The sequence below is a fragment of the Entelurus aequoreus genome, linkage group LG10, assembly GCF_033978785.1.
Source record: "Entelurus aequoreus isolate RoL-2023_Sb linkage group LG10, RoL_Eaeq_v1.1, whole genome shotgun sequence".
NCBI classification, from domain to species: domain Eukaryota; kingdom Metazoa; phylum Chordata; class Actinopteri; order Syngnathiformes; family Syngnathidae; genus Entelurus; species Entelurus aequoreus.
In genome coordinates this window covers 8,289,085-8,361,173 of record NC_084740.1, presented here as the reverse complement: position 1 = coordinate 8,361,173, position 72,089 = coordinate 8,289,085, and positions in this window count along the sequence as shown.

The following is a 72,089-nucleotide window of genomic DNA, read 5'->3' as shown; positions in this document are numbered from 1 at the left end:
GGTATTTGGTCCGTTGTGTTTGTTGTGTTACGGTGCGGATGTTTTCCCGAAATGTGTTTGTCATTCTTGTTTGGTGTGGGTTCACAGTGTGGCGCATATTTGTAACAGTGTTAAAGTTGTTTATACGGCTACCCTCAGTGTGACCTGTATAGCTGTTGACCAAGTATGTAGTGCATTCACTTGTGTGTGTGAAAAGTTGGCAGTGCCTTTAAGGTTTATCAGCGCTCTGTACTTCTCCCTATGTCCGCGTACCACTCCGTACAGCGGCGTTTTAAAAATGCATACATTTTACTTTTTGAAACCGATACCGATAATTTCCGATATTACATTTTAAAGCATTTCTCGGCCGATATTATCGGACATCTTCAATAAAAACATTTTGAATTCATATTTTTTTCTACTTGTTTTTGCTCAAATTTCCTAATCTACTTAAGTCCTAAGTAAAAAAAAAAGGCAATTATGTCATTTTTTCTTTGAATTTGGATTTTTTGATTGACAATTTGGGCCAATTATGTCAGTTTTTATATTTAGAAAGATTTGAATAGCATTAAAGGGCGAATGTATGAGGGTGAAATCAGCATACTTGCCAACCTTGAGACCTCCGAATTCGGGAGATTGGGGGGTTTGAGGTGTGGGGGGGGGCGGGGTTTGGTGGTAGCGGGGGTGTATACTGTAGCCCTTAAGAGTTAATGCTGCAAGGGGTTCTGGGTATTTGTTCTGTTGTGTTTATGTTGTGTTACGGTGCGGGGATGTTCTCCCGAAATGTGTTTGTCATTCTTGTTTGGTGTGGGTTCACAGTGTGGCGCATATTTGTAACAGTGTTAAAGTTGTTTATACGGCTACCCTCAGTGTGACCTGTATGGCTGTTGACCAAGTATGCGAGGCATTCACTTGTGTGTGTGAAAAGCCGGCAGTGTCTTTAAGGTTTATTGGCGCTCTGTACTTCTCCCTATGTCCGCGTACCACTCCGTACAGCGGCGTTTTAAAAAGTCATACATTTTACTTTTTGAATCCGATACCGATAATTTCCGATATTACATTTTAAAGCATTTATCGGCCGATATCGCCGATATTATCGGACATCTCTAATAAAAACATTTTGAATTCATATTTTTTTCTACTTGTTTTTGCTCAAATTTCCTAATCTACTTAAGTCCTATGTAAAATAAAGGCAATTATGTCATTTTTTCTTTGAATTTGGATCCTTTGATTGACCATTTGGGCCAATTATGTCAGTTTTTATATTTAGAAAGATTTGAATAGCATTAAAGGGCTAATGAAGGAGGGTGAAATCAGCATACTTGCCAACCTTGAGACCTCTGAATTCGGGAGATTGGGGGGGTGTATATTGTAGCCCGGAAGAGTTAGCTCTGCAAGGGGTTTTGGGTATTTGTTCTGTTGTGTTTATGTTGTGTTACAGTGCGGATGTTCTCCCGAAATGTGTTTGTCATTCTTGTTTGGTGTGTGTTCACAGTGTGGCGCATATTTGTAACAGTGTTAAAGTTGTTTATACGGCCACCCTCAGTGTGACCTGTATGGCTGTTGATCAAGTATGTCTTGCAGTCACTTACGTGTGCCTGCAGAAGCCGCATACAACATGTGACTGGGCCGGCACGCTGTTTGATTGGTGAAAAAGCGGACGCTAAAGGCAGTGCCATCACGGCACACCCTTAATATTGTTGTCTGGGTGAAAATCGGGAGAAATTCGGGAGAATGGTTGCCCCGGGAGATTTTCAGGAGGGGCACTGAAATTCGGGAGTCTCCCGGAAAAATCGGGAGGGTTGGCAAGTATGGAAATCAGGCCTAAATATACATAAGATAATTATTGCGATTAACTTTAGTTAATTTTTTTTGTATTTTTTTGTAGGGTCAAATTCCAAACTCTATAGCAGTTTTACCATCATCGGGACAAAAAAAGTCCCATTTGACTACCATTATAGTTAGAATGTTTAACTGTTTAACAGCTATCACACAACATAACCATGCATTTTCTAATGTCAGGGTTTCATTTTGGAGAAAAAGAACACTTTGTCATATTTACGTAGTATAATTAGATGTTACAACAACAAAGAGCTGTGCAGAAATGACTCTGAAATGTGCAACTCTCTTCAGCGAGCCAAACAGTAAACAGTAAAAAATAGCATTTACCTTATTTGATGCTATGGTATGGTATCAAAATGATCCCACACTTTTCCTTTTTTTATGTTGCATTTTGATGGCGATACAATTTGACTTCTTTCAGTATGAGAAAAAAAAAGAGCAAACATAAGGAATAAAAAAATGCAGATTAATGCAATCAGATAAATAGACAATTGAATATTATAAAACAGCTGCCACCGTATTTTCCAGACTATAAGGCGCACTTAAAATCCTTTTGTTTTCTAAAACTTGAAAGTGTGCCTTATAACACATAATGTACGGAATAATTCTGGTTTTAAGCAATTTTATTTGGTACATGCTGTAATGATAAGTGTGACCAGTAGATGGCAGTCAAACATAAGAGATATGTGTAGACTGCAATATGACTCAAGTAAACAACACCAACATTTTATATGTTCCATTGAAAATACAGAACATTACACACGACGCTCAAAAATCTATCAAAATGTTTTAGTACGACTTTGGTAAGCTATGAAGCCGCACCGCTTGATGGATTGTACTGTGCTTCAACATAGGGGTATTACAAACCCCGTTTCCATATGAGTTGGGAAATTGTGTTAGATGTAAATATAAACGGAATACAATGATTTGCAAATCCTTTTCAACCCATATTCAATTGAATGCACTACAAAGACAACATATTTGATGTTCAAATTCATAAACTTTATTTATTTTTTGCAAATAATAATTAACTTAGAATTTCATGGCTGCAACACGTGCCAAAGTAGTTGGGAAAGGGCATGTTCACCACTGTGTTACATGGCCTTTCCTTTTAACAACACTCAGTAAAGGTTTGGGAACTGAGGAGACACATTTTTGAAGCTTCTCAGGTGGAATTCTTTCCCATTCTTGCTTGATGTACAGCTTAAGTTGTTCAACAGTCCGGGGGTCTCCCTTGTGCTATTTTAGGCTTCATAATGCGCCACACATTTTCAATGGGAGACAGATCTGGACTACAGGCAGGCCAGTCTAGTACCCGCACTCTTTTATTATGAAGCCACGTTGATGTAACACGTGGCTTGGCATTGTCTTGCTGAAATAAGCAGGGGCGTCCATGGTAACGTTGCTTGGATGGCAACATATGTTGCTCCAAAACCTGTATGTACCTTTCAGCATTAATGGCACCTTCACAGATGTGTAAGTTACCCATGTTTTGGGCACTAATACACCCCCATACCATCACACATGCTGGCTTTTACACTTTGCGCCTATAACAATCCGGATGGTTCTTTTCCTCTTTGGTCCGAAGGACACGACATCCACAGTTTCCAAAAATAATTTGAAATGTGGACTCGTCAGACCACAGAACACTTTTCCACTTTGTATCAGTCCATCTTAGATGAGCTCAGGCCCAGCGAAGCCGATACCGTTTCTGGGTGTTGTTGATAAACAGTTTTTGCCTTGCATAGGAGAGTTTTAACTTGCACTTACAGATGTAGCGACCAACTGTAAATACTGACAGTGGGTTTCTGAAGTGTTCCTGAGCCCATGTGGTGATATCCTTTACACACTGATGTCGCTTGTTGATGCAGTACAGCCTGAAGGATGGAAGGTCACGGGCTTAGCTGCTTACGTGCAGTGATTTCTCCAGATTCTCTGAACCCTTTGATGATATTACGGAGCGTAGATGGTGAAATCCCTAAATTCCTTGCAATAGCTGGTTGAGAAAGGTTTTTCTTAAACTGTTCAACAATTTGCTCTCGCATTTGTTGACAAAGTGGTGACCCTCGCCCCATCCTTGTTTGTGAGTGACTGAGCATTTCATGGAATCTACTTTTATACCCAATCATGGCACCCACCTGTTCCCAATTTGCCTGCACACCTGTGGGATGTTCCAAATAAGTGTTTGATGAGCATTCCTCAACTTTATCAGTATTTATTGCCACCTTTCCCAACTTCTTTGTCACGTGTTGCTGGCATCAAATTCTAAAGTTAATGATTATTTGCAAAAAAAAAAGAAAAGTTTATTAGTTTGAACATCAAATATGTTGTCTTTGTAGCATATTCAACTGAATATGGGTTGAAAATGATTTGCAAATCATTGTATTCCGTTTATATTTACATCTAACACAATTTCCCAACTCATATGGAAACGGGGTTTGTATTAAGTGTGGGGGGAGGTGGAGTCAGCGCTGCCTGTAGGAGGAAAAGTCACCGCCGCTGTCCATGGTACTCAAGCCCCCCTAAAATGTTCTTAAGCCCCCCTAAATAATTTGGTGTTTTAAAAAAAAAAAAAAAAAAAACAATTTTTTTTTTTTTGCAAATACATGCAGACATATTCATTATAAAGTGGCCCGAATATAAGTTAAAATAAATAATCATATAACCTGTCGTTATTCACTCAGTTCCCCCTCACTTATAGCGTGAGGTAGAGAGCCCCTTTAGTGCGTCGGTATCCAATCCATTCCACTTGTTCATATAGAAAATGCAGACATCCCTCAAAATCCAGTCCGCATTTTTTCTGCGACCTTGCTTGCAGTCCTGCAGGTGTACGAAGCACATTAGCACACAGCACTGCAGAACAAGAACCTTGTGTCTGCAATTGTAAATCATTTAGTTTTTAAGTTTTGTGTTTCTTGTAGAATCTATATAAAGTAATATACATTAGCCTATTGTTAAAATAATGAAAAAAACATCATTAAATATATTTGTTTTATTTTATTGTTACATTAATAGCTGTTGTATTATCATAGGATGGCTTGTTAAACATTTCATAGGATTTTCAGAGGGTGGAAAAACCAAGACATTTAATATAAAATGTAAAATTAATAAATACATAAAAAGAAAAGAAAGAAATGGTTAAAAGCTGTCTTCCCGGGGAGCATTTAATTTCGTCCCGTTCATTTTTTTACCGTCCCCGGGACGACGGGACTACGTTAATCTCAAGCCCTGGAAGTTACATTTTATTGTTTGCATTATTTGTTTCAGCATTGCACTTTGAAGATGGTCCCTCAGCTCTTTGACAGCTTTGGCTCTTTTTCAGATCAGCAGACGGACTCTTAAGTCTTTCTTATTTACAGTATATATAAAAGTTTCTCATTTCTATTCAGACTTAATTTAATTTCCTTAACGGCTTGCCATAATATACTGTATATATATATATAAATATATTATAAACAAGCCAAATTATCCCAATCCAGATATTACTTTAATTCAAGTAATGAAGTAATATTTCCATGGCTTGAATTTACAACCATCACATATGTGCCCAAAATGTAATCTGTGCAACTTCAGAATATTTGGGAACAAACAATTATTGTATTGTGAGCTAAAGTGGTGGCATTAGTCTCTATATAGAGGCTAATGCCATGACTTTCATTGTGTTTCAGTGTATCTTGACGGATCATGCGAGTAATTGTTTCTTGTTGATGCTGTAAACAAAATGTCACTGTGCAAACCCATATTTGTTGTTGTACTGAACACACATTGAAAATAAACCCCCTGAAATAATAATAATAACAATGATTAATTTCCAAGTCTTTATTAGCTGTTTGTGAAGTTTTGTGCTCTTGCGCTACGTTCGTTTGCATCCTGTGCATCTCCTGGGGGCTAAGCCCCCCCTGTCCTTAAAAGCTAGTGACGCCCCTGGCCACAGCATTAAAAAAGACGACACTTACCAAGAAACCCGACTAAAAACAGCCACTGCAGTGCCACGGAATATTTGCACCTGCCATTATTAAAGGTGTTCAACACTTGGCGGGCGCGTTAGGAGAACGACCTGGGATGTATACCGAGAGACAAGACGACAACATAAATCTCGTGTTTGTGTTTTTTGTCGCAGGCGCCCTGTCACGCGGCTTAAAGTATGATTTATCTGCCCGCCGCAGTCTGACAGAAAAGTCTATGTCTAGAAAACAAATATGTCTGTGAAATTGAGTGCGAGTGGAATAACGAGAAAATAGCCTCCTTTATGTAACGTGTAAGTGAAAAGGCAGGCTTTCGTTAATGGCATTCTCCCTTTTTATACTAGCACCAATAAGAACTTTTTGATGTAGATGCTCGCCTTTTTTTGTTTTTTTTAAAAGAGGTGAATAAGAGAGGTTTGGTGTTGCCTGCTATAAATAGCGATAACGTGTGTGCAGAGAATACAAAGTGCAATATTAGAGTACGTGTGTGGGTGCTAATGAGAAACTAATTCACCGACGTCTTCTGTCCGACGATGTTGTTAAAGCATATGGGACAACCCCCCTCAACGCATAACCTTTCACTAAGAGCTTCTTGAGTGTCCCTGAGGACCAGAAACCGACTGTGTGTCATCAGAAAGCCTTGAATTTTTTATTTTTTTTCCACCAAGTTGAATGCCAGACTTCCTTATATTTTGGCTGGAGACTATCCGTTATCAGTCAATCAATCAAAGTTGATATATATAGCCCGCTAAGTCATACTTGCCAACCTTGAGACCTCCAATTTCGGGAGGTGGGGTGGGGGCGTGGTTGGGGGAGGGGAGGAGTATGTTTACAGCTAGAATTCACCAAGTCAAGTATTTCATATATATATATATATATATATATATATATATATATATATATATATATATATATATATATATATATATATATATATATATATATATATATATATATATATATATATATATATATATACACTACCGTTCAAAAGTTTGGGGTCACCCAAACAATTTTGTGGAATATCCTTCATTTCTAAGAACAAGAATAGACTGTCGAGTTTCAGATGAAAGTTCTCTTTTTCTGGCCATTTTGAGCGTTCAATTGACCCCACAAATGTGATGCTCCAGAAACTCAATCTGCTCAAAGGAAGGTCCGTTTTGTAGCTTCTGTAACAAGCTAAACTGTTTTCAGATGTGTGAACATGATTGCACAAGGGTTTTCTAATCATCAATTAGCCTTCTGAGCCAATGAGCAAACACGTTGTACCATTAGAACACTGGAGTGATAGTTGCTGGAAATGGGCCTCTATACACCTATGTAGATATTGCACCAAAAAGCAGACATTTGCAGCTAGAATAGTCATTTACCACATTAGCAATGTATAGAGTGTATTTCTTTAAAGTTAAGACTAGTTTAAAGTTATCTTCATTGAAAAGTACAGTGCTTTTCCTTCAAAAATAAGGACATTTCAATGTGACCCCAAACTTTTGAACTGTAGTGTATATATCTACATCCTGAAAATATGCAAACAAAACTGTGTTTAGATAATTGATACTTCAAACTTGCATAAATAAATCTTAAGAAATATAACATAACTTGGCTTCTGAGAGCTTCAAAATGTAATGAATAAAATGCTAAAGTTGTTGATAAACAAGCAATTATTTTAATAATTAAATATGGTCATTTTAAATGAATTATTATGATTATTCAAACAAATTATTTCAAATATGTTTATTTCAATGTATAATTCTATGGCAGGATGTAATAAGGAGTCGGAAAAAATACAAATAAAAATACAATTAATTTTCATGTTTTTAGCAAAATATAGTAAAAATGTATTTAGTTTTTTTTTTAATTAATAAATATATTTATTTTTAGGTAAAATAAACATAATAATACAATTTATCTCCAGTCTGGATGATTTAGTTCTTGTCACCCTGTTGTCCTCCCGCATACTTGCCAACCTTGAGACCTCCGATTCCGGGAGGTGAGGGGTGGGGAGTGGGGTGGGGCGTGGTCGGGGGTGGGGCGGGGCGTTGGTGTGGTTGGGGGCGGGGGCGTGGTTGGGGGCGTGGTTAAGAGGGGAGGAGTATAATTACAGCTAGAATTCACCAACTCGAGTATTTCATATATATATATATATATATATATATATATATATATATATATATATATATATATATATATATATATATATATATATATATATATATATATATATATATATATATGTATGAAATACTTGACTTTCAGTTTCATTAACGTCCTCCCAGCGCGGGTAACAACACACAACAACAGCAGTCACGTTTTCGTCTACCGTAAAACAGCAATGTTGGGACACTCTTAAACAGGACAATACTGCCATCTACTGGATAGCCTCCGGAACACTGAAATTCGAGTATTTATTTTATTTATATGTATAATAAAATAAAATTAAAAAAAAAAAGAAATTAAAAAAAAATATATATATATATATATATATATATATATATATATATATTTTTTTTTCCATCTACTGGATAGCCTCCGGAACACTGAAATTCAAGTATTTATTTTATTTATATGTATAATAAAATAAAATTTAAAAAAAAAAAATATATATATATATATATATATATATATATATATTTTTTTTTAATTTTATTTTTTTACTGCTATCCAGTAGATGGCAGTATTGTCCTGTTTAAGAGTGTCCCAACATTGCTGTTTTACGGTAGACGAAAACGTGACTGCTGTTGTTGTGTGTTGTTACCGCGCTGGGAGGACGTTAATGAAACTGAAAGTCAAGTATTTCATACATATATATATATATATATATATATATATATATATATATATATATATATATATATATATATATATACATATATATATATATATATATATGAAATACTCGAGTTGGTGAATTCTAGCTGTAATTATACTCCTCCCCTCTTAACCACGCCCCCAACCACGCCCCCGCCCCCAACCACACCAACGCCCCGCCCCACCCCCGACCACGCCCCACCCCACTCCCCACCCCTCACCTCCCGGAATCGGAGGTCTCAAGGTTGGCAAGTATGCGGGAGGACAACAGGGTGACAAGAACTAAATCATCCAGACTGGAGATAAATTGTATTATTATGTTTATTTTACCTAAAAATAAATATATTTATTAATTAAAAAAAAAACTAAATACATTTTTACTATATTTTGCTAAAAACATGAAAATTAATTGTATTTTTATTTGTATTTTTTCCGACTCCTTATTACATCCTGCCATAGAATTATACATTGAAATAAACATATTTGAAATAATTTGTTTGAATAATCAAAATAATTCATTTAAAATGACCATATTTAATTATTAAAATAATTGCTTGTTTATCAACAACTTTAGCATTTTATTCATTACATTTTGAAGCTCTCAGAAGCCAAGTTATGTTATATTTCTTAAGATTTATTTATGCAAGTTTGAAGTATCAATTATCTAAACACAGTTTTGTTTGCATATTTTCAGGATGTAGATATATACACTACAGTTCAAAAGTTTGGGGTCACATTGAAATGTCCTTATTTTTGAAGGAAAAGCACTGTACTTTTCAATGAAGATAACTTTAAACTAGTCTTAACTTTAAAGAAATACACTCTATACATTGCTAATGTGGTAAATGACTATTCTAGCTGCAAATGTCTGCTTTTTGGTGCAATATCTACATAGGTGTATAGAGGCCCATTTCCAGCAACTATCACTCCAGTGTTCTAATGGTACAATGTGTTTGCTCATTGGCTCAGAAAGCTTATTGATGATTAGAAAACCCTTGTGCAATCATGTTCACACATCTGAAAACAGTTTAAAATAAATACTTGAATTTCAGTGTTCCGGAGGCTATCCAGTAGATGGCAGTATTGTCCTGTTTAAGAGTGTCCCAACATTGCTGTTTACAGCAGACGAACTGCTTTACGGTAGACGAAAACGTGACTGCTGTTGTTGTGTGTTGTTACCGCGCTGGGAGGACGTTAATGAAACTGCCCAACAATAAACCCACATAAGAAACCAAGAACTCGCCCTCGATCATTCTACAGTTATAACGTGATTGGGCAGGCACACTGTTTATATCGTGGGAAAGCGGACGTGAAAACAGACTGTCGCCGCTGTCCCCACTCAGGTCTGCATGGAGCTGGAGGCCACGCCCCCTCCAGCTCCGGCTGAATTCCGGGAGATTTTCGGGAGAAAATTTCTTCCGGGAGGTTTTCGGGAGAGGCGCTGAATTCCGCGAGTCTCCCGGAAAATCCGGGAGGGTTGGCAAGTTTGTCCTCCCGTCTCTTCCCCGAGGATGGCTCCATGAGCTGGGCAAACGCCTGGAGATGCCCTTTGTCAACAACACGGTCGGCGGCCCGTCGGTGCGCAGCTCGTACATCGCCGCCCTCTACTTCACCCTCAGCAGCCTGACCAGCGTCGGCTTTGGCAACGTGTGCGCCAACACGGACGCCGAGAAGATCTTCTCCATCTGCACCATGCTCATCGGCGGTATGCCGGACGCCTCGTATGGAATAACGTGATTGGGCAGGCACGCTGTTTATATCGTGGGAAAGCGGACGTGAAAAAAGGCTGTCCTCACTCAGGCCACGCCCCCTCCAGCTCCGGCTGAAAATCGGGAGATTTTCAGGACAATATTTGTCCCCGGGAGGTTTTCGGGAGAGGCGCTGAATTTCGGGAGTCTCACGGAAAATTCGGGAGGGTTGGCAAGTATGCGCTAAGTATAAAAATGAGCTGAAATTTTTGAATGAAAGAAAATGCTGTTCTAAATGTGTCCACTAGATCTCGCAATAGCAATTATTTGTAGATTATGCTACATACACCATATTGCCAAAAGTATTTGGCCACCCATCCAAATGATCAGAATCATGATCATCGTAATCACTACATGTGTATAAAATCAAGCACTTAGGCATGGAGACTGTTTCTACAAACATTTGTGAAAGAACAAGAGGCAGCTGAAACCAATCAGCACCCATGGTAACCAAAACAAACCCAGGGGTGCACAAAACAGGAACTGAGGGAGTCCAAAACTAACAGAACAAAACCTAAACAAAACATGATCCAGGCCACGGATCATGATAAAGGGGTACTGGAATTTTGCCGATTGTTCACAATCATTATGAAAGACATGACGATGGATGTTTTTTAAATTTTTTTAATGCATTCTTAATATTAAATACACATAAATAAAACTCCGTTGATAGCGGGGCCAATGGGAGGGTCACAGTTTCGCCCATATAATCCAATAAACCATTAACATTTTGTGACTTTAATATTAACCAAGTATTAGTGACATTGTTATTATCCAAGTCTCCCTATGTTTACATCATCGAGTGGTCTGCTGCATATTTGTTTCCTTGCTCCCTGTAATTTTTTTTTTTTACAAATTATAAATCATGCCTTTCACCTGCACAGAAGAAGTCTGAGTAAGTATTCCGACAAGTTGGGACACCTTGAAAGCCATTTAGGACCCGAAACTGGCGAGGATATTGTGAAAAAACGCTTGGTCCCCCCTCCCGTCCCCGACCCCGTTTCTTTGTGAGGATTACGGTCATTCTTCATCTAAACGGGAATACATGATCCTAGCAGTCGGTATCCTAAAGACAGCAGACATTGTACAGTAAGTGATGTTTCATTATGTTTGTTGGCTCTCGTGAATTCTTCAGTGAGTAATATTTAGTAATATTTAGGCATGGAGACTGTTTCTACAAACATTTGTGAAAGAACAAGAGGCAGCTGAAACCAATCAGCACCCATGGTAACCAAAACAAACCCAGGGGTGCACAAAACAGGAACTGAGGGAGTCCAAAACTAACAGAACAAAACCTAAACAAAACATGATCCAGGCCACGGATCATGATAAAGGGGTACTGGAATTTTGCCGATTATTCACAATCATTATGAAAGACATGACGATGGATGTTTTGAAATTTTTTTTTATGCATTCTTAATATTAAATACACATAAATAAAACTCAGTTTATAGCGGGGCCAATGGGAGGGTCACAGTTTCGCCCATATAATCCAATAAAGCATTAACATTTTGTGACTTTAATATTAACCAAGTATTAGTGACATTGTTATTATCCAAGTCTCCCTATGTTTACATCATCGAGTGGTCTGCTGCATATTTGTTTCCTTGCTCCCTGTAATTTTTTTTTTTACAAATTATAAATCATGCCTTTCACCTGCACAGAAGAAGTCTGAGTAAGTATTCCGACAAGTTGGGACACCTTGAAAGCCATTTAGGACCCGAAACTGGCGAGGACATTGTGAAAAAACGCTTGGTCCCCCCCCCGTCCCCGACCCCGTTTCTTTGTGAGGATTACGGTCATTCTTCATCTAAACGGGAATATATGATCCTAGCAGTCGGCATCCTAAAGACAGCAGACATTGTACAGTAAGTGATGTTTCATTATGTTTGTTGGCTCTCGTGAATTCTGCAGTGAGTAATATTTAGTAATATTTAGGCATGGAGACTGTTTCTACAAACATTTGTGAAAGAACAAGAGGCAGCTGAAACCAATCAGCACCCATGGTAACCAAAACAAACCCAGGGGTGCACAAAACAGGAACTGAGGGAGTCCAAAACTAACAGAACAAAACCTAAACAAAACATGATCCAGGCCACGGATCATGATAAAGGGGTACTGGAATTTTGCTGATTGTTCACAATCATTATGATTGATGTTTTTTAAAATATTTTTATGCATTCTTAATATTAAATACACATAAATAAAACTCAGTTTATAGCGGGGCCAATGGGAGGGTCACAGTTTCGCCCATATAATCCAATAAAGCATTAACATTTTGTGACTTTAATATTAACCAAGTATTAGTGACATTGTTATTATCCAAGTCTCCCTATGTTTACATCATCGAGTGGTCTGCTGCATATTTGTTTCCTTGCTCCCTGTAATTTTTTTTTTTACAAATTATAAATCATGCCTTTCACCTGCACAGAAGAAGTCTGAGTAAGTATTCCGACAAGTTGGGACACCTTGAAAGCCATTTAGGACCCGAAACTGGCGAGGACATTGTGAAAAAACGCTTGGTCCCCCCCCCCCGTCCCCGACCCCGTTTCTTTGTGAGGATTACGGTCATTCTTCATCTAAACGGGAATACATGATCCTAGCAGTCGGTATCCTAAAGACAGCAGACATTGTACAGTAAGTGATGTTTCATTATGTTTGTTGGCTCTCGTGAATTCTTCAGTGAGTAATATTTAGTAATATTTAGGCATGGAGACTGTTTCTACAAACATTTGTGAAAGAACAAGAGGCAGCTGAAACCAATCAGCACCCATGGTAACCAAAACAAACCCAGGGGTGCACAAAACAGGAACTGAGGGAGTCCAAAACTAACAGAACAAAACCTAAACAAAACATGATCCAGGCCACGGATCATGATAAAGGGGTACTGGAATTTTGCTGATTGTTCACAATCATTATGATGGATGTTTTTTTAAAATATTTTTATGCATTCTTAATATTAAATACACATAAATAAAACTCAGTTCATAGCGGGGCCAATGGGAGGGTCACAGTTTCGCCCATATAATCCAATAAAGCATTAACATTTTGTGACTTTAATATTAACCAAGTATTAGTGACATTGTTATTATTCAAGTCTCCCTATGTTTACATCATCGAGTGGTCTGCTGCATATTTGTTTCCTTGCTCCCTGTAATTTTTTTTTTTTTACAAATTATAAATCATGCCTTTCACCTGCACAGAAAAAGTCTGAGTAAGTATTCCGACAAGTTGGGACACCTTGAAAGCCATTTAGGACCCGAAACTGGCGAGGACATTGTGAAAAAACGCTTGGTCCCCCCCCCCCCCCCGTCCCCGACCCCGTTTCTTTGGGAGGATTACGGTCATTCTTCATCTAAACGGGAATATATGATCCTAGCAGTCGGCATCCTAAAGACAGCAGACATTGTGCAGTAAGTGATGTTTCATTATGTTTGTTGGCTCTCGTGAATTCTGCAGTGAGTAATATTTAGTGATGAACAAAAAAAAACCAAAAAACGTTGTGATGTGTTTTTGAAATTAATGCTTAAAATGAACAACATACATAACTATTAAATGGTCTTATAAAAGTGCCCGTTACTACATTATATATATACTTTCATCGTGTACCTGCGATGAGGTGGCGACTTGTCCAGGGTGTACCCCGCCTTCCGCCCGATTGTAGCTGAGATAGGCTCCAGCGCCCCCCGCGACCCCGAAGGGAATAAGCGGTAGAAAATGGATGGATGGATGTACAAACCCCAAAACCAGTGAAGTTGGCACGTTGTGTAAATGGTAAATAAAAACAGAATACAATGATTTGCAAATCCTTCAACTTATATTCAATTGAGTAGACTGCAAAGACAAGATATTTAACATTCGAACTGGAAAATGTTATTTTTTACAAATATTAGCTCATTTGGAATTTGATGCCTGCAGCATGTTTAAAAAAAGCTGTCAGAAGTGGCAAAAAAGGACTGATAAAGTTGAGGAATGCTCATCAAACACTTATTTGGAACATCCCACAGGTGAACAGGCTAATAGGGAACAGGTGGGTGCCATGATTGGGTATAAAAGCAGCTTCCATGAAATGCTCAGTCATTCACCAACAAGGATGGGGCGAGGGTCACCACTTTGTCAACAAATGCGTGAGCAAATTGTTTAAAGAAGAACTTTAGGGATTTCACCATCTACGGTCCGTAACATCATCCACAGGTTCAGAGAATCTGGAGAAATCACTGCACGTAAGCGGTGATATTACGGACCTTCGATCCCTCAGGCGGTACTGCATCAAAAAGCGACATCAGTGTGTAAAGAATATCACCACATGGGCTCAGGAACACTTCAGAAAAACCACTGTCAGTAACTACAGTCCGTCGCTACATCTGTAAGTGCAAGTTAAAACTCTACTATGCAAAGCCAAAGCCACTTAAGTGGTAAAAATGACCCTGTGCCAACTTTTTTGCAATGTGTTGCTGCCATTAAAGGCCTACTGAAATGATTTTTTAAAATTTAAACGGGAATAGCAGATCCATTCTATGTGTCATACTTGATCATTTCGCGATATTGCCATATTTTTGCTGAAAGGATTTAATAGAGAAAATCGACGATAAAGTTCGCAACTTTTGCTCGCTGATAAAAAAAAAGCCTTGCCTGTACCGGAAGTAGCGTGACGTCACAGGAGCTAGTATTCCTCACAATTCCCCGTTGTTTACAATGGAGCGAGAGAGATTCGGACCGAGAAAGTGATGATTACCCCATTAATTTGAGCGAGGATGAAAGATTCGTAGATGAGGAACGTTACAGTGAAGGACTTGAGAGACACTGATGGACGTATCTTTTTTCGCTCTGACCGTAACTTAGGTACAAGCTGGCTCATTGGATTCCACACTCTCCTTTTTTTATTGTGGATCACGGATTTGTATTTTAAACCACCTCGGATACTATATCCTCTTGAAAATGAGAGTCGAGAACGCAAAATGGACATTCAGTGCCTTTTATCTCCACGACAATACATCGGCGAAATGCTTTAGCTACGAGCTAACGTGATAGCATCGTGCTTTAACTGCATATAGAAACAAAAAAATAAAGGATAGAAGGAAGGATAGATAGAAAATCAACAATACTATTAAACCGTGGACATGTAAATACACGGTTAATGCTTTCCAGGCTGGCGAAGGTTAACAATGCTGTGCTAACGACGCCATTGAAGCTAACTTAGCAACGGGACCTCACAGAGCTATGCTAAAAACATTAGCTCTCCATCTACGCCAGCCAGCCCTCATCTACTCATCAACACCCGTGCTCACCTGCGTTCCAGCGATCGGCAGAAGGACGAAGGACTTCACCCGATGCGTTTGGCGGCCCGGAGACGTAGGAAGTCAAGGTAAGGTCGGCGGCTAGCGCGGCTAGCGCGGCTAGCGCGGCTAGCGCGGCTAGCGCTCCAACAAAGTCCTCCTGGTTGTGTTGCTGTAGTCCGCTGCTAATACACCGATCCCACCTACAACTGTCTTCTTTGCAGCCTTCATTGTTCATTAAACAAATTGCAAAAGATGTCCAAAATACTGTGGAATTATGAAATGAAAACAGAGCTTTTTGTATAGGATTCTACGGGTACCATAACTTCCGTTACTCTGACTTCGTCACACGCATACGTCATCATACCGCGACGTTTCAGCCGGATATTTCCCGGGAAGTTTTAAAAGTCACTTTATAAGTTAACCCGGCCGTATTGGCATGTGTTGCAATGTTAAGATTTCATCATTGATATATAAACTATCAGACTGCGTGGTCGCTAGTAGTGGGTTTCAGTAGGCCTTTAAATTCTAAGTTAATGATTATTTGCACGAAAAAAAAATAAATTCTCAGTTCGAACATTAAGTATCTTGTCTTTGCAGTCTAATCAATTGATTATAAGTGGAAAAGGATTTGCAAATCATTGTATTCTGTTTTTATTCACGAATTACACAACGTGCCAACTTCACTGGTTTTGGGTTTTGTATATAAAACCTAAATGGAGGTGTTTGGGTCTTTTTTTAAGGGCTCTATAGGCAGAATGGCGCAGCTCCCATAGGCTCCACCCCAGATCCCACCTCACTCCTACCCACTTCTCTAAAGTGGGCTGGCTCAAGGTGGAGGACAGAGTTAAACAACTTGCACTGAGCCTAGTCTATAAAATCCGCTACACCTCCCTGATACCGAAGTACATGTCAAACTACTTCCTTAACGTAAATGACCGTCATAACCACAACACCAGGGGGAGCTCCACTAACCACGTTAAACCCAGATTCCGAACTAACAAAGGTCTTAACTCATTCTCTTTCTATGCCACATCAATGTGGAATGCGCTCCCAACAGGTATAAAAGAAAGGGCATCTCTATCCTCCTTCAAAACCGCAATAAAAGTTCACCTCCAGGCAGCTACAACCCTAAACTAACACCCTCCCCGGATTGCTAATAATCAAATGTAAACAATCAAATGCAGATACTTTTTCTTATGCCTTCTGATCTCTCTCTCTCTCTCTCTCTCTCTCTCTCTCTCTCTCTCTCTCTCTCTCTCTCTCTCTCTCTCTCTCTCTCTCTCTCTCTCTCTATGTCCACTACTTGATGTCCATATCCCCCCCCCCCCCTCCCTCCACACCCCTGATTGTAAATAATGTAAATAATTCAATGTGATTATCTTGTGTGATGACTGTATTATGATGATAGTATATATGATAGTATATATCTGTATCATGAATCAATTTAAGTGGACCCCGACTCAAACAAGTTGAAAAACTTATTCGGGTGCTACCATTTAGTGGTCAATTGTACGGAATATGTACTTCACTGTGCAACCTACTAATAAAAGTCTCAATCAATCAATCAATCAAACTCCATTGTAAGCTGACTTTCCATCGCTTTTATTTAATATTTAAAATGCAAAAAAATAAATAAACATCCGTCGTCATGCCTTTCATACTGATTGTGAACAATAGGCACAATTCCCCAAAAAGTGCCGTTCCCCTTTAAAACGGAGGCCTCTCCTTTCGAAAATCCCCACTGCGGCCACAATCTAAATTGCACGCCTCAAGGTATTGTTAGCCGTCCTTTTTGCTTCATTCCGTCAGCGTGGTCGTAACGGTACATCAACGGACGTCGTAATACATGTCACATTGTCGTAACCCTTTTTTGTTGTTGCTCATTAGTACCAGTGTGTGCAATCGCTGTCAGCACACCGAGCGACAACAACAACAACAACAACAACAACACACCGCACGCAGTCGCCAGGTCTGTGTTCTTCGTCTTTTCATATCGCACTGTTTGGTGTCGTTCATCTTGTCCACGCGGAGCGACGTCTAAAGCGGGAGGTACGGTTATAAAGGGGAGATGTATTAAGCTGGCGACGCAGAATTCACTCGTCTCATTAATAACTAATTGGTCCACTTTTTCCTTTTTGTCTCAGCACATCTTGGCCCGAGGAGTGAGCTTGCAGATAGAACGCTCATGCTGAGGCTGGATTTACACTACATGTTTCTATTTGGTTTTGCACCCAAGTGGCACACATCGGATATGCGTCATGGAAGCAAAAATACAAAAAAACGGAGGATATCCTCAGCTTGGAATTAGGCCTCTTCAATAAGGAGATAAGCATCCCATATTCAATCGATCACATCTTTATATTGCCAAAAGTATTTGGCCATCCATCTGAATGATGATAATCAGGTGTTCTAATCACAGGTGTATTTAGTCTAAAACACATTTGTCAATATGAACAAGTATCAAATAATATTTCATACAGATTCAAAGTCTCCAAGGCAGTATTGAAATTGTATGCAATCACCAACATGTCCGCATCACTCCACTTACTACTTCATGAGCTAAATAAATCATTATGACCACTAGGTGTCGCCAAAAAAACTACCCCTCCACCTCAACTTAAAGACAGCATAAGTCCATTCCAGACGATTAATAATAAATAGATTCAGTAGGAATGGGATTCATATGGCCCCGTTCACATTGGTTTGCTTGACACATGAAAAGTGACAAATTGGGGGGGGGGTGCAATCTCCACTTTAGCCGCCAGACGGCAGTAGAGTGTTGCAAAACTTAAAAGTATGTTTTGTGGCAATTCCATATGTGAGGAGGCGTGGCGTGCGTTGTCTCATCACCTGTCACTGTATAAAAGGGCAGCAGCCGGGAAGGAGGTGGTTGGTGAAGTCGGAGTGGATGGCCGAGAACGAACCCGAGCCTGAGCGGAAGCGAGAGCGAGACGCAGACGGAGACGCGGAAGGCTGAAAAGCGTCCGGAAGAGCGAGACGGGGAGAAGAGGTGAGTGCTGAAAAGCGACCAGAGAAGGCAGTTTATTGAAAATAAACAACATCTCCAAACCGTCAAGCCTGTCATGTCCGTTATTGGTGGTCCAAGGAACCTGGTGGTACGAGACAATTTCTTCTTTTTCTTCGTCTTCTTCTTCGTCTTCTTCATCAATCCAGTCCAATCCAATCCACTTCATTTATATAGCAAATATATTTCCAAAGTGCTGCACAGCCATGTTAAAAACAATATTAAAAACAATATTAAAAACAATATTAAAAACAATATTAAAAACAATATTAAAAACGATATTAAAAACAATATTAAAAACAATATTATGCTACACCAATGACTGAATAAAAACAAAGAATAAATGAATAGAAAACCAATACAGAGACAATATAAAAAATAAATATGATTAAAAACGATTTTAAAGGGTAAAACCAATTAAAACAGTAAAATAGACATCACAATTTATAACCCTAACCCTAACCACACAGGACAACAGAGGACAGAAGACCACACAACTCACGTAGTGTAAAAAGCCAAAGAATAAAAGTGGGTCTTAAGACGAGACTTAAAACACTCCACTGTGGGAGCAGTTTGAACATGGAGGGGCAGAGTGTTCCAGAGTTTAGGGCCGACCACAGAGAAGGCCCTGTCTCCCCTGGTTTTAAGTCTCGTCCTGGGCACCACCAGCTGGAGCTGGCTCTCGGACCTCAGGAGTGTAAATTTGGATGAGGTCCGAGATATACTGAGGTGCCAGTCCATGTAAAGCTTTAAAAACAAACAGCAAGGATTTAAAATCTATTCTAGAATGAACAGGGAGCCAGTGCAAACTCTTCTATTTCGTCTGCTAGTCTTTCCCGCTCTTCTCATCTCGGAGCCGGCCCCAGCGCTCCCCGCCTCGCTGCAGGTCCGCAGGCCACGCCTCCTAACATATTTCAATTTGGGGGCCATTTGGTGGGACTCCTCGAGCCGTTGGCGACTGCTCGCTGCCAGCTCGGCGAGCATGCCTACGAGAGCCCACAAAGGGTCGTCTTCCCCCGCCTCCGGTGGCCCCACATTGGGCGCCAAATTGTGGAGGTCTCGTTCCTCCGGGTTCCTCCGGGTTCCTCCGGGTTCCTCCGGGTTCCTTGGACCACCAATGACAGACATGACAGGCTTGGTGGTTTGGAGATTTTGTTTATTTTTCAATAAACCGCCTTCTCTGGTCACTTTTCAGCACTCGCCTCATCTCCCCGTCTCGCTCTTCCGGCCGCTTTTCAGCCTACCGCGTCCCCGTCTCCGTCAACCAGATCCTTCCCGGCTGCTGCCCTTTTGTACAGTGACAGGTGATGAGACAACTGCGCCCAGGTGGGCCATCTACGCACCTGTCGCCCATCTTGGAGCCGGCCCCGGCGCGCCCCGCCTCGCTGCAGGTCCGCAGGCCACGCCTCCTCACACCATAATTCCAACTTTGACCACAGTGTCAGCTGCTATGTAGAGTGGTGCTTTCCATAACTTCCAGCAGACTGCATTGCAAAATGACTAACCGCCACCTCCCAGGGCGTCCAGTGAGGGGCATTTTGTACTCCCTCGTCCCAGGAAGAATGCTTTGCGGGAATCTTTTATTTATAGATCTTTATCGCTCTGGAATAACCTGCCTCAAATTTTCACCAGCATTGAAAGTAAACAGGTTTTTAAAAAGAGAGTCATATTTTTTTTGAGTCTTTAAATTAGTTTGCTCATTGATGATTTGTTTGGTTTTATATTGTGTAGTTATATTTATATGGTAATTATTATTCTGTGACTGTAAATTGTTAGCTTGTTTTTTTATTGATGCTTTTATTTTTTTAAATTTTTTTTCTGTATTGTGTAGTTATAATTAGATGCTTTTACTTGTAATTGTATTGAATTGTGGACCCCAGGAAGACTAGTGGATTGTTGAGGCAACCAGCTAATGAGGATCCTTAATCAAAAATCAAATCCCTCCCATGCGAGATCCCCCCAGGAATGAGGCCATGTGAATCCCTTTCATACTTACTGTAGTTTCCTAATGAAGCCTTAAATTGACGCTCCTCCACTTTCTCCTGCTCCCGCTTGCTGCGTGAACAACATCAACAACAACAAAGAAAAAAAAAACTCCAGACGCTCCTCTTCGTTTACTTGTGAACTTAATCATTCCAAAATGTCAAACAATAACGATGTGAAAGCTAAAATGCTTAGCGAGAATAAAGCGAGTGTGTTACAGTAAGAAAGAGTAAGGTCTAAAAACTGTATTCCACCATACCTGAATGCAATTACCCATAATACACTGTGTCCAAACCTAATTACCACACAGATGCTTCCGCCATGAAGGCAATTATACAATTATATATTATTCACTGTATTAAAGGCCTACTGAAAGCCACTACTACCGACCACGCAGTCTGATAGTTTATATATCAATGATGAAATCTTAACATTATAACACATGCCAATACGGCCGGGTTAACTTATAAAGTGACATTTTAAATTTGCCGCTAAACTTCCGGTTCGAAACGCCTCTGAGGATGACGTATGCGCGTGACGTAGACCGGCGAACACGGGTATGCCTTCCACATTGAAGCCAATAGGAAAAAGCTCTGTTTTCATTTCATAATTCCACAGTATTCTGGACATCTGTGTTCGTGAATCTGTTGCAATCATGTTCATTGCATTATGGAGAAGGAAGCTGAGCAAGCAAAGAAGAAAGTTGTCGGTGCGAAATGGACGTATTTTTCGAACGTAGTCAGCCACAACAGTACACAGCCGGCGCTTCTTTGTTTACATTCCCGGAAGATGCAGTCAAGATGGAAGAACTCGGATAACAGAGACTCTAACCAGGAGGACTTTTGACTTTGATACACAGACGCCTGTAGAGAACTGGGACAACACAAACTCTTACCAGGATTACTTTGATTTGGATGACAAAGACGCAGACGTGCTACTGTGAGTATGCAGCTTTGGCTTCTAAACATTTGATCGCTTGACCGTATGTGCGCAACTTTTTTTTGCGTATGTACGTAACTTTTTTAAAATATATAAGCTTTATGAACCTTGGGTTAGGTGAACGGTCTTTTGGGCTGAGTGATTGTGTGTGTTGATCAGGTGTTTGAATTGTATTGGCGTGTTCTATGGAGCTAGGAGCTAGCATAGGAGCTAGGAGCTAGCATAACAAACACGCAGGTGTTTTTATGCAGGATTAATTTGTGGCATATTAAATATAAGCCTGGTTGTGTTGTGGCTAATAGAGTATATATATGTCTTGTGTTTATTTACTGTTTTAGTCATCAAAAATATCATTTCAGTACGCCTTTAAAGCAGTATAGAATAGAATGTTATGAAATGATTCACACAAATGTAATGATTATAAATAAAGTGTGCCTTATAATTACTCCAAGCATGTAATATACACATTTTCACATTATTCAAATAAAGTATTTAGTACCCTTTTGGCTGAATAAACATAAAGCATCTTCCAATAAAATGTAAATGAATAGCATTTAAGCTCCTACACCTACCATTGTTCTCTGTTTCGACTCATTTTACTGGCTCAACCCTCTCCTAACATTCCACACTACAAAATGATACAAGTTTGTATCGTTTGTGCTGATATCGTATCGGGTTAATATCGGTTTCTAATACTGCAGGCTCTGTTTTTATGGTTAGTAATATACTAGAGGTGACCAACCTGCAAAGACCAGTAAGTCTACTTACCCTAACGGCAACTAATCAACGGGATGCTGTTGTCATTTCTAATATAAAGTAGCGGACAGTTTAAACTTACCGTATTTTCCAGACCATAGGGCGCACCGGATTATAAGGCGCACTGCCGATGAATGGTTTATTTTCGATCTTTTTTCATATATAAAGCGCACCGGATTATTGGGCGCATTTTTTTTTCTAAACGTAAAAGACTTCCTTGTGGTCTACATAACATGTAATGGTGGTTCTTTGGTCAAAATGTTGCATAGATGATGTTTTACACATCATCTTCAAGTCGCTTTCTGACAGTCGCTTCAGAATGCGCCGTTTTGTGGGCGGGTCTTATTTACGTGGCTCACCTTCGGCAGCGTCTTCTCCCCGTCATCTTTGTTGTAGCGGTGTAGCGTGCAAGGACGGGAGTGGAAGAAGTGTCAAAAGATGGCGCTAACTGTTTTAATGACATTCAGACTTTACTTCAATCAATAACGGAGCAGCATCTCCTCATCCGTGGCTCACTAGTGCAACAACGTGAAAAACCGTCCGACCGGAACACTCTAATAACTAAAGTTCCTTGGGTGAATAATGTCAACTCACTACACCGGTATGTTTTAGCGCTTTCATGGCAAGTTTACTGACAGATATAAGTAAGAACTTTACACTACTTTATATTAGAAATGGCAACAGCGGAGGATGAATGTCCCATAACGAGAAAATAGAGAAAAAGAAGAAGCTTATCAACTACGGTATCGCCACAGACTACAAAGGCGGACGCGCACAATTTTTCAGGACTTATGCAGATCACAAACACAGATCAGCAGGTACCAGAAGGTAAGACAAGTTACTTTTGCATAATATTGCGAAATAAAACACCAGATAATAGATAGTAGAGTAAAAATGCATTTCTTTCAATATGCATAATAACAAAAAGGGTAATATTAAAAAAAAGGATAGATGTTGATAGTCCAACTCATACTGACTGGTATACACAAGCTATGGAGATGATATCAGTAGAAAAAACTGCATTTAGTTTAGATAATAATGAGTCATATATTGGAATATGGGATCCATTATTTGTATTTGTATTAACTATTAAATGAACCAAAAATATGACTTATTTTATCTTTGTGGAAAATATTGGACACAGTGTGTTGTCAAGCTTATGAGATGCGATGCAAGTGTAAGCCACTGTGACACTTTTTGTTTTAATTTTAATTTTTTTTTACAAATGTCTGTAATGATAATGTCAATGAGGGATTTTTAATCACTGCTATGTTGAAATTGTTACTAATATTGATACTGTTGTTGATAATATTCATTTTTGTTTCACTACTTTTAGATTGTTTTGTGTCATGTTTGTGTGTCCTCTCAATTGCTCTGTTTATTGTGAAGTGAAGTGAATTATATTTATATAGCGCTTTTCTCTAATGACTCAAAGCGCTTTACATAGTGAAACCCAATAACCAGTGTGGGTGGCACTGGGAGCAGGTGGGTAAAGTGTCTTGCCCAAGGACACAACGGCAGTGACTAGGATGGCGGAAGCGGGGATCGAACCTGGAACCCTCTAGTTGCTGGCACGGCCGCTCTACCAACCGAGCTATACCGCCCCAATTATTATTACTGCTATTCTGAATGTTGCTGGGTTGGGTTTAGTTTTGGAATTGGATTGCATTATTATGGTATTGTTGTGTATTGTTTTGTTGAATTGATAAAAAAATAAATAAATTGCAAGTTGCTTTTGCATAATATTGCGAAACAAAATGCCAGATAATATGTCTTACCTTATACACACACCATAATAATGCTCGTATGTTGAAGCACAGTACAATCCATCAAGCGGTGCGGCATCATAGCTTACCAAAGTCGTACTAAAACATTCGGATAGATTTTTGAGCGCCATGTGTAATGTTCTATATTTTCAATGGAACATATAAAATGTTGGTGTTGTTTACTTGAGTCATCTCTTGTGTGAGACTGCCATCATATGGCAGTCTACACGTATCTCTTATGTTTGACTGCCATCTACTGGTCACATTTATCATTTCACCAGGTACCAAATAAAATAACTTTGACCACAACCAGAATAATTCCTTACATTAGGCGCACCTATATATATATATATATATATATATATATATATATATATATATATATATATATATATATATATATATATATATATATATATATATATATATATATATATATATATATATATATATATATATAAATAATTTTATTTGGTACCTGGTGAAATGATAAATGTGACCAGTAGATGGCAGTCAAACATAAGAGATACGTGTAGACTGCCATATGATATATATATATATATATATATATATATATATATATATATATATATATATATATATATATATATATATATATATATATATATATATATAGGTTTTGAGAGAAAAAAAAATATTTTAAGTGCGCCTTATAGTCTGGAAAATACAGCTCTGCTTCAACCTGCAGTGTAAATTCAGGCACGCCACCTTACAGCTTTGCATACTCCATGATTGTATCTCCCTGATTGTCAAAGTCCATGCAGCTATTGACCTCTTCAGATTATACTGTGTACCCAAAAACAAATCCAGTCCAAAAGTAGACTTACTTTTCTTTGCAGGTTGGTCACTTCTGATATAGAACACTCTTGTAGTGACCTTTTCTATGTTCATATTTCTGCAGGGGATAAATGGCATTTCAAATCTAACCAAAGTCAACTTTTTGCTGGTACGCTTCCCCCAGTTGCTGTGGACTCTGTAAGAAACATGCTTATTTTTTCAAGGCTGCCACGACTGGTCAAAAAAAAAAAAGGAAAACCAAAGTAATTCTTCCCAGACGAAAGAATGTAAATAATTTTAATCTGTTCCAGGAACCCCACAATATAAACATAAACCACTTTTTATATGCAAATAATTATAGTGTTACATGCAAAAAGAAATGTGTAATCAAGTATATACAATAAATAGAATGGAATTATTAATATTTATATTACTTTTACTTGGGATGTTCCTTCCTTATGCTGACGATTCCAATCATCCATGAGTAAAATCGTCTGATACCGATACCGTTCACATGTATTAACTGTAAATGTTTCCATTTATTTATGGTGAGTGCTACTGACGGTTTAACAATATCAGCACGATATTCAAAGCAGTTCCTTATTGTATTTTTTTACATATACCGTATTTTTCGGACTATAAGGCGCACTTAAAATCCTTTCATTTTCTCAAAACTCGACAGTGCGCCTAATGTACGGAATCATTTTGGTTGTGCTTACCGACCTTGAAGCTATTTTATTTGGTACATGGTGAAATGATAAGTGTGACCAGTAGATGGCAGTCAAACATAAGAGATACGTGTAGACTGCCATATGATGGTAGTCTACACACAAGAGATGACTCAAGTAAACAACACCAACATTTTATATGTTCCATTGAAAATATAGGACATTACACACGGCGCTCAAAAATTTATCAAAATGTTTTAGTACGACTTTGGTAAGCTATGAAGCCGCACCGCTTGATGGATTGTACTGTGCTTCAACATACGAGTGTTATTATGGTGTGTGTAAAAAAAAATAACCCAACACTCGCAACTCATAAATTGGGTTATCAAAATAACCAAGTATTTTTAGTGTGAACACACTTAAAAAATAGTTTTAGTGTGTACACACTAAAAATACTTGGTTATTTTGATAACTCAATTTATGAGTTGCTATATACAACCCAACATTGTAGTGAGCATAACTCAGCTTTTGTGTTAAATAAATTCAACCCAATTGTTGGGTTATGAATCAACCAACATTGAGTTGGCATAACTCAATGTTTGGGTTAAATAATTCAACAAAATAGTTTGGTTGGGAATAACCCAATATTAAGTTATCATAACTCAACTTTTTGGTTAGATCGTTATGATTTGTTGACCGGATCATGTTTTCTTCTGTTAGTTTTGACTACAGACTACAAGGGGGGGGGGGGGGGGGCTGTTTTCGTATTCAATAAATTGGCTCTTCCCGTTTGAATGTTAGACCATTTAGAGATGACGGTATGACCGCATTGATGTGGGCTGGTGTCCTGAAGCGTCAGTAAAACTTGATAATATTTCTATTCTGTCTTGATGGTCCTTCTTACTCAGAATATATGTCATCGAAAGAACTTGGGATTGACCAGTGACTTTAATTCCCTGAGAGGTAGACTGGTCAGACGCAACAATTGCTACAAGCAACGGTTAACGACGGTTAGTTTTGATTCCTGTTTTTGTATGCTAGCTCCCGCACTAGCCTCCTTAGCTTTGCCTCCCGCGCTATCGGCACGCTTTTGTGTTTCCTGTTTGTTCGTGCATGATTTATGAGAATAAATCTTTTCCTACCTGCACGCTTCGTCCGGAGTGTTCCGTCTGCATCTTGGGAGAACGACCTCCGCATCACCATGCGACCCGATCGTTACATAGGTAATTCAACGCAAAAGTTGGGTTCAAAAAAATTAACCCAAAATGTTGAGTTAAAGGCCTACTGAAAGCCACTACTACCGACCACGCAGTCTGATAGTTTATATATCAATGATGAAATCTTAACATTGCAACACATGCCAATACGGCCGGGTTAACTTATAAAGTGCAATTTTAAATTTCCCGCCACACTTCCGGTTTAAAACGTCTAGATATGATGACGTATGCACGTGACGTCAACGGTTGACGTATTGGTACCCCTTTGAATACAATACAAAAAAGCTCTGTTTTCATTTAAAAATTCCACAGTATTCTGGACATCTGTGTTGGTGAATCTTTTGCAATTTGTTTAATGACCAATGAAGACTGCAAAGAAGAAAGCTGTAGGTGGGATCGGTGTATTAGCGGCAGACTACAGCAACACAACCAGGGGGACTTTGAGGTGGATAGCAGACGCGCCAGCCGGCGAACTCACCTTAACTTCTTCCGTCTCCGGGCCGCCGACCGCATCTGTGATCGGGTGAAGTCCTTCGTCGCACCGTCGATCGCTGGAACGCAGGTGAGCACGGGTGTTGATGAGCAGAAGAGGGCTGGCTGGCGTAGGTGGATAGCTAATGTTTTTAGCATAGCTCTGTGAGGTCCGGTTGCTAAGTTAGCTTCAATGGCGTCGTTAGCAACAGCATTGTTAACCTTCGCCAGGCTGGAAAGCATTAACCGTGTAGTTACATATCCATGGTTTAATAGTATTGTTGATTTTCTGTCTATCCTTCCAGTCAGGGATTTATTTATTTAGTTTCTATCTGCATTCGAGCCCGATGCTATCACGTTAGCTTAGTAGCTAAAGAGCTTCGCCGATGTATTGTCGTGGAGATAAAAGTAACTGTGAATGTCCATTTCGCGTTCTCGACTTTCATTTTCAAGAGGATATAGTATCCGAGGTGGTTTAAATTACAAATCCGTGATCCACAATAGAAAAGGGAGAGAGTGTGGAATCCAATGAGCCAGCTTGTACCTAAGTTACGGTCAGAGCGAAAAAAGATATGTCTTGCACTGCATTCTAGTCCTTCACTCTAACATTCCTCATCCACGAATCTTTCATCCTCACTCAAATTAATGGGGTAATCGTCGCTTTCTCGGTCCGAATCTCTCTCGCTGCTGGTGTAAACAATGGGGAAATGTGAGCAGTCCTTCCTCCGATGTCGTCACGCTACTTCCGGTAGGGGCAAGGCTTTTTTTAATCAGAGACCAAAAGTTGCAAACTTTATCGTCGTTGTTCTATACTAAATCCTTTCAGCAAAAATATGGCAATATCGCGAAATGATCAAGTAAGACACATAGAATGGATCTGTTATCCTCGTTTAAATAAAAAAAAATCATTTCAGTAGGCCTTTAAAATAACTCAAATAAGGGGTTTGTCCTTTTCTGAACCAGCATTTGGGTTAAAATTGGGTTATTTTTTAACCCAACATTTTTGTGTGTTTTTGCAAGAATACCGTATTTCCTTGAATTGGCGCAGGGAATATAGTATTCGCACGTCTAGAATTACTGCCGGGTCAAAGTCGTTTCTCAAAATAATTAACGCATGCTTGGCCTTATCGCCGGTTTATTATTGAAGCCGGATCAAATTCGTTTCGCAAAATATTAATTTTATTATCGCATGTCTATAATTTTCACCGGGTCAAACTCGTTTCGCAAAATATTTAGCATATGGCTAGAACTTCCACCGGGTCAAATTCGTTACGTCACGAGTGACACATCTGTCCTCATTTTCAAAATGGAGGAAGCTGCTTTCAGTAGTTTACAATCGCACAAAGGAAAAAAGATAAAGAGCTTTTCAGTAGGATTTAAGGTCCAAGCTATTGCATACCGGTACAGTATGCTAAAGAGAACAGTAAGCAGCTATGTTTTATTAATATACCGTAGCTGCGTGTGTGAAATACTGTATAAGTCATTAAATGACTCCCGCCTCCTGGTGGTAGAGGGCGCTGCCGCGCTAGTGATCCTTCTTGCGACTTCCGGTACTGCAGAAGAAGTGAACACACGCAGCAAGAGATTTTTTTTTCTTCCTTTTAACAAGGAGGATTACATACCGGTATCTAAAATAAAACAGTTTTCTAAACTGGACTTTCAATCGAAGCAGGAGGTAATAATTAAAGGAATATCTCCATCGAAACAGAGACTTTTAAAACTGAAGAAAGAAAATAAGGAAGACTTCTATAAACAAGTTATCGATGCTTTTGGTCAGAAGGAGCTGCAAATGGACTCCATTTATAAGTACAGGTAAGACCATAATAACGTTTTTTTAATTAAATGTGCTTTTCATGATGGTATGCTTACATCACACTCAAAGCGCACGCCTAAATTTTATGGATTCCTTTTGGTAAACGCCGGGGTGAGAAGAGGTTTTAAAATAATTACCGCATGCACGGCCATCCCGCCGGTTTCCGGTAAACGCCGGAGTGACAGGAGGTTTTAAATTAATTAACGCCCCTGCGGCTATTCAAGGAAATACGGTACCCCAAATTACACAAGCAATGTCTATGAAACTTTGTGAGGGGGAAACAAGAGATAAAAAACACCCTTTTTTGTTGCTCATCTTGCCCGTTGTTTATCATCCAACAGAGGAAGACAAAAATTCGTCATGCATTTTATATGTAAATCCAATCAGCTCTGATCAGCAGGCACTGGAATAAATCACATTTCCATGCTTGATAAACATGTAAATAGATGCAAATGTGTCAATGTTCCGCTCGCACACCTGAGCTTCTTTGGGCCACAGCCGCTATTACCGGAATTGGTTCTGATGACCCCTGTTGACCCAAATAATACTATGACAGGACTTCTGTTGTAGATCACATGGAACTGGAGATGGGAGAGAAGATTGAAGGGGAGGCCCGGGGAAGGTGAAGATGAGCTCCTTTTTGATCTCCATGTACTTGAACGAGGGCGGGCATGAATTGATGTGTTCGCTATCAGCGGGGAAAATCAAATGAGATCTGTGAAGTGCGGACTCGGCCGAGCTGGTGGTCTAACTTATCGGCAGCGGTGGGACGTGATTAACATCATAGTAGCGGAGAGACGAGTGACAGCTGGGCTGCACAGACCAGATAGCTGATTATTGAGGTACCTCCTCATCCTTTTGTCGCTTTTTTTTTATCGCATCTATTTGCCAAACTCTGCCGATGTTTGTTTTACCGGAGACAAAGACACAGGCGGTAGATGTTTAGTTCCTTCACTGTAGTAAACATCACCACACTTGAAATACTGCTGGTTGACACACACCCGCCTGGAGCACATGTGCAAAGCCACCAATGGATTGTTTTGCAGAGCAAACAAAGATGTTCCTCTTTTGAAAACCAAAATGTGTGTGTGTGTGTGTGTGTGTGTGTGTGTGTGTGTGTGTGTGTGTGTGTGTGTGTGTGTGTGTGTGTGTGTGTGTGTGTTTATTCACAGCAGATGCAGCACAATCAATCTCTCCCATCGCTTCTCACCGCTGATCGGATCACACAGTCTTCGTGTCGGAAATTTGGTTTGGGATTTTATCCCGCCTACACACGTACATCCTTTATGCCGATGGAACAATATTCCCAAGCGTTCTTACAAGAAAATAACGCTCGCATGCCAATGCTGACGCCGCCGAACCACAAGTCAAATTTGAAGCGTGCAGAAGGTTAAATAAGGTCTTGACGGAAACTGGCTCAATACCCACCTCGCTACCATTGCCACCCACACTGGTTTGAATGTGGCTTGGTCCTGTAGATCAGTGTTTTTCAACCTTTTTTTGAGCCAAGACACCAGAGGCACACCACCAGCAGAAATCATTAAAAAACAGAACTCAGTTGACAGTAAAAAGTCGTTGTCGCAATTGTTGGATATGACTTTAAAGCATAACCAAGCATGCATCACTATAGCTGTTGTCTCAAAGTAGGTGTACTGTCACGACCTGTCACATCACACCCTGATTTATTTTGACTTTTTTGCTGTTTTCCTCTGTGTAGTGTTTTAGTTCTTGTCTTGCGCTCCTATTTTGGTGGCTTTCTCTCCCGTAGCAGTTTCATGTCTTCCTTTGAGCGATATTCCCCGCATCTACTTTGTTTTAGCGATCAATAATATTTCAGTTGTTTTTAATCCTTCTTTGTGGGGACATTGTTGATTGTCGTGTCATGTTCGGATGTACTTTGTGGACGCCGTCTTTGCTCCACTGTAAGTCTTTGCTGTCTTCCAGCATTCTGGTTTTTGTTTACTTTGTAGCCAGTTCAGTTTTAGTTTTGTTCTGCATAGCCTTCCCTAAGCTTCAATGCCTTTTCTTAGGACAGGGGTCGGCAACCCGCGGCTCCGGAGCCGCATGCGGCTCTTTGACCACTCTGATGCGGCTCAGCTGCATACTTGCCGACCCCCCGATTTTCCCAGGAGACTTGTGGATCTCAGTGCCTGTCGAAGAAATCTCCAAGGGCAATTATAATCCTATTTTCACTCTAATCACTAAATAAAGGGCATGCCCTAAATGCACTGCAGTAATTGTCCTCTACAGCATTTACTAACAGCATGCCAACCCAGCCACATGTTGTATGTAGCTTGAACTTGCACACGTAGGAGACAGCAAAGCATACTTACTCATCAGCCACACAGCTTACACTGACGGTAGTGTAACACAACACAACCAATACCCAGAATCCCATGCAGCCCTAACTCTTCCGGTCTAGATTATACACCCCCGCTACCACCAAACCCCCCCACACATCAACCCTCCCCCCCTCCGTGCGTCGGTTGAGCGGAAGAGTTAGGGCTGCATGGGATTCTGGGTATTTATTGTGTTGTGTTTATGTTGTGTTACAGTGCAGATGTTCTCCAGAAATGTGTTTGTCATTCTTTTTTGGTGTGGGTTCAAAGTGTGGCGCATATTTGTAACGTAACAGTGTTAAAGTTGTTTTTGTACGGCTACCGTCAGTGTAAGCTGTGTGGCTGTGGAAGTAGTACGCCTTGCTGTCACTTACGTGAGCAAGCTGAAGCTGCATTCTACATGTGGTCGAGCAGGCACACTGTTTTGGCAGACTGTAGTGGGCTCCAAAAGCAGTGCCATCACGCCCTGATATTCGGGAGTCGACCGGAAATAATGACAGGATTGGCAAGTATGACGCTATCAAACGGCATTCATTCAAAACTCGCGGACCGCGCTAACATCAAATTTCCATATTAAGGTGCGTGCCGGTGCGTGTGTCTGAGACCCCTGGTTAACATAGCACAAAGCAATTTAAGCTTTGTATGCGTTGTTTTTCATTTTAAATTTAATTTTTTTTTTTGTGGCTCCCATTATTTTCTTTAATTTGTGAAACTTGCCAAAATGGCTCTTTGAGTGGTAAAGGTTGCCGACCCCTGTCTTAGGAGCACTCACCTTTTGTTTATTTTTGGTTTGAGCATTAGACACCTTTTTTACCTGCATGCTGCCTCCCGCTGTTTCCGACATCTACAAAGCAATTAGATACCAGCTGCCACCTACTGATATGGAAGAGTATTACATGGTTACTCTGCCGAGCTCTAGACAGCACAGACACTCAACAACAACACATCATTTGCAGACTATAATTACTGGTTTGCAAAAAATATTTTTAACCCAAATAGGTGAAATTAGATAATCTCCCATGGCACACCAGACTGTATCTCACAGTTGGAAAACACTGTCTAAACATCCACGTAAAGAATAAACCCAATTTTAAGAATAAATTTTTGTCTTACTGGACCAAGGTTCTCGGTATCAGTAAGACCATTTTGGCCGTTGCTCATCACAAGTTGCATTAGTGTTGTGGTTAAAGTGGTCTATTTTACTGTGGAAACTTGTTGCTTGGCAGAGTCTTTAAGGCTCAATCTTAACTGTTCCTACAGACCCCAAAAAATAAAGCGCATAATGTTAGAATAATTGTATCTAAGTTATCACAAAAACTTTGTGTTACATTGAGTTCCCGGCAAGAAGACAAAAACATGTCTTTGAACCTACCAAGAAGAAGGCTTGCAAAACTCCATTGTTTAGGGAGGGAAGCAACATGAAGGTGTTCTGTTTCTTTCATGTATTGTAATCAACAGAAAGATATTGTCTTGACCCAAGAACTAAGGACCAGACTCTCCTCCAGGCACCGCTTTTTTGAACTGTTTTACGACCTTTGCTGTGAACTGTTTACAACCTTTTCTTTTGAACTGTTCTGTAACCAAAGGCGACACTGTTTATGACCCACATCCCTTAGAAACAGCTGTTGCCATGTAATCAGGGAAAGTCCAAATAAAAAGAGGTGGCGTACAAACTTTTGCCAGAGCGTGTTGAGACACTGAACAAGGGTACAGTGTCCAGGCGTCTCTCCTCAATTTGAGCCAAATTTTATTCTGTCTGTTTGATTCTTTGCTTCTTGTCCTGTTTAATAGATGTTATCAGTGTTTGAACCTGACACATATCACAAGTTTTGCAGTGGTGTAGAACCACAATAAAAAATGAGCTTTAGTATGTTCTTAGACCTCAACAAATTGTCGAAGTGTACCTAAATGTGAAGGCTTAACTGCAATTTGTGTTTATTAGTTGACGTTGTAATGAGCTACAGTGCTGTTTAATTGCAACATCTGCTAACCTGTTGGTCTTCCAATGATTCAGCATGGCTGCGTTCCTCACAGCTTTGATGTATCACTCTGACAGAGTCCTTGAAGTGGGCCAGCAAGCTTTCGGCAACAAATGAACGCCGTCTGCCGGTTCGCGGAAGGAGTTACTAGTGTCTGGGCCCAAATTGAAATTCGGGCCCTGTAAAAGACACCAATGTGGAGTGGAAAGATAACGTGCTCACTCCTAATCTGCCTGAATGTGTGTGAAGCAGGTGTTTGCTGTAAAACGAGGACAAGGCGCACCATCAAAGCACATAGCTTCATAAATTCTGTCATTTCATCCTGTTAAAATGACCTCAAAGCTATTTTACCATTTGCAGCCATTTGAGTAGGAAATAAAACATGTAGGGACGCGTTGGAATCCTCCAGTTTCATTTGTACGTGACAATAATGAGGCCGCCTTTGAAAATGGAGATGCTCTTAATGTTTAAATCCTGCTTTTTTTTTTCTTCTTTTTTTTTAACAAATTGCAGTAAACATGTGGAAAAAAACAACAAAACAATCCCACATTTTAAAGGCCTACTGAAAGCCACTACTACCGACCACGCAGTCTGATAGTTTATATATCAATGATGAAATCTTAACATTGCAACACATGCCAATACGGCCTGGTTAACTTATAAAGTGCAATTTTAAATTTCCCGCTAAACTTCCGGTTGGAAACGCCTTTGGATGATGACGTATGCGCGTGACGTAGCCAGTGAAACAGGAGTATCGGTAGCCCATTGAAGCCAATACAAAATAGCTCTGTTTTCATTTCATAATTCCACAGTATTCTGGACATCTGTGTTGGTGAATCTGTTGCAATTTGTTCATTGCATTATGGAGAAAGAAGCTGAGCAAGCAAAGAAAGTTGTCGGTGCGAAGCAGAGTATTTTGCGAGGGAAGTCAGCAACACAACGCAGCCAGTGTTTCATTGTTTACATTCCCGAAAGATGCAGTCAAGATCGAAGAACTCGGACAACAGAGACTCTTACCAGGAGGACTTTGACTTCAATACACAGACGCCTGTAGAGAACTGGGACAACACAGACTCTTACCAGGATTACTTTGATTTGGATACACAGACGCAGACGTGCTACCGTGAGTACGCAGCTGCGCTTCCAAACATTTGATCGCTTGCCCGTACGTGCGTGTCACGTACGTAACTTTGGGTAAATATATAAGCTTTATGAACCTTGGGTTAGGTGAACGGTCCTTTGGGCTGAGTGATTGTGTGTGTTGTGCAGGTGTTTGAATTGTATTGGCAGGTTATATGGATGGGAGCTAGGAGCTAGGAGCTAGCATAACAAACACCTAGGTGTTTGTTATGTGGGATTAATTTGTGGCATATTAAATATAAGCCTGGTTGTGTTGTGGCTAATAGAGTATATATATGTCTTGTGTTTATTTATTGTTGTAGTCATTCCCAGCTGAATATCAGGTCCCACCCGCCTCTCACAGCATCTTCCCTATCTGAATCGCTTCCACTCCCCACTAGTCCTTCACTTGCACTTTACTCATCCACAAATCTTTCATCCTCGCTCAAATTAATGGGGAAATCGTCGCTTTCTCGGTCCGAATCGCTCTCACTACTGGCCGCCATCATTGTAAACAATAGGGAACTTTGCGGAAATGTTCAACTGACTACGTCACGCTACTTCCGGTAGGGACAAGGCTTTTTTTAGTCAGATACCAAAAGTTGCGATCTTTATCGTCGTTGTTCTCTACTAAATCCTTTCAGCAAAACTATGGCAATATCGCGATATTATCAAGTATGACACATATAATAGATCTGCTATCCCCGTTTAAATAAAACAATTTCATTTCAGTAGGCCTTTAAGCAAGAGCACCAGATAAATAACAATAACTTAACTGAAGTAGCAACTAAATAGTTTCTCTCGGACCATTCCGCACCGTCAAGAAGACAATATTGTGTGTTCTGTTTTCATGGCTTACGCGGTAATCTTCTAGACTTAGACTTAGAGACTTAGACTTCCTTTTTATTGTCATTCAAATTTGAACTTTACTGCACAGATAAGAACGAAATTTCGTTACATAAGCTCATGGTAGTGCAGGATAAAAAAGCAATGAGGTGCATATATAAATAAATAAATATATATAAATACATATATATAAAATAAATAAATATATATAAATAAATAAATAGATTACTGTACAGATAAATATATTGCACTTTTCCACATGCGTCCACGTTTATGGATGCATGTTATATTGTCTTTTTTATTACAGCGAGTTAATCCATTTTGGGGGGAGTTGAGGGGATAATTTAATTATGATGCGTTCAAGAGTCTTACGGCCTGAGGAAAGAAGCTGTTACAGAACCTGGAGGTTCTGCTACGGAGGCTGCGAAACCTCTTTCTAGAGTCCAGCAGTGAAAACAGTCCTTGGTGGGGGTGGGAGGAGTCTTTGCAGATTTTCTGAGCCCTGGTCAGGCAGCGGCTTTTTGCGGTCTCCTGGATAGGAGGAAGAGGAGTCCTGATGATCTTTTCCGCCGTCCTCACCACTCTCTGGAGAGACTTCCAGTCTGTGGCACTGCAGGCTCCAGTCCAGAAAGAGATGCAGTTGGTCAGCAGGCTCTCTATAGTGCCTCTGTAGAATGTGGTGAGAATGGGGGGGAGGGAGCTGTGCTCTTTTCATCTGACGCGAAAAGTGCATGCGCTGCTGAGCTCTTTTTACAAGAGCTCCAGTGTGTAGGGACCAGGTTATATTCTAAATAGTAACAACTCTATTTAGGTAAGTTGAGGTTTGCCAGTTTCTACTTGTTGATTGTGATATCGTTCCTATTTAGTGTGTGATATTGTTCATCAAACAGACTACACACTAGTGTTGTCCCGATACCAATATGTTGGTACCGGTACTCCTGTACTTGGTATCATCACTGTGGATGTTAGGTGTAGATCCACCAATGGTGTTTGTTTATATTGTAGCGTCCCGGAAGAGTTGGTGCTGCGAGGAATTCTGGGAATTTGTTCTATAGTGTTTGTTGTGTTGCGGTGCAAATGTTCTCCCAAAATGTGTTTGTCATTGTTGTTTAGTGTGGTTTCACTATATGGCACATATTTATGACAGTGTTGGCGTTGTTCATACGGCCACCCTTAGTGTGACATGTATGGCTATTGACTAAGTATGACCTTCGTTCAATTGTGTGTAGTGTGTTCAATGTCAAGATGTCCGTTGCAATGGTCAATGATTGGACTTAGGGAAATCTTGTCTTAACGTTGACAACTTTAGAACATTTTTATCACATCAAGTGTCGTAATGCCGATGTGCTGCAATGTGTACTAGAGCATGAATAGGGAGGATACTTGAATTAAGTTAACTAAATCACGAGCTCCTATTCGAATTTCAATCAGGATTTAGAAAATCAAATTTCACCGATACATGCCTACTTTTAACCCAACTGCTGGTTCAGAAAAAGACAAACCCCTTATTTGAGTTATTTTAACTCAACATTCTGGGTTAATTTTTTCAACCCAACTTTTGCGTTGAATTATCTAACCAAAAAGTTGAGTTATGACATTTTAATGTTGGGTTATTCCCAACCAAACTTTTTCGTTGAATTATTTAACACAAAAGTTGAGTTATGCTTACTCAATGTTGGGTGATTCATAACCCAACTATTGAGTTGAATGTATTTAACACAAAAGCTGAGTTATGCTCACCAAAACAGGAATCAAAACTAACCGTTGTTAACAATTGCCTGTAGCAAACTAGGAAGCCAGACAGGGTGTGGCGAGCAACGTGAATACATAGCTCTCTGATTAGTGCCTGGCAGCAGGTGAGCATCCTGGACACTATTCAGAGGCGGATGAAACCAATCAGCACCCATGGTAACTGAAACACCAACCCAGGGGTGCAGAAAACAGAACTGAGGTAGTCAAAACTAACAGACAAAAACATGATCCGGGCAACGGATCATAAGAGTCCTAACCAAAAAGTTGAGTTATGATAACTTAATATTGGGTTATTCCCAACCAAACTTTTTCGTTGAATTATTTAACCCAAAAGTTGAGTTATGCTTACTCAATGTTGGTTGATTCATAACCCAACTATTGGGTTGAATGTATTTAACACAAAAGCTGAGTTATGCTCACTACAATGTTGGGTTATTCCAAACCCAACTATTGGGTTGCGCAATTTAGCGCTCCTTGACCCAATAGTTGGTTAAAAAAATATACATTTTACTGCTGGTTTGTCCTACTCCTTCCCAACTACTGATCAAAATATTTGTATTCCATTAAAATATACTCAAAAGCAAGATATGAGTGACATTTTTTTTTTTAGAAGAATTGCCATGTATGGTCATAGTAGTTCTATACAGCATGCTCAAATATTTTCATGTACATAAGATGATGATTGTAAATAATGGTAATGAGATTAATTCTTTAAAAAAATCCTGTGGAGTGGGGCGTGGCCTGCGGGCCTGCAGCGAAGTGGGGTGTGCCAGGACCGGCTTCCAAATCAGCGACAGGTGCGTAGATGGCCACCTGGGCCTGGTTATCTAATGACCTGTCACTCTGTTAAAAGGCAGCAGCCGGGAGGAGAGAGTTGATGGAGTGGGAGTTGGAGCTGAAGGAGTGTCGGAGCGAGAGGAAAAGACAATTGCTGAAAAGCCACAAAAAGACTGTATTTGAAAAAAAATAAAACGTCATTGTGAATCTGAACTGGACTCTCATGTCGATGCTTGGTGGTCCGAAGAACCCACTGGAGGGCAACCTCCACAATTCCCTTCAAGAAAAAAGTACCTTTTTAATAAAGTAAGCCTTTCACCCAAAAATGTGTTACTCATTGAAAAAAACAACCAAACGTGGTTCATAGTTTTGAAAACCCAGAAATTGAGTTAAAATAATACCCTTGTAACCCCAAAAATGGATGGCTCCTCATAAAAATAACTCCAAAATTTAACCCAACACTTGCAACTCATAAATTGGGTTATCAAAATGACCCAGTATTTTTTTGTGTGTATAGTCCGCTGTTTCCCCTCAGCTGCGGCTGATTGGCACCTGGCCACACCTGGTGTCAATCAGCCGGCTGCTATTTAAACCTGCTCTGCCCTCCGGTCAGTGCTGGAGTATTGTCATTGTCTCTGTCGCTGTTTGCGGTAAGCTGTTCCTGATAGCTTTTTGCAGTTTGCTGTCTCCTAGTGATGGGTTGATGAGGCGTCATGAAGCGTTTCGACACATTGCAAAACTGTATTGATACTGTGTCGATACTGTGTCACTAAATACTGACATCTGCTGGACATTAAAAATCCCTACAGGCAACCTATGGACCGACTCAACTGACACTGATTTTATGACCTAGTATATACAATAATATAAACCAAGTCATTGTATTTCATTTAGGATTATTTCATATCTTCATTTGAATACAAATATATTTTTATCTTTTTTAGATAAAGTCAATAAATAATGTGAACATAAGCGGTAGAAAATGGATGGATGGATGTATCATAACATGGAAAACTAAGAGAACGTGTTGTGAATGAGGATGCTTGTGGACTGGGAATTTATTTTTTATTTTTTTATTTTTACACATTTTTATTAAAAAAACCATATTTTCCAACGTTTTCAATTTTAGATGATTTCTCTTAGTTATTATTTCTCCGGCTGTAGAAAAGACCCGCTCACAGGCAATGTTCCCTGTAATTGTTCATGTGTGTGAGCAACCACAAAAACTCCCTGAGCATTCAGTGGAGCACATGTGAGCAACATCACACGTGGCAATACCAGCAGCACACCTGTCTCAAACCAATCTTTTATACAACACTCAAATGAGAGGAGTCATTTTTATGAGCTTATTTTGGAACATTAGTGATTTGGCCCACTTGTAATGAAAATAAAAGAAATATTGTTTTTCATAAGCTATGGATTAGTATTGTACAATATGTCTGGGTGGGGGTCCTGCTTTGGAAATCATTTGAACCCCTTTCAGAGATCACATTTAGTTCCCCTTAAACATCCTCATGTTGCACAATGAAATGTAAGCATAGGATGAAGTGTGCATTCCTGTAACTTTCTCTAATAACAGCATTCCATGGTTAATATCAATAAATTAACATTCATAATAAATGACAGTAGAATAAGCACACGTATGACTGAGGAGTCATAGTGTAACTTTGTGTGGTGTCTGAGTTGTCCGACTTTTTGTGTGGCCATAAACGCACCAGTGGTTTAGTCGTATGCGCGTTGGTGAGAGATGACAAGTTGGTTTTGGCCTGGTTCGTACGGCAGAAAATGACTAGTTTTTCGAGATAGAAGTGTTTTACTCATGTTTTTTGGTGTGGTTATGGCCGAATATAAACAGTTTTGCTCAATGAAGTGATCGATATAATTCCTGGCCTCGAAGCATCTCGATAGACATTACAATAATTGAACGGTGTTCAATTGAACGGTGTTGACGAACACCGTTAGGGCCGCTTGTTGTCACTGTCACTCAAGAGTTGCGTTGCAAAATTACACAGAATAAATGTGTTTATTTTGTTTAGAATTCAGATGGGTTTGATTTGGTGCGCGGGATATATTTGCTGTGCGCAGAGGACGCTCGAGCAGTGCGCAATTGCGCAGGCGCGCACTTTAGAGGGAACGTTGCTCACAGGGCACGGAGGAGGCGGTAGTGCGACCAAAACAGCTCATGAGCGGTCACGTGACTTTCTAAAAGCGGTAAGCGCACCGACACAGGGTTTCGCTCTATGAGCTCGACGCATGCATCGGTGTTGCCGGACCATCACTACTGTCTCCTGGCTCCTTGTTTCTTGTTTTCCTGTTAGCTATATCCTGTTAGCTGTTTCCAGTTTGCCTGTTCCTGGTTCCTGGTTTGTGTATTTTTCTTAACTTTTGGACAATAAATCATGTTTTCCTGCACCAAGCCTGCCATCTCTGCATCTTGGGGTTCGTCACCTATACTTTCTGACAGGATGAGGATGCAATTCAAATGATCCAAAATTCTTCTCAACATATTGTATACTAGCTTTTAGTACAATTTTCCACTAAATGAAAGAGCATGTTAACTGGAAAAACATCAGCTTTTAAGCCATTTTGACTGTGTTGAATGAGTACAATCAAATTTGCCAGAGGAGGTAATTTTCATTTGGAAAAACCTAATAAAACGATATACAAACCCAATAAATATAAACCTAATAAAAGCTATACAAAACCCAACACATTTCTTCCTGAATTTTCCACATTTAAAACACTTCCTTGTGATCTACACAATGTTGCAAAGAGTGTTTTACAGACAATTTTCAAGCCGCTTTCTTACTGTCTCTTCCGAATGCACCGTACATTTGTTTTTTATTTACAGTAAAAAAACAAATGTAAATTTTACAGTAAAATTCTGGCAACTGAGCTGTCTTTTTTTTTTTTTACCATGAAAACATTTACAGTAATATACACTCAATTTTGAGGTGAAATTATTACCATTATTTTTTTTACATTTTAGTTTTTTTTTTAAATCTACTAAATAAATGCATTAAAAAATTGTGTAACAATAGTATTCACTAGAGATAAATGCGTTAAAATGTAATATCGGAAATTATCGGCATCGTTTTTTTTATTATCGGTATCGTTTTTTAAATTTAATTTTTATTTATTTTTTATTAAATCAACATAAAAAACATAGGATACACTTACAATTAGTGCACCAACCCAAAAAACCTCCCTCCCCCATTTACACTCATTCACATAAAAGGGTTGTTTCTTTCTGTTATTAATATTCTGGTTCCTACATTATATATCAATATATATCAATACAGTCTGCAAGGGATACAGTCCGTAAGCACACATGATTGTGCGTGCTGCTGGTCCACTAATAGTACTAACCTTTAACAGTTAATTTTACTCATTTTCATTAATTACTAGTTTCTATGGAACTGTTTTTATATTGTTTTACTTTCTTTTTTATTCAAGAAAATGTTTTTAATTTATTTATCTTATTTTATTTTATTATTATTTTTTTAAAGTACCTTATCTTCACCATACCTGGTTGTCCAAATTAAGCATAATAATGTGTTAATTCCACGACTGTATATATCGGTTGATATCGGTATCGGTTGATATTGGTATCGGTAATTAAAGAGTTGGACAATATCGGAATATCGGATATCGGCAAAAAGCCATTATCGGACATTGATTGATGTTTCATGCCACAGTTTCGTGAGTATTCCTTGTCCATAGTCTATGCTAAGTATTTGCTTTAGCTTCGAGTGCGATCAGGCACGTTGTTCTGTCGGCTCGTTTTCTGTTTTTTGTAATACTTTTGATATTTTGAGGAATAAATCATGTTCCAACCTGCACGCCATGTACGGAGTGGTCCGCCTGCATTTCGGGAGAACGAACCCTGCAGTAAGCTGCGAAAACCCCGTCACGACAAATGTATTTTTTTTTAAGAGTCATGACCCGTGGTCCGGATCATGTTTTTGTTTTGTTCTGTTAGTTTTAGACTCCAGTAGTTCCTGTTTTTGTGCACTCTTGTTTGTTTAAGTTACCATGGCGACGTATGATTTTCACCTGCCTCTGGTGTTCGGACCGCGCACCTGTTTCCAATCTAAAGACATTATTTAAGCCTGTCTTTGTCTTCCTGGCGTCATTGTTTGTTTCTTACTATGCCATAGTTTATGCTAGTTGCTCGCTTCATGCCGTGTCCCTGTAAGTTTTGTTTGTCTCATGCCTGGACTACGTAAGTCGTGTTTATTTCATGCCACAGTTTTATAAGTTCTCTATGTCCATAGTCTATGCTAAGTATTTACTTTAACTCCAAGTGCGATCAGCCTTGTTTTCCGTTTTTGTACCTTTTTGAGTGAAGATTATTAAATATGTTCCTACCTGAAAGCCTTGTCCGGAATAGTCCGTTTGCATTCCGGGAGAACAAACCTCGCAGTAAGCTGCGAAAACCACGTCGTGACATTAAGTTATTTAAAGTGGACAACAGTTTCATAGAAGATTTATATCATTTTGTCATTGGGGAAAAATGAGTGAGGGTATTTAAAGGCCTACTGAAATTATTTTTTTTTATTTAAACGGGGATAGCAGATCCATTCTATGTGTCATACTTTATCATTTCGCGATATTGCCATATTTTTGCTGAAAGGATTTAGTAGAGAACATCGACGATAAAGTTTGCAACTTTTGGTCGCTGATAAAAAAAGCCTTGCCTGTACCGGAAGTAGCGTGACGTCGCAGGTTGAAGGGCTCCTCACATTTCCCCATTGCTTACACCAGCAGTGAGAGCGCTTCGGACCGAGAAAGCGACGATTACCCCATTAATTTGAGCGAGGATGAAAGATTTGTGGATGAGGAACGTGAGAGTGAAGGACTAGAGTGCAGTGCAGGACGTATCTTTTTTCGCTCTGACCGTAACTTAGGTAAAAGGGCTCATTGGATTCCACACTTTCTCCTTTTTCCATTGTGGATCACGGATTTGTATTTTAAACCACCTCGGATACTATATCCTCTTGAAAAGGAGAGTCGAGAACGCGAAATGGACATTCACGGTGACTTTTATCTCCACGACAATACATCGGCGAAGCTAACGTGATAGCATCGTGCTTAAATGCAGATAGAAACAACAAAAATAATCCCCTGACTGGAAGGATAGACAGCAGATCAACAATACCAGGAGACACCAAACCAAACACTGGACCTGTAACTACACGGTTAATGCTGTGCCGCCTGTCAAAGCCTAGCAATGCTGTTGCTAACGACGCCATTGAAGCTAACTTAGCTACGGGACCTCGTCAGAACTATGATAAAAACATTTGCGCTCCACCTACACCAGCCCTCATCTGCTCATCAACACCCGTGCTCACCTGCGTTCCAGCGATCGACGGCGCGACGCTAGCGTCGGATAGCGCGTCTGCTATCCTCAAAGTCCTCCTGGTTGTGTTGCTGCAGCCAGCCGCTAATACACCGACCCCACCTACAGCTTTCTTCTTTGCAGTCTTCATTGTTCATTAAACAAATTGCAAAAGATTCACCAACACAGATGTCCAGAATACTGTGGAATTTTGCGATGAAAACAGAGCTGTTTGTATTGAGATACAATGTGTCCGAATACTTCCGTTTCAACCATTGACGTCACGCGCATACGTCATCATACATAGACGTTTTCAACCGGGAGTTTCTTGGGAAATTTAAAATTGCACTTTATAAGTTAACCCGGCCGTATTGGCATGTGTTGCAATGTTAAGATTTCATCATTGATATATAAACTATCAGACTGCGTGGTCAGTAGTAGTGGCTTTCAGTAGGCCTTTAAAAGATGTGTTCAGGGATACTTTTACTGCAACAAAACGCTGCCTTCTTAACATCCATCCTCCCTCGTTTCCTTGGCTTCTTGAGTATTGAGTTAAAATGCAAAGTGTTTCACCGAAACTTTGCATACTCCCAATTTGAATTGTCCATTCGTCTGGAGAAGAAACAATAACAGAGGGAAAGTGTTTTCAACCTAGAGTAATAACTGCGACGTTATTGTGTCATTTGAGGCTTTTTTTTTTTTTTTTTGCTGTGCTGTGAAGAAAAGTACAATTCTCATATTTGCTTGGTCACATAATCGCTTTAACGCTTTGAGCCCGTGTACCCGGAAAGTCTTAAGTGACGTTTGTGTGTTTTTTTGTTTCCCTGTGAGAAAGTAAATATCAAACAAGGACTTGTATTCACAATTCACAATCTCATTGCGGTTTCGCACGACTTCGTTCCTCTGTAATGAGAAATAGATTTGATTCCACTCTGCAGAGCTCCTCAGAGTTTTCTATGACAAAAAAAAAAAACAACCCTATTTGTATTCCGCGAGTGAAACATGCTGCGAGCAGAACCGTCGCAGCCACAATATATCGAGGGCGACGCTTTAAAAAGTCAGGTGATATCCCAGCAGACGACATCTGAAATGGGTGACCGTATGATCCTGTCTGTAGTGATTACGCCCGCCATGTTAAACCATTACGTCGGCTAATAAGTTGAGTAAAGAGAAGTGCCGTCTCTTCGCTGATGGAGACGTCAACGCGGCTGCTAAAGCGACCGCTGATTATTTGTGTGCGGCACTTTAAGCACTTTTGACAGGAGGCTGAAGCCACTTTGTGCGTTCTGTGTGTGCGTGCATTTGCAGGGAACCACGCGGACTGGTCACAACATTAGGTACGCCTGTACAATCGAACGCACTGTTCCCCAACATTTTATTACGGCCAAAGTACATATTTTACATGTGCACCCCCGAACATAAAAGTCCCTCCTGCCACCGACCCGAATATTACAGTAGAGGAGGAATTCATATGGCCCCGTTCGTAGGAAAACAGGGTTTTGTTCATTTTGCTGAAAATAATGGAAAGCGCCACTCTCTATAGCAGGGGTCACCAACCTTTTTGAAAGCAAGAGCTACTTCTTGGGTACTGATTAATGCGAAGGGCTACCAGTTTGATACACACTTAGATAAATTGCCAGAAATAGCCAATTTGCTCAATTTACCTTTAACTCTATGTTATTATTAATAATTAATGATATTTAAACTTAATTGAACGGTTTAAAAGAGGAGAAAACACGAAAAAAATGACTATTACATTTTGAAACATAGTTTATCTTCAATTTCGACTCTTTAAAATTCAAAATTCAACCGAAAAAAAGAAGAGAAAAACTAGCTGATTCGAATAAAAATAATTTATGGAACATCATTAGTAATTTTTCCTGATTAAGATTAATTTTAGAATTTTGATGACATGTTTTAAATAGGTTAAAATCCAATCTACACTTTGTTAGAATATATAACAAATTGGACCAAGCTATATTTCTAACAAAGACAAATCATTATTTCTTCTAGATTTTCCAGAACAAAAATTTTAAAAGAAATTTAAAAGACTTTTGAAATAAGATTCAAATTTGATTCTACAGATTTTCTAGATTTGCCGGAATAATTTTTTTGAATTTTAAATCATAATAAGTTTGAAGAAATATTTCACAAATATTCTTTGTCGAAAAAACAGAAGCTAAAATGAAGAATTAAATTAAAATGTATTTATTATTCTTTACAATAAAAACATTTTTTTTTACATGAACATTGATTTAAAATGGCAGGAAAGAAGAGGAAGGAATTTAAAAGGGAAAAAGGTATATGTGTTTAAAAATCCTAAAACCATTTTTAAGGTTGTATTTTTTCTCTAAAATTGTCTTTCTGAAAGTTATAAGAAGCAAAGAAAACAAATTAATGAATTTATTTAAACAAGTGAAGACCAAGTCTTTAAAATATTTTCTTGGATTTTCAAATTCTATTTGAGTTTTGTCTCTCTTAGAATTAAAAATGTCGGGCAAAGCGAGACCAGCTTGCTAGTAAATAAATACAATTTAAAAAATAGAGGCAGCTCACTGGTAAGTGCTGCTATTTCAGCTATTTTTAGAACAGGCCGGCGGGCTACTCATCTGGTCCTTACGGGCTACCTGGTGCCCGCGGGCACCGCGTTGGTGACCCCTGCTCTATAGCAACTGAATTGAGTTTTGGGTTAAACTTCATACTTGCCAACCTTGAGACCTCTGAATTCGGGAGATTGGGGGCGGGGTTTGGTGGTAGCGAGGGTGTATATTGTAGCGTCCCGGAAGAATTAGTGCTGCAAGGGCTTCTGGGTATTTGTTCTCTTGTGTTTATGTTGTGTTACGGTGCGGATGTTCTCCCGAAATGTGTTTGACATTCTTGTTTGGTGTGGGTTCACTGTGTGACTCATTTTTGTAACAGTGTTAAAGTTGTTTATACGGTCACCCTCAGTGTGACCTGTATGGCTGTTGACCAAGTATGCATGGCATTCACTTATGTGTGTGTAAAAGCCGCATATACTATGTGACTGGGCCGGCACGCTGTTCGTATGGAGGAAAAGCGGACGTGTCGACAGGTTGTAGAGGACGCTAAAGGCAGTGCCTTTAAGGCACGCCCCAATATTATTGTCCGGGTGGAAATCGGGAGAATTTCGGGAGAATGGTTGCCCCGGGAGATTTTCGGGAGGGGCACTGAAATTCGGTAGTCTCCCGGGAAAATCGGGAGGGTTGGTAAGAATGTTATACTTGGGTTATATTTGTATAGCGCTTTTCTACCTTCAAGGTACTCAAAGCGCTTTGACACTATTTCCACATTCACCCATTCACACACACATTCACACACTGATGGCGGGAGCTGCCGTGCAAAGGCGCTAACCTGGACCCATCAGGAGCAAGGGTGAAGTGTCTTGCTCAAGGACACAACGCACGTGACTCGGTTGGTAGAAGGTGGGGATCGAACCAGGAACCCTCAGGTTGCTGGCACGGCCACTCTCAGAACGGCGCGACACCGTCCCCGTTTTCTTACCTTTTTGGTACCTGCTGATCTGTATTGGGGATCTGCATAAGTCCTGAAAATTGGCGCGCATCCGCCTTTGTAAACTGTGGTGACACCGTAGTCGATAAGCTTCTTCTTTTTCTCTGTCTTCTTGTTATGGGACATTCATCCTCCTCTGTTGCCATTTCTAATATAAAGTAGTGTAGAGTTCTTGTCATGTCTGTGTGATCATGTTTTGTTTTAGTCATGTTTTGTTTAGTTTAGTTATTGGACTCTTTAGTTTCTGTTTACGCTCCATTGTTTTTGTTTACATGACTACCCATTAGTTTTCACCTGTCCTAATGTCATGCACCTGTCTCACGCTTTGCACTCGCGCACCTGTCACTAATCATGTCACTGTTTTTTAAGCCTGTCTGTTTCTTTTGATCGTCCTGGTGACATTATCCATACTACCTCTGCTACCCTTGAGATTCCTGTTTACTATAGTTCATGCTTCATGCCATGCCACAGTAAGTTTTTTTGTTTCATGTTCATAGTTAATTGCCTTTGTGCTAGTCTTTTGTTTCATTAGTCAAGTTTGTTCTCCGCTATTGTGCGCACCTTTTGTTTGCTTCCTTTTTTGTAGTTATAGTGTTAAAATAAAAGATGTCCTTACCTTCACGCCTTGCCCGCTCCAACTTTACTTGCATCTCGGGAAAACAAACAACCCATAGTCCAAGTCTTGACAGTTCTTACTTATATCTGTCAGTAAACTCGCCATAGTAGTGAGTTTACATTATTCACCCAAGGAGGTCGGACGGTTTTTCACAGGACACATTTCCGGCGTTGTTGTTGCACTAGTGAGCCACGGATGAGGAGATGCTGCTCTGTTATTGATTGAAGTAAAGTCTAAATGTCATTAAAACAGTTAGCTCCGTCTTTTGACACTTCTTCCACACCCGTCCTTGCACGCTACACCGCTACAACAAAGATGACGGGGAGAAGACGCTGCCGAAGGTGAGCCATGTAAATAAGACCGCCCACAAAACGGCGCATCCTGAAGCGACTGTCAGAAAGCGACTTGAAGATGATCTGTAAAACATCATCTATGCAACATTTTGACTATTATATTTGAAGATTACAGTAGAGAAGGAATTCATATGGCCCCATTTGTAGGAAAATGGGGGTTTATTCATTTTGCTGAAAACAATGGAAAGTGCCACTCTCCATAGCAACTGAGTTGATTTTTATTACCTTCTGGTACCTGCTGATCTGTATTTGGGATCAGCATTAGTCCTGAAAATTTGCGGGTGTCCACCTTTGTGGTCCTTGCCGACACCGTAGTCGATAAGCTTCTTCTTTTTCTCAATCTTCTTGTTATGGGACATTCATCTTCCGCTGTTGCCATTTCTAATATAAAGTAGTGTAAAGTTCTTACTTATAACTGTCAGTAAACTCGCCATGAAAGCGCTAAAACAAACCGGTGTAGTGAGTTTACATTATTCACCCAAGGAATTTTAGTTATTAGAGAGTTCCGGTCGGACGGTTGGAACATGGAACATATAAAATGTTGGTGTTGTTTACTTCAGTCATATTGCAGTCTACACGTACAGTATCTCTTATGTGTGACTGCCATCTACTGGTCACACTTATCATTACACCATGCACCAAATGAAATAGCTTCGAGGTCGGTAAGCACAACCAAAATGATTCCGTACATTAGGCGCACCGGTTTATAAGGCGCACTGTCGAGTTTAGAGAAATTAAGTGATTTTAAGTGCGCCTTATAGTCCGAAAAATATGGTGCAACGATTTTATTTATAACTTCATCCCCCAAGCTCGCCAAATTAGCACCTTTTGTCTCTTCGTCTGACTTCTGCTCAAGTTCCAGCCCCTCGTGTGAGTAGTGCCTCCTAGATGACATGTCATGCTTTGTCCACAAATACGCAGACATTTTCAAAAATATGATGTGTTAAAAAAGAAAAAAAGTCTCCATCCACTCGAGTGGTGTTTCAAAACAATCAGTGTCCACATAAACACATTCACCAGTTGCCACCGGCAGGTTGGCCAGTCAGAAGCCTGAAAAATCAGCCATAATAGTGATGTAATTCATGTTATTTACATGTACAAAGGCGTGGACATGATCTTAAATTAAGCGCACACCAACTTACAAATCATTTCAAACCAAAGTTTATTTAGAACGCACTTTGTCTTATATGAAACAAATGCAACACAAAGTTTTTTATAGACCTAAAAACAACTCCCGATGACCTACCTCCCCCCATCATCACACATAAATTATACATATATATATATATATATATATATATATATATATATATATATATATATATATATATATATATATATATATATATACATATATATATATATATATATATATATATATATATATATATGTATATGTGGGGGGGTGTGGCCTGCGGACCTGCAGCGAAGCAGGGTGTGTCAGGATTGGCTTCGAGATTAGTGACAGTTGCGTAGATGACACAGCTGTGAGTGTTTGTCTGATCACCTGTCGCTCTGTTAAAGGCAGCAGTCGGGTTGGAGAGGAGGTTGTCTCCCTCCACACATATATATATATATATATATATATATATATATATATATATATATATATATATATATATATATATATATATATATATATATATATATATATATATATATATATATATATATATGTGGGGAAAAAAAATCACAAGACTATTTCATCTCTACAGGCCTGTTTCATGAGGGGTTTCCTCAATCATCAGGAGAAAATCTCCTGATGATGATGGGTCACCTGAGGGAGGGGGTATGATGTTGAAAGACCCGAAACCCCCGGTGATCTCAGGCTGAGGATGTGTCCCAGTGCATCTGAGGATGTATCTTACAATCATATATATATATATATATATATATATATATATATATATATATATATATATATATATATATATATATATATATATATATATATATATATATATATATATATATATATATATATATATATATATATATGCATGCATGCAGGTATATATATATATATATATATATATATATATATATATATATATATATATATATATATATATATATATATATATATATATATATATATATATATATATATATATATATATATATGTATATATATATATATACCTGCATGCATGCATATATATATATATATATATATATATATATATATATATATATATATATATATATATATATATATATATACATATATATATATATATATATATATATATATATATATATATATATATATATATATATATATATATATATATGCATGCAGGTATATATATATATATATATGCATGCATGCATGCAGGTATATATATATATATATATATATATATATATATATATATATATATATATATATATATATATATATATATATATATATATATATATATATATATATATATATGCATGCATGCAGGTATATATATATATATATATATATATATATATATATATATATATGCATATATGCATGCATGCAGGTATATATTCTGCTTTGTCTTGAGTTCTGGTAGCTCTTTCATTTTTCTCTGTCTGTGGCACAACTACGGATCACATCATCAATGGGTATTATGCAAATGACCGGCTGGTTCAGCAGTGAAAATGTTGTGTTGCGATGCAGCAGGCAAAGCTTTAGCAGCCTGAGGCACTGTTGTGCTGTTTGACAGCGTTTATTGGCTCCTAAGTAGAGGGGTGTTAGCTTCCAAGGCCGCTCTTCTACACAAATCGACTGCTTTTAGTCATGTGAGGTAGTCCTGGCTGAGACACACTCACACACACACACACACTAACACACACACCTTCAGGGTCACTGTGAGGGGAGTAGCTCCTGTAGAAAGAACGTGAGGTGAATGTCTTTAAGTTCGTTGTGAGTAAATATGTATTTTACGCACATCTCCTCGCCAGTTTCACTTGTGCACGACACATGATCAGCAGTGAGTCAGAGAAGTATCCATTCAAAATGTTCATCGTTGGGTTTTTAGAGCTGTATCACTATGGAAGCAGTTTTGACACAACCACACTATGCAATTTAACACGCCTGCAACAACAAGGGGCTTTTTACTGCAGTGGCAACAGGTTGACAGCCTGCATGTTGCCCTCAGACGGTGAAATCACTGCAGGGTCCAGTTGATTGATAGACCAATTATACATAATCAATAATCACATGTAATTGATGCCAGGTTGGAAATACTGAGCATCTCCGTCTCACTTCCAGTGTCACAAGTCGAATCGAATACAAATTATGTTGTGTTTACAGAGTAAAAAAAGTAATTATTATATATACACAATATATAATAATCAAATGAAGTGTGTGAACTAATCCAAATAGGTGTATGGTGTGCGACTATGTGTGTGAATTAACTGCAGTGTGTTACCGGGAGTTTTGCGCGAGGGGGCGGAAGTGCCGGAGGGGAAAGGCAGGCTCGAAGGTCGGGGGCACTAGGTACAGATTAACTTCAAGGTTCAAACACTGATGACATCTATTAAACAGACAAGAAGCAAGGAATCATGCAGAGACAGAGTTCAATTTGGCTCAGAGGAGAGACGTTATTGGGCTGTACTCTAGTTACAGATCCAAACTACGCTCTAAAATCCAGCCCACATGCTTCCTCTATTTATTTGGGAGGTCCCTGGTTACATCACTGAGGCTGTCGCTGAGGAAAGGGGGTAATCTCAACAGCTCCAGTTGTCATTCATTTTTTATTTATCTCCTTCATTGATGTGCATCTTTGATCAATAGACAATCAAAGGCCTACTGAAATGATTTTTTTTAATTTAAACGGGAATAGCAGATCCATTCTATGTGTCATACTTGATCATTTCGCGATATTGCCATATTTTTGCTGAAAGGACTTAGTAGAGAACATCGACGATAAAGTTTGCAACTTTTGCTCGCTGATAAAAAAAAAAGCCTTGCCCCTACCGGAAGTAGCGTGACGTCACAAGCGGTAGTGCTGCTCACAATTCCCCGTTGTTTATAATGGAGCGAGAGATATTCGGAGCGAGAAAGCGACGATTACCCCATTAATTTGAGCGAGGATGAAAGATTCGTGGATGAGGAACGTTAGAGTGACGGACTAGAATGCAGTTCAAGAGATATCTTTTTTCGCTCTGACCGTAACTTAGGTACATGCTGGCTCATTGGATTCCACACTCTCTCCTTTTTCTATTGTGGATCACGGATTTGTATTTTAAACCACCTCGGATACTATATCCTCTTGAAAATGAGAGTCGAGAACGCGAAATGGACATTCACAGTGACTTTTATCTCCACGACAATACATCGGCGAAGCTCTTTAGCATGAGCTAACGTGATAGCATCTGTCTCAAATGCAGATAGAAACAAAATAAATAAATCCCTGACTGGAAGGATAGACAGAAGATCAACAATACTACTATCAGGAGACACCGAACCAAACACTGGACATGTAAATACACGGTTGGTATGCCGCCTGTCGAAGCCTAGCAATGCTGTTGCTAACGACGCTAACTCAGCAACGGGACCTATGATAAAAACATTAGCGCTCCACCTTCGCCAGCCAGCCCTCATCAGCACCCGTGCTCACCTGCGTTCCAGCGATCGACGATGCGGTCGGCGGCCCGGAGACGTAGGAAGTCAAGGTGAGGTCGCCGGCGCTAACGTCTGCTATCCAACACAGTCCTCCTTGTTGTGTTGCTACAGCCAGCCGCTAATACACCGATCCCACCTACAACGTTCTTCTTTGCAGCCTCCATTGTTCATTAAACAAATTGCGAAAGATTCACCAACACAGATGTCCAGAATACTGTGGAATTTTGTCGAAGAAAACAGAGCTTTGTGTATTGTGTCCAAACACTTCCGTTGACCTCGCGACGTCACGCGCATACGTCATCCTCCAAAGGCGTTTTGAACCGGAAGTTCCCCGGGAAATTTAAAATTGCACTTTATAAGTTAACCCGGCCGTATTGGCATGTGTTGCAATGTTAAGATTTCATCATTGATATATAAACTATCAGACTGCGTGGTCGGTAGTAGTGGCTTTCAGTAGGCCTTTAAACCTCAGCAACTAAACACATATTTACACAGCAATGCCTGAGAAGGAACAGGATGAAGAAAATCGTATATTTTCCTGCCCCCTTCAACATAATACGTAGTCTTCCTAATGGATAATGGAGTTAAACACAATATATGACTATTAATGAAATGCAAATGTGCTGACACTCGTGATATCGCCCTGTCTCTTCTCTGTCTGCGTCACGGCACTCGATGTTCCCTTGGCAGTCAGCAGGCCGATTCGGGGTCTGAAAACACTGATACGAGACGACTCGCTTTGCACAGATAGAAAAGTACAACTTCAGCACAATTGATGATAACTATAGCGACGGCCTTCAAGCATAAGAGTTGTGTGACAACTTACACGTAATTATTCTAACAAGCATCCCCGTCTCACTTCCAGTGTCACAAGTCAAATCGAATACAAATTATATTGTGTTTACAGAGTAAAAAAGATGAATTATTATATATACACAATATATAACAATCAGAAATGAAGTGTGTGAACAAATCCAAACAGGTGTATAGTGTGCGACTATGTGTGTGAATTAACTGCAGTGTGTTACCGGGAGTGTTGAGCGAGGGGGCGGAAGTCCCGGAGGGGAAAGCATTTAAGTCCCATCTTAAAACTAATTTGTATAATCTAGCCTGTAAATAGACCCCCCTTTTAGACCAGTTGATCAGCCGCTTCTTTTCTGCTCTGCCCCCCTCTCCTTCACAGATTTGGTGACCACAGATGATGCGCTAGCTGTCCAAAGTCGGGACCCAGGGTGGACCACTCATCTGTGTATCAGTTGGGGACGTCTCTGCGATGCTGACCTGTCTCCACTCAAGATGATCTCTTGCTGGCCCCACTATGGAATGGACTCTCACAATATTATGTTAGATCCACTATGGACTGGACTCTCACTATTATGTTAGATCCACTATGGACTGGACTCTCAATATTATGTTAGATCCACTATGGACTGGACTCTCACACTATTATGCTAGATCCACTATGGACTGGACTCTCACTATTATGTTAGATCCACTATGGACTGGACTCTCACTATTATGTTAGATCCACTATGGACTGGACTCTCACAATATTATGTTAGATCCACTATGGACTGGACTCTCACACTATTATGCTAGATCCACTATGGACTGGACTCTCACTATTATGTTAGATCCACTATGGACTGGACTCTCACTATTATGTTAGATCCACTATGGTCTGGACTCTCACAATATTATGTTAGATCCACTATGGACTGGACTCTCACAATATTATGTTAGATCCACTATGGACTGGACTCTCACACTATTATGCTAGATCCACTATGGACTGGACTCTCACTATTATGTTAGATCCACTATGGACTGGACTCTCACTATTATGTTAGATCCACTATGGACTGGACTCTCACAATATTATGTTGGATCCACTATGGACTGGACTCTCACTATCATGTTAGATCCACTATGGACTGGACTCTCACTATTATGTTAGATCCACTATGGACTGGACTCTCACTATTATGTTAGATCCACTATGGACTGGACTCTCACAATATTATGTTAGATCCACTATGGACTGGACTCTCACACTATTATGCTAGATCCACTATGGACTGGACTCTCACTATTATGTTAGATCCACTATGGACTGGACTCTCACTATTATGTTAGATCCACTATGGACTGGACTCTCACTATTATGTTAGATCCACTATGGACTGGACTCTCACTATTATGTTAGATCCACTATGGACTGGACTCTCACTATTATGTTAGATCAACTATGGACTGGACTCTCACAATATTATGTTAGATCCACTATGGACTGGACTCTCACTATTATGTTAGATCCACTATGGACTGGACTCTCACTATTATGTTAGATCCACTATGACTCTCACTATTATGTTAGATCCACTATGGACTGGACTCTCACTATTATGTTAGATCCACTATGACTCTCACTATTATGTTAGATCCACTATGGACTGGACTCTCACAATATTATGTTAGATACACTATGGACTGGACTCTCACTATTATGTTGGATCCACTATGGACTGGACTCTCACTATTATGTTAGATCCACTATGGACTGGACTCTCACTATTTTGTTAGATCCACTATGGACTGGACTCTCACTATTATGTTAGATCCACTATGGACTGGACTCTCACAATATTATGTTAGATCCACTATGGACTGGACTCTCACTATTATGTTAGATCCATTATGGACTGGACTTTCACAATATTATGCTAGACCACACTATTATGCTAGATCCACTATGGACTGGACTCTCACTATTATGTTGGATCCACTATAGACTGGACTCTCACTATTATGTTAGATCCACTATGGACTGGACTCTCACTATTATGTTAGATCCACTATGACTCTCACTATTATGTTAGATCCACTATGGACTGGACTCTCACAATATTATGTTAGATCCACTATGACTCACACTATTATGTTAGATCCACTATGAACTGGACTCTCACTATTATGTTAGATCCACTATGGACTGGACTCTCACAATATTATGTTAGATCCACTATGGATTGGACTCTCACAATTTTATGGTCCCCACATCTGCGGTCCCCTCCAAGGTTTCTCATTGTTATCCCATTGGGTTGAGTGATGTGGGATCTGAGCCGAGGACATCGTTGTGGCTTGTGCAGCCTTTGAGACACTCGTGATTTAGGGCTGTATAAGTAAACATTGATTTATTGATTGATTGATTGATTGAAAGGCAAGCTCGAAGGTCCGTGAGACAGGCAGGTAGTCAGGGGCACTAGGTACAGATTAACTTCATGCTTCAAGTTAGAGGTAGTCAGCTGAAATGGTTTTCACTTCACAAAAACAGACTATCGTTGAATCTCAGTAAAACTAAAATAATGCCATTTGGTAACAGTAGAAGAGAAAGTCAAACACAAATACAAATAGACGGAATAGAAATTGAAAGAGTAAATGAAACCACATTTCTAGGTATAATGATTGATGATAAATTGAACTGGAAATCTCACGTAAAAAATATACAACATAAAGTAGCAAGAAACACGTCAATAATGAATAAAGCAAAACATGTTCTAGACAAAAAATCACTTCATATTCTCTACTGCTCGCTAGTGTTACATATCTGATTGGTGTGTAGAAATATGGGGAAATAACTACAAAAGTACACTTCATTCATTAACGGTGTTACAAAAAAGATCAGTTAGAATGATACATCATGTTGGATATAGAGAACATACAAATCCTTTATTTATTGAATCAAAAATACTGAAATTCCACGACATTGTGAATTTGCAAACAGCTAAAATTATACACATGGTCCGGATCATGTTATTGTTATTTTCTGTTAGTTTTGGACTCTTTTAATTCCCGTTTGTGACACCTCTGAGTTTAGTTTGGTTGCCATGGCTGCTTATTGTTTTCACCAGCCTCTGGTTAGTGGTCGGCACGCTCAGCTGCTGTCAACCACTAATCAGAGAGCTTTTTATTCACCTTGCTCACCACGCTCAGTCTGGCTTCCTTGTTTGCCAAAGCAACAGTTATGTTGGGTATTCCAACAGCTGTTCCCTCTGACCAGTCTTCCCTCTCAGGGAATTAAAGTCATTGGTCAATCCCAAGTTCTTTAGATGACATATATGTCGAGTAAGAAGGACCATCAAGACAGAATAGGAATATTATCAAGTTTTACTAAAGCTTTAGGAGACCAAGCCAATTGTCCTTTCGTAACGACATCTCAAAATGGTCTAACATTCAAACGGGAAGAGACAACTTATTGAATACGAAAAAAGCCCCCGCCCTGTCCAGAAAGGAATACAGCCTCATTGTTCTAATACAGATAAGATAAAAAGGGAGTACTCCAACTCCCACATTCCAAGCCTTCAAGGTAAGGCACACAGTTTAATTGCGGACATAAGATACAAGCGAAAAGAGTACACATGGGAAAGTATTAGCTGCTTTAAACATGACTACGAATAAAGAAACAAGAGCTTCAAATATTGCTCAAGACGTTGTGTAATGTATTAACAAAATAAAAACACGTCAATAATAAATAAAATATTTGGACAAAGACTTGGAAAACGGGCAAAAACGTGAACGTTTTTTTCTCTCATCTCAGCACCAGTTCTTAGTTGCGGTAAAGGTGACACTATGATAAGTCAAACAATGCCATTGCATTTTTTATTTTCATTTGATATGACTTAACATAGCCCACCAAACAACTGTAACTGTCAATTGTTTTGGTATTTGACATTTTGAGCACTAATCTGAAAATATATCGCCTTCTGACGGTCCAAGACTGGATCCTTAGGATTATTACCATATTCATGAGCTAATTAGCATGAACATTTATGGATGATTGTGGGAGATGTGGGAGAAGTCAATCGTGGAACTCTTCTGCATAAAATTCACTGCAGGTGTGATTTATAATGAGAAGTGTGTATAGAAATGGCCGCAGCGTGCTTTTATCAATCCGATTTTTTTTTTGCGCGTATGTTTGTTCTGAGTTTTGTGCTCACGCAATCTTTTTTTTTACGTTCGAATTAGGGTTGTACGGTATTAGTATAGTCATCATCATCGGCGGTCACTCGAACGAGTATGACGGTCCTCCTGGTAGGGGTGTATCCCTTTATGGAGGATGCCTGTGCGTGACTTAAGTTTAACGTGGGGAGACTGGTGCACAGACAGTCCTTGTTGTGAACCCGTTCTCAAACAATGGCAATAAAAACTATTCTGATTCTGATTGACAGAATCGGGTCAAGGTCCACTGGCATGGAGTCCAAGACGACTGAGGACCCTTTTCTGCTGCAGCCTTCTTCCGCCTTCGCAGCCGTTGTGGTAGTTCTTAAATCTACCATCTTCCGCCTGCTCCGCCCTGGCTAGGGGGCAGTTAGGTACTAGGCCTTTGCCAAGGGCCACCTGGGGTAACAGTAGTAAAGGGGCTAACCTCCTAGTGCCCCAAGACCCCATAGAGGAGCCTCCACTGCCGGATGCACTTTAACGTCATGCCCAGGACACATTAGTATAGTACCGTGATACCAATGAATCATATTTAGTACTATACCGCCTCTGAAAAGTACCGCCGTCCCGTCGTGTCATTGCTGGTTTATGAGCAGAGGAGCATGTTCGGCAGCGCACAATCACGGAGTACTTACAAGCAGACACAGTGTGTAGACAGAAATGGGAGAACGGACGCATTTTGGCTTAAAAACTAACGATAAAGGTGAAGCTATAACACTGAAACGCCCTCAGGAAGAGGTGCTTTAAGACATGGCTAGCTAGCTAACGTCCATCCGCAATCGGCAGTGTTTTAGCTACTTCTAAATCACTAATACTCGCCTCCATGGCGACAAATAAAGTACGTTTCTTACAAGTATCATCCCCGCAGGACGAGGTATAGCTAAACATGCTTCACTACACACCGTAGCTCACAATGTAAACAAACGCCATTGGTGGGTATACACCTAACATCCAATGTAATGATACCAAGTACAGGAGCATATCTAGTCGACCGTGTTTACATCGATATTTTTTGGCATCACAACGTCTTTTGTTTTTTCTAATTTATGTTATGTTTATAAACTCAGGAAATATGTCCCTGGACACATGAGGACTTTGAATATGACCAATGTATGATCCTGTAACTACTTGGTATCGGATTGATACCCAAATTTGTGGTATCTTCCAAAACTAATGTAAAGTATCAAACAACAGAAGAATAAGTGATTATTACATTTTAACAGAAGTGTAGATTGAACATGTTGAAACAGAAAATAAGCAGATATTAACAGTAAATAAACAAGTAGATTAATAATTCATTTTCTACCACTTGTCCTTAATAATTTTGACAAAATAATAGAATGATAAATGACACAATATGTTACTGCATACGTCAGCAGACTAAATTAAGAGCCTTTGTTTGCTTACTTACTAATAAAAGACAAGTTGTCTAGTATGTTCACGCTTTTATTTAAGGACAAACCTGAAATAATAAACATATGTTTAATGTACCCTAAGATTTCTTGTTAAAATAAAGCCAATAATGCAATTTTTTGTGGTCCCCTTTATTTAGAAAAGTATCAAAGTACCAAGAAGTATCAAAATACATTTTGGTACCGGCACCAAAATATTGGTATCGGGACAACACTCGTTCGAATCAATGCACAGTTTTATAAATGATGTCATGTTAGCAGTGTAAGTGACAGGAAGAAAAGCTCTGACCTGCTTGGGATTACGTTGTTATGGTGCCACCTGTTGATTTAACATTACAGTGTAAATGGTAAATGGGTTATACTTGTGTTACGCTTTTCTACCTTCAAGGTACTCAAAGCGCGTTGACACTATTTCCACATTCACACATTCACACACTGATTGTGGGCCCTAACCACGACCCATCAGGAGCAAGGGTGAAGTGTCTTGCTCAAGGACACAACGGACGTGACGAGGTTGGTAATAGGTTGGGGATTTAATTCAAGTTCAAGTTTATTATTCTTCGGTCAATCGTCAACAAAATAAACAAACAGTTGTACATTCATAAATTAAAAATGAAAATGTTGCAGACCGAAAGGGTTTAAAGGGATTGAACCAGGAACCCCCTGGTTGTGGCACGGCCACTCTCCAAACCGCGCCATGCCGTCCCCAAAATGTCTAAATCTATAGATAGGGTAAAACATTCTGAGGATGTGGTATTTTGTTAGTTTTTCTTCAAAAAGTTGCCTCAGCTCTAATGGGCACCAATGAACCACTGCAGACCAGTGCCTTGTCTCCAATAAACACCTGGAACTCTCTGGAGTTGAGTAACAGAAAAAGGCCACTATTTGAAGAAAATGTGATCATTAAAATGAAATGGTGGTTGAGAAAGTTAAAACAAAAAAAACCAAAGACCTTCTTTGGTTCCATTCACTGACCTTGATATCCCATTGAGCTGAGAAATCAGACAAAATAAATTATACTTATTCCATGGCACATAAATTGACTGTAAGGACAAAAAAAGAGTAAAAATAAAATTAAAATAAAGTCTACTGCACTGTTAGACTGAAGACACACACACACACACACACACACACACACACACACACACACACACACACACACACACACACACACACACACACACACACACACACACACACACACACACACACACACACACACACACACACACACACACACACACACACACACACACACACACACTTTCTTGCATTTCTTACCTTCTTGAGACCACCGAAAAATGCCTACCTCTTTAGAACCACCCTTTCTAGATATATAAAGATTTGTATTTACAACATTAATAATATATACATATTATGCAAATATAAAAAAGCTTGTTGTGAAAAATTAGTTGGAATTTCACAAGAAAAATTTCATAATTTCACAATAAAAACGTAGAATTTTGGCAGTTATAATAAAAGTCGTAACTTTACTCAACGCAAGTCAAAATTTTACTGGAAAAACTGAACATTTGTGCAATATTATGATAAAAGTTGGAATGTTACTCAATAACAGTCGCAATTGAACAAGAAAAGCTTAACATTTTGACAATTTTATGAAAAAAGTCGTAATTTTACTCAACAAAAGTCATAATTTTACAAGAAAACTTTAAAATGTTGGTAATATTATAAAAATAATCTAAATTTTACTTGGCAAAATATGACAAAAGTCAGCTGTTCACCTGGCGGGTTTTTTCAGGTATGAATAGGGAAGTCTTTCTTTAGCTGACGTCTTGTTTTATCATACATTGCTGCCTTTGCACCTGTCAATGTTTACTTTTAATGCACATTAAATCAACAAAAAAATCCTGACTTTGGAGCAATGTTCACAGACTCTAGTATTTGGCTCTCTATTAGATGCAATGGTTTTCCGTATTGGGACCATGATTTCAGTCCTAACTTGTTCACCGGTCCTCATATGGAAGGTACTTTTCCTTGTTGATGTCTCAAGAAGGGAAGAAATACAAGAACACACACACACACACACACACACACACACACACACACACACACACACACACACACACACACACACACACACACACACACACACACACACACACACACACACACACACACACATATTCTTGTATTTGTTACCTTCTTGAGACCTCCGAAAAATGCCTACCTCTTTAGAACCACCTTTTCTAGATATATAAAAATTTGTATTTACAACATTAATAATATATATATACTATGCAAATATAAAAAAGCTTGTTGTGAAAAATTAGTTGGAATTTCACAAGAAAAATGTCACAATTTCACAAGAAAAACGTAGAATTTTGGCAGTTATAATAAAAGTCGTAACTTTACTCAACGCAAGTCAAAATTTTACTGTAAAAACGGAACATTTGTGCAATATTATGATAAAAGTTGGAATGTTACTCAATAACAGTCGCAATTGAACAAGAAAAGCTTAACATTTTGACAATTTTATGAAAAAAGTCGTAATTTTACTCAACAAAAGTCATAATTTTACAAGAAAACTTTAAAATGTTGGTAATATTATAAAAATAATCTAAATTTTACTTGGCAAAATGATGACAAAAGTCAGCTGTTCACCTGGCGGGTTTTTTCAGGTATGAATAGGGAAGTCTTTCTTTAGCTGACGTCTTGTTTTATCATACATTGCTGCCTTTGCACCTGTCAATGTTTACTTTTAATGCACATTAAATCAACAAAAAAATCCTGACTTTGGAGCAATGTTCACAGACTCTAGTATTTGGCTCTCTATTAGATGCAATGGTTTTCCGTATTGGGACCATGATTTCAGTCCTAACTTGTTCACCGGTCCTCATATGGAAGGTACTTTTCCTTGTTGATGTCTCAAGAAGGGAAGAAATACAAGAACACACACACACACACACACACACACACACACACACACACACACACACACACACACACACACACACACACACACACACACACACACACACACACACACACACACATATTCTTGTATTTGTTACCTTCTTGAGACCTCCGAAAAATGCCTACCTCTTTAGAACCACCTTTTCTAGATATATAAAAATTTGTATTTACAACATTAATAATATATATATACTATGCAAATATAAAAAAGCTTGTTGTGAAAAATTAGTTGGAATTTCACAAGAAAAATGTCACAATTTCACAAGAAAAACGTAGAATTTTGGCAGTTATAATAAAAGTCGTAACTTTACTCAACGCAAGTCAAAATTTTACTGTAAAAACGGAACATTTGTGCAATATTATGATAAAAGTTGGAATGTTACTCAATAACAGTCGCAATTGAACAAGAAAAGCTTAACATTTTGACAATTTTATGAAAAAAGTCGTAATTTTACTCAACAAAAGTCATAATTTTACAAGAAAACTTTAAAATGTTGGTAATATTATAAAAATAATCTAAATTTTACTTGGCAAAATGATGACAAAAGTCAGCTGTTCACCTGGCGGGTTTTTTCAGGTATGAATAGGGAAGTCTTTCTTTAGCTGACGTCTTGTTTTATCATACATTGCTGCCTTTGCACCTGTCAATGTTTACTTTTAATGCACATTAAATCAACAAAAAAATCCTGACTTTGGAGCAATGTTCACAGACTCTAGTATTTGGCTCTCTATTAGATGCAATGGTTTTCCGTATTGGGACCATGATTTCAGTCCTAACTTGTTCACCGGTCCTCATATGGAAGGTACTTTTCCTTGTTGATGTCTCAAGAAGGGAAGAAATACAAGAACACACACACACACACACACACACACACACACACACACACACACACACACACACACACACACACACACACACACACACACACACACACACACATATTCTTGTATTTGTTACCTTCTTGAGACCTCCGAAAAATGCCTACCTCTTTAGAACCACCTTTTCTAGATATATAAAAATTTGTATTTACAACATTAATAATATATATATACTATGCAAATATAAAAAAGCTTGTTGTGAAAAATTAGTTGGAATTTCACAAGAAAAATGTCACAATTTCACAAGAAAAACGTAGAATTTTGGCAGTTATAATAAAAGTCGTAACTTTACTCAACGCAAGTCAAAATTTTACTGGAAAAACGGAACATTTGTGCAATATTATGATAAAAGTTGGAATGTTACTCAATAACAGTCGCAATTGAACAAGAAAAGCTTAACATTTTGACAATTTTATGAAAAAAGTCGTAATTTTACTCAACAAAAGTCATAATTTTACAAGAAAACTTTAAAATGTTGGCGGTATTATAATAATAATCGGAATTTTACTTGGCAAATGACAAAAGTCAGCTGTTCACCTGGCGGGTTTTTTCAGGTATGAATAGGGAAGTCTTTCTTTAGCTGCCGTCTTGTTTTATCATACATTGCTGCCTTTGCACCTGTCAATGTCTACTTTTAATGCACATTAAATCAACAAAAAATCCTGACTTTGGAGCAATGTTCACAGACTCTAGTATTCGGCTCTCTATTAGATGCAATGGTTTTCCGTATTGGGACCATGATTTCAGTCCTAACTTGTTCACCGGTCCTCATATGGAAGGTACTTTTCCTTGCTGAAGTCTCAAGAAGGGAAGAAATACAAGAACACACACACACACACACACACACACATTCTTGTATTTGTTACCTTCTTGAGACCTCCGAAAAATGCCTACCTCTTTAGAACCACCTTTTCTAGATATATAAAAATTTGTATTTACAACATTAATAATATATACATACTATGCAAATATAAAAAAGCTTGTTGTGAAAAATTAGTTGGAATTTCACAAGAAAAATGTCACAATTTCACAAGAAAAACGCTGATTTTTGGCAACGTTATAATAAAAGTCGTAACTTTACTCAACGCAAGTCAAAATTTTACAGGAAAAACTGAACATTTGTGCAATATTATGATCAAAGTTGGAATGTTACTCGATAACAGTCGCAATTTAACAAGAAACGCTTAACATTTTGACAATTTTACGAAAAAAGTCGTAATTTTACTCGACAAAAGTCACAATTTTACAAGAAAACTTTAAAATGTTGGCAATATTATAATAATAATCTGAATTTTACTTGGCAAATGACAAAAGTCAGCTGTTCACCTGGCGGGTTTTTTCGGGGATGAATAGGGAAGTCTTTCTTTAGCTGCCGTCTTGTTTTATCATATATTGCTGCCTTTGCACCTGTCAATGTTTACTTTTGTATGCACATTAAATCAACCAAAAATCCTGACTTTGGAGCAATGTTCACAGACTCTAGTATTTGGCTCTCTATTAGATGCATTGGTTTTCCGTATTGGGATCATGATTTCAGTCCTAACTTATTCACCGGTCCTCATATGGAAGGTACTTTTCCTTGTTGATGTCTCAAGAAGGGTTGACATACAAGAACACACACACACACACACACACACACACACACACACACACACACACACACACACACACACACACACACACACACACACACACACACACACACACACACACACACACACACACACACACACACACACAAACATTCTTGTATTTCTTACCTTCTGGAGACCTCCGAAAAATACCTACTTCTTTAGGACCACCCTTTCTAGATATATAAAGATTTGTATTTACAACATTAATAATATATACATACTATGCAAATATAAAAAATCTTGTTGTGAAAAATGAGTTGGAATTTCACAAGAAAAAGGTCACAATTTCACAAGAAAAAAGTCGTAATTTTACTCAACGCAAGTCAAAATTTTACAGGTAAAACTGAACATTTGTGCAATATTATGATAAAAGTTGGAATTTTACTCAATAACAATCACAGTTTTACAAGAAAAGCTTAACATTTTGACAATTTTATTAAAAGAGTCGTCATTTTACTCGACAAAAGTCACAATTTTCACAAGAAAACTTTAAAATGTTGGCAAAATCATAATAATAATCGGAATGTTACTTGGCAAAATTATGACAAGTCATAATTATGACAAATGTCATAATTTTACTAAAAAAATTCACTATTTTACAAGAACAACAAAAACATTGGCGACATTGTGATAAAAGTCAGAATATTATATGACAAATGTCACCATTTTGCAGTAAATAGTCAGAATTTTACATACAAAAATCCGCATTATAATAATAATGCAACTATTGCATTATTACAGAAACAAAAAGAATATAATAAATTGTTCCCAATTTTCTAAGAAAAAAAGCGACACATTGTGAGAAAAAGACGGCTTTTAGTTAATTATTTTAATTAATTTAATTTTAATTACAGTATGTCTCAATATATAGATACATGTTTTCTTTTTTAATAATTTTGGCCAAAGGGGGCACATTTACATTTCTTACACACACTTGTTATTTCATATGTTGGAAAACCCTAATTTTAAAAGATTTCACCAGCAGGGGTGCAAATGAGACATTCTCTATGAGATGCAATGTTTTTTTCGTATTGGGACCATGATTTGGGTCCTAACTTGTTCTCCGGTCCTCATATGGAAGGTACTTTTCCTTGTTGATATCTTAAGAAGGGTAGAAATACAAGAACACACACACACACACACACACACACACACACACACACACACACACACACACACACACACACACACACACACACACACACACACACACACATTCTTGTATTTCTTACCTTCTTGAGACCTCCGAAAAATACCTACTTCTTTAGGACCACCCTTTCTAGATATATAAAGATTTGTATTTACAACATTAATAATATATACATACTATGCAAATATAAAACATCTTGTTGTGAAAAATGAGTTGGAATTTCACAAGAAAAAGGTCACAATTTCACAAGAAAAAAGTCGTAATTTTACTCAACGCAAGTCAAAATTTTACAGGAAAAACTGAACATTTGTGCAATATTATGATAAAAGTTGGAATTTTACTCAATAACAATCACAGTTTTACAAGAAAAGCTTAACATTTTGACAATTTTATAAAAAGAGTCGTCATTTTACTCGACAAAAGTCACAATTTTCACAAGAAAACTTTAAAATGTTGGCAATATCATAATAATAATCGGAATGTTACTTGGCAAAATTATGACAAGTCATAATTATGACAAATGTCATAATTTTACTAAAAAAAATCACTATTTTACAAGAACAACAAAAACATTGGCGACATTGTGATAAAAGTCAGAATATTATATGACAAATGTCACCATTTTGCAGTAAAAAGTCAGAATTTTACATACAAAAATCCGCATTATAATACTAATGCAACTATTGCATTATTACAGAAACAAAAAGAATATAATAAATTGTTCCCAATTTTATAAGAAAAAAAGCGACACATTGTGAGAAAAAGACGGCTTTTAGTTAATTATTTTAATTTTAGAATTTTTTGTTTGTAATTGGTTTTTAATCTTCATTATTTACTTCAAGTAATTACAGTATGTCTCAATATATAGATACATGCTTTCTTTTTTAAATAATTTTGGTCAAAGGGGGCACATTTACATTTCTTACACACACTTGTTATTTCATATGTTGGAAAACCCTAATTTTAAAAGATTTCACCCGCAGGGGTGCAAATGAGACATTCTCTATGAGATGCAATGTTTTTTTCGTATTGGGACCATGATTTGGGTCCTAACTTGTTCTCCGGTCCTCATATGGAAGGTACTTTTCCTTGTTGATATCTTAAGAAGGGTAGAAATACAAGAACACACACACACACACACACACACACACACACACACACACATACAGCTACCTGCTCAATTATCAGTAAAATCATGTTGATTTTCTTTCTTTTTTTTGCGTTTCCCCGGTTTGTACCAGGCGAGGTTTTATTGGCTATGTCATCCCTCTTCCGCTGTAGGCCCGACGTATTCCACGGTGTCATGTTTGTGAGTGTCAAATTGCAGTTTTCGGCCTTTGTTATCGATTTTTTTTTGTGTGTATGTGCGCGTAGCACATAAGATGGCTGGCAGATGGCCATAGTCTCATTATTCTCCGTGCTCCTGAGCCAGTGCTGGGAAGTCGATGTGATGTGATGTGAGAGGCCATTATTTGTGATGTCATACATTGAGGTATGTGTTTGGGTGGGGAGATTTCTTGATGTGATTTGTATCTCACATAAAAAAAAAAAACACAGAATAGAAAACTAATAGTAACATGTGACACTGATGTAAATATTTAGGATAATATACCATATTTTATGGACCATAAGGCGCAATGCCGATGAGCGGAACTAGTCAGGTCTATTTTCATACAAAAGGTACATTAAAAGGGTCATATTATGATTTTTTTCTAAATTTAAAAGACTTCCTTGTGGTCTACATAACATGTAATGGTGGTTCTTTGGTCAAAATGTTGCATAGATGATGTTTTACAGATCATCCTTAAGCCGCTTTCTGACAGTCGCTTCAGGATGCGCCGTTTTGTGGGCGGTCTTATTTACGTGGCTCACCTTCGACAGCGTATTCTCCCCGTCATCTTTGTTGTAGCGGTGTAGCGTGCAAGGACGGGAGTGGAAGAAGTGTCAAAAGATGGCGCTAACTGTTTTAATGACATTCAGACTTTACGTCAATCAATAACGGAGCAGCATCTCCTCATCCGTGGCTCACTAGTGCAACAACAAGGCCGGAAATGTGTCCCGTGAAAAACCGTCCGACCGGAACTCTCTAATAACTAAAGTTCCTCGGGTGAATAAAGTAAACTCACTACACCGGTAGTTTTTAGCGCTTCCACAGCGATATAAGTGAGAACTTTACACTACTTTTGTCATGATCCGTGGTCCGGATTATGTTTGTTTAGTTATGTTCTGCAAGTTTTGGACTCCAAAAGTTCCTGTTTTTGTGCACCATTGTTTATTTTATGGCATTAGCTTCACCTGCCTTATTTGTTCGAGACACACCTGTGTCTAATCAAGAGACCACTATTCAAGTCTGCCTTTGTTGATCACTCGTGCTGGCTTCATTGTTTGCGTCACGCCAAGTAAGTTTTGTTTATTCCATGCCATAGCCTATGCTAAGTCCTAGCTTCACGTGTTTTAGGCCTGCTTGCCTTTTTTGTTGTCGTTTGCCTGTGTTTTGGTAGTTGGGTGATTTATTCACCATTTTAATAAATCAAAATCCTACCTTCATGCCTTGTCCGAAGCCGTCAGTTTGCATTGGGAGAACGAAGCGTAGTGAGCTGCTAACCCCCGCATGACAACGTTATACTAAAAATGGCAACAGTGGAGGATGAATGTCACATAACAAGAAGATAGTGAAAAAGTAGAAGATTATCGACTACGTTATCACCACGGACAACAGTGGCGGACGCGCGTAAATTTTCAGGACTTATACAGATGTCAAATACACATCAGCAGGTACCAGAAGGTAAGAAAAGTTGGTTTTGCATAATATGGTGGAACAAAACGCCAGATAATATGTCTGCTAATGGGTGCCATTGTGCGGTCCTTATACACACACCATAGTAATACTTGTATCTCTGACTACGTTAGCCGTAATGAGCCGACAATCCATCAAGCGGTGTGGCTTCAAAGTCGTACTAAAACATTTTGACAGATTTTTGAGTGCCGTGTGTAATGTTCTTTATTTTCAATGGAACATTTAAAGTTTTGGTGTTGTTTACTGGCGTCTTATTGCAGTCTCCACGAAAAGGATAAGCGGTAGGAAAAGGATGGATGGATGGACGTATCTCTTACGTGTGACTACCATCTACTGGTCACACTTATCATTACACCATGCACCAAATAAAGTTGCTTCGAGGTCGGTAAGCACAACCAGAATTATGCTGTACATTAGGCGCACCGGATTATAAGGCGCACTGTCGATTTTTGAGAAAATGGAAGGATTTTAAGTGCGCCTTATAGTCTGAAAAATACGGTACTTTTGTTCTGACACTCCTCTGAGGCTGGAATAAGTCAAATGCCCTGGAAAGGTTAAACATTATATTGCAGTTGAATTTTGGATTCGGTGTATACCACACTTAACAAAATGCTCAGATGGTAAAGTGGTCATCTGGAAACATGATGGTTCCTGATTCCGCCATCTCATTCGATGCTGTTCAATGAATGTGTGTTAACTGGATTCCCTTGCAAAACAGATTGCTATTCTCAATCGGACTTTCTTGGGTAAATAAATGTTAAATAAAACCCTAATAAATACGACCACAATGCCACTCTGAATTAACTATCAAAAACCAAAATGCCTATTGTTATTTGGTGAGTGCTACCACAGTAGAATGGGACCACGCGTAGAGCACGAACATCCTGGTACCAACAGGTGTCCAGCAATTTCATCTGGACCATGGTCACTAAACTATGTGACTATTGAATAGAAACTATTTATTTCCATGTAGCGTCTATCAATTGATTCCATTTAGTTCTTGTGAGTTAATGTCAAACTGCCACACTCCCCCAGTACAAACACAAACAGCTGTGTACTTAGGCCCTCTGATGCGTCACGCCTTCACAAACATTTGTACTGAACAGACCTTTTAACATCACAAATAACGTCAGGGTGGTACAATAATTCATACCGTATTTTTCGGACTATAAAGGCACACTTAAAATCCTTTCATTTTTTTAAAACTCGACAGTGCGCCTTATAACCGAACGTAATGTACGGAATGATTTTGGTTGTGCTTACCAATCTCAAAGGTATTTTATTTGGTACATAGTGAAATGACAAGTGTGACCAGTAGATGGCAGTCACACATAAGAGATATGTGTAGACTGCAATATGACTCAAGTAAACATCACCAAAATTGTATATGTTCCATTGAAAATATACAACATTACACCCGGCGCTCAAAAATTTATCAAAATGTTTTAGTACGACTTTGGTAAGCTATGAAGCCGCACCGCTTGATCGATTGTACTGTGCTTCAACATAGGAGTATTATTATGGTCTGTGTATAAGGTAAGACATATTATCTGGCGTTTTGTTTCGCAATATTATGCAAAAGCAACTTTTCTTACATTCTGGTACCTGTTGATGTGTATTTGGGATCTACATAAGTCCTGAAGAATTGTGCGCGTGTCCGTATTTGTAGTCCGTGCCAACCCCGTAGTCGATAAGCTTCTTCTTTTTCTTTATCTTCTTGTTATGGGACATTCATCCTCTGTTGGTGCCATTTCTAATATAAAGTAGTGTAACGTTCTTACTTATATCTGTCAGTCAACTCGCCATGAAAGCGATAAAACATACCGGTGTAGTGAGTTGTATTATTCACCCAAGGAACTTTAGTTATTAGAGAGTTCCGGTCGGACGGTTTTGCACAGGACACATTTCCGATGTGGTTGTTTCCGGACGAGGAGATGCTGCTCCGTTATTGATTGAAGTAAAGTCTGAATGTCATTAAAACTGTTAGCTCCATCTTTTGACACTTCTTCCGCACCAGTCCTTGCACGCTACACCGCGACAGCAAAGATGACGGGGAACAAACGCTGCCGAGGGTGAGCCACGTAAATAAGACCGCCCACAAAACGGCACATCATGAAGCGACTGTCAGAAAGCGAATTGAAGATGATCTGTAAAACATCATCTATGCAACATTTGGACCAAAGAACCACCATTACATGTTATGTAGACCACAAGGAAGTGTTTTACATTTAGAAAAAAAACAACAATATTATGACTACTTTAATACGCCCTCTATATATTGTAGAAAGGGATTGTGATCAGCGCGCTGCAGGAGTAAAGGTCACCGCCTCTGTCCATGGTGCTGGAAACAGAGCGCCATCAGACGGGGGAGTGGCATGTGCTGACGGCGAGACACAGCTGGCAGATGATTAGATTGCACAGGTGGTACGTGTTAATCTAATCATCTGTTGTCTGTAACAGTGAGCGGCCGGGTGCAGGAGGAGGAGGAGGAGGATTGGAGCGACTGAAAAGTCAACAAAAAGTATCTGTTGGAGAACTGCAAAAACATATTAAAACCCTGTCAACTCTGCACAACTGGCTACCAGCGTGAATCTGTGAGACTGTAAGTAGACAAAGCTTACATATATATATATATAACTATATAACCTATATAACCAGACCCGCTCATCGGCAGTGCGCCTTATAATCCGGTGCGCCCTATGGTCTTGAAAGTATGGTAATAACAAGTAAATAAAAGGTTCAAATGAACAAGTATTACATTTGATAGAGCACCCCTGTTTTAAACAATTGACATTCATTTTAAATGGTTTAACACGGTGGTGGGATTAATTTCCTATCTGATTGCAGGTCCAAATGGTTTACTGACCTGTATAGTAATGGACAAAAAGCACTCAGTACCGTGTGTTCAGGGCATGTACATCATAGTCTTCACAAACGGGAGACATGCAAACAGGTTAGTGCAGTGTTTAGACGTGAATGGCATACATTCTAACCAGTGGCGTGCGGTGAGGTTAATGTCAGGTAAGGCACCGCATCATCACAGTCAGATTTACAAACATATGAATCCTAAAGAGTATCTTATTCACCATGTGATTGGCAGCAGTTAACGGGTTATGTTTAAAAGCTCATACCAGCATTCTTTACACAACTGTAGCACACAAAAAAAGCACATTTAATTAAAAAAAAAACATTATTATGGTCTTACCTTTCTTGCTGGACATCCACAGAGCCAGCCTTTGCGTGTGTACCACACCGTTTGAAAAGAACGGGTCTTCTGTCCCGAAGTCAAAAGCAAACCTTTTAGCTCCGGCGTTGGTCTACCTTAAATTATTACCTCCTGCTTCGATTGAAAGTCCAGTTTAGAAAACTGTTTTATTTTACATATGTAATCCTCCATGTTTTTAATAAAAGTCCAGGCGAGAGGAAATAAACAATGGCTTGCAAACTTTTTTTTTTTTTTTTCTTCTGCGGCCGAGGAATGATCTCTGGGATCACTACCGCCCTCTACCATTAGGAGGCCGGATTACTGCGAGCCTCAACCAGTACGTCTTTTGCAGCAGATTTATGAATGCTCAGCACAAGAAATACGTTACACACATACAGTTGTTGACAAAATACACTGTACATGATATACCTCAGCTAACTAAACTATGCCATAGTTTAGTTAGCTGATATAATTCATATAGCAATACAGTCTCACTGCACAGCAGCTCAGCAGTTAGCCCAGTCATTGTGCACAATCCATGTTGAGGCACAAATCAGTGATGTGCCTCAACTGGCTGCTGATCACCGCACCGTCTCTTCTCAGTATTTGAACGGCAAATGTGAAAATAAAAAAAATAATAATCTAAAACTGGTGAAGTTAAATGGAAAATAACGTTAGTATAATCACTGGATACATATAACAATAATAATTTGTTTTTCTTTTTACATTTTTTTTCTTTCCATGATGGCAGGTGAGGCCGTGCC